Raw genomic sequence first — 70,347 nt, forward strand, 5'->3', positions numbered from 1 at the left:
TGCTGGGCTCCCCTTGCAAAGGGAGGACTGGTGCTTTGGTCGGGGCAGTGAGAGGAGAGACACTTGGCTGAGTTGTGTTTTTTTGGAGTGTAGGGGTGTCTAGACTGGGTGCACCTCTGCATCCGAGCACCCAGGTGCTAGGCACAGCAGGGCTAGCCAGCCCCTTACTGAGCTCTGTGATAATCAAACTTCCTGTTTCCCTCCATAGTCCCCTCACCCCCATTACTGATGTTCAGTCTGTTCCCTCAGCGGGTCCCCCACTGTCCACTCAGGGAGTCTCTAATCTTGAAAAACCAGGGACCAACACACCCATGGGGGTGGCTGGATCATAACCAGTTTTGACAGAAACTGGGATCCTCACACATTGCTGTTGGGAATGTAAAATGGTGCAGCCCCAGTGGAGAAGTTTGGTGGTTCCTCTGGAAGCTAAACAGTTACATTTGACCCAGGAGTTGCATTCCTGGGCATATACCCAAGAGCATGGAAAGCAGGCGTTCAAAGGAATGAAGTTCTGGTTCAGGCTCCCACAGTGTGGGTGGACCCTGACAGCACTGTGCTAAGTGAAAGAAGCCAGTCACGAAAGGACAAGTGTTGTATGATTCCACTTCTATGAAATGTCGGAAACAGGCAAGTCTGTGGGGACAGAAAGCAGGCTGGTGGTGGCCAGAGGCTGGGGGAGTGAGGAGCAGGAGTGAGTGCTGAAGGTATGGTGTTTCCATTCGGGGACGGACAGGTTCTGGAAGCAGGTGGTGGTGAAGGTTGCACATTGTGAGAGCACTCGTGGCACGGAACTGTGCATTCGGACACAGTTGAGATGGCACGTTCTGTCTTAGGTGTGTTTTGCCACAATTAAAAAAGAACAAAGTGAGGCCAGCTGCAGTCCCCTCCGGGGGGCACTGGGCTCAAGACAGGCTTGTTGTAGTTCCGGTGGTCTCTAGTGTGATCTCCAAATGGTGATCTCGGTGGCGTTTCCAACGTACTGAGGGCTCTGAAGGACATGCACGGCCCTGGCGTCTCTTGCCCCCACGCTGCAGGGCCTGGTGGGGTGCGGAGGGTAGGGACTAGGAGGCTATGCTTAGAGATGGAGCAGGGCTGGGGACACTGGGCGGCGGGCAGCCTGTGGTCGGACTGGAGGCTGGGCTGGGCTCAGAGAGGGATCCGCCCGAGGCTCATGCTTTGCAGACATCGACTCCTACATCTAGCTTCGTATCTGTTTGCCCACAAACGGGAAAAACCAAAGAATTTCCCGAGGGAGGGCATTGGAGGGGGCAGCAGGGCAGGGAGGGGTGCCCTACAAAGAACTCCTGCTGCATCGGGGTTAAACACAGTGCAGGCTAAGGGGGGCCAGCCGTGGTTCACATCCAGCCGTCCACTGCTGGGTGCCTTTGGGCAGCTCATTAACCTCTCTGGGCCTTGCTGTCCCCCTCTGTTAAGTGGGGTAATAGCACCTGCCTCACTGAGGGACTGAGGAGGCTGGAGGGGAAGCTGAGGATTCTCCCCCCCCCCCCGGGTGGTATGAAGAGTAGATGAGGTCAACAAGTGAGGGGCTCAGCGGCGCTTGGTGCCCAGTAAGCACTCGGCGAATGACAGTGTCGTTGGTGACATGCAGAAAGCACCCCCTTTATTTGGACCGAGGGTGGGCTGTTGGGTTTGGAGTCAGGGCTGGATGAAGTGATGCTGAGGCCAGTGGCACCCTCGCAGGGCTGGGCAGAGTCTGGGTGGATGCAGAGAGATGCCCAGAGGCTCCTAGGGGTCTGGGCTGCACTGTTTATAGTTAGGAAGTGGAGGGGTGGAGGGTGTTGGGGAGAAAGGGAAGGAAGGCTGGGAACCGGGGGGACATACACAACCCTCATAGCTCCCACCCAGCTGGACTCAGCGGCTGGACACTGGTTGGACCACCTCCAGGCTGGTCCTATCTTCTCCTGGAACACATCCTCAGTCAGACAGTCTGGAACACTGAGGCCTGCTTGCTCCCCCCTCCCCCAGCTGCTTTATCAGTCCTGGTCTCCCCAAATTCAAGCCTACTGACTGTAGTCAATGGAGGGGGTGAAAAGAGCCCTGGACTTGGAGCCAAAGGACTGTTGATCTCAGGTGAGTGAGTCTCCAGGCCTCAGTTTCCTCAGCTGTAAAATGGGCTAGTTCCTACCTCCATTAGCTAATTGAGGGTTAGACAAATGTTATAAAGGATTCTGTGGAATGCAAAGAGGTCTACAAATGCCCTCAGTGAAAGAATTATCTGGATTCCAAAACCTCCTCCCCTTCCTAATAAGTGTATTTCCCAGATCTGACTCCTTCCCCAGGCCTGGACCTAGGGGTCTGACCCAGCAGCAGTAAGGGACTGAGGAGGCTGGAGGGGAAGCTGAGGATTCTCCCCCCCCCCCCCTGCAGCAGGAGTCTATTGTCACATTCAGGGAGACGGTCCCCTCCCCATGTCTTCCCTGTCTCTACATCAGGAGCCCAAAATGGAAAATCAAAACCCCACACTGGTTTTCCCTCCACTGCTGATCTGTGCCTAGGAAGGAGGGTCCCCAGGAGAAATGGACTCAGGGAGGGCAATTTTAGGGGACTTTAGCCTTTGGCTTGAGAGGGGGGTCTATACCACAGTGACCTCACCCTGCAGCTGCCCAGCCCCTCCCTGAAGTGGAGTGACCTGTGTGTCTGTTGGCCCATAGAACCACACTCACCCCCCAAGGGGCCTCTCTTCCGGCTCCACCCACAGGCCAGACTGGCCTTCACCCTGGTCCCAGAGCCCAGAACACACAGGGGCCGCGGAGGGTTACTCTCCGGGCACCTGCCCTGGCATAGGAGCTGCAGTTCTCTGGGGCCCAGATGTTCGCAGCTGTGCCTGAAGCAGGCCCTCTGCCCTTATAGTCTCTGGATGGGAGGGGTCCCGGGGCTCCTCTGGACCGGCCCCTGCCTGCCAGGGACACCTGTAGCTCCTCTGATGACGGCAGCCTTGGAGGTGGCCGCCCGCGTGAGCTCGGAGCTGAGCGGTTGTTGCGGGCATTGGGGGGCTGCTCATCTGCCCCTCACACCGCGCCTAGGGCGGAGTGCACAGGAGCTGCTCAGAGGGAGCCCACAACTAAAGCCACCAGGAGGCACAAGCAGGAGAGGGGGCACCGCCCCTTTCGCCTCCTCAAGGAATCTTATATATGCAACCCCCTCAGAATCCCCAGCCCATCCTTGGGAGGCCCCGCCCCCACATCCCTACATTTCCTAGGAAAGCCTCCCTTTCTCCCTCCTCCTCCTCCATGGAGTGAAACGCAGAGTCGCAGAGTCGTAGAGTCAAGGAAGATGCCTGCGTGTGGCCATTCGAGATCCATCTGCCACTTCAGATCCCTCCTGCCAGCCAGGCTCTTTACGGGGCTTCTCCCCCAGTTACTCTGGAAGCTGTTAGCCTGTGTCCCCTGGTCCCCTCCCCCCCCATGTCTTCCCGGTCTCTCTGCTTAAGGGGACAGAGCTGGAGTTGGCAGAGCAGGGTGCCCACATGGCCTTAAGGGATACCCGCAGCTCCTCCCCGGACCAGACCCCCACCCGCTGCACCTCCCTCCCCGGCAGGGAGCTTTAGGGCTCTAGGTACCCGTCATCTCAGCCTGTGCTGCTGTGTCCCTGTGGCCAGAGACCCCGCGGCAAGGCCCAGGCTGGCCTGGCCCTGTGTGTGCACAGGGAGTTTCATTGTCCCCGCCTCCCCACCAGGACACAGCTCACCCCGGCTTCCGCCCCACGCTGCTGTGACTGGACGCTCTCTCTGGGCCTCCTCGTGGCCCAAGTGGCCGTGGGAAGTGCAGGGGGATTAATGGCCCCGGTGGCAGCCTTCGCCCCGAGACTGAGGGAGCTGGTGGGTGAACATCCCTCGGTCCTCAGTGGGATGATGGAGGCGTGTGTCCCACTCGGCTTCCTGAGTGTCCAGCAGGATTAAGTCCCAGCTGCCCAGAGGGGCAGTGGCCTGTGCGCACCCACCCTTCCCGCCACCTTCCTTTGCTGGGCCCCCACCCCCACCTGCTCCCTGTTTCCAGGGGCTGGGGCACTCCATCACCACTCCTTTGCCCAAGCTGTGCCCCTGCCCATGAGGTCCTGTACCTGCATCTTTCACCCACAGCCCGTCTCTCCCTACAACGCACCCCCTTACAAAAGCTGTCCTTATCACCTGGGCCAGCAGGACCCACCTAGTTCTCAGCCAGCCCTCAGGGCTTACCTACACCCCATCCGTGATGAGTGTGTGTTTCCCAGACACACAGAGGCCTCGAACCCTCAAAGTGGCCTCCATTTCTTGGCAGACCCTTTCCACCCAGCTCTGGCACAGTCCAGAACGTCACAGATGCTGGTTGAAAAGATAAATATTATTATTTACATCAGCCACCCCCATCTCCCAGCCCTGCACCCCCAAAGCCCTGGCTGTCCAGTGAGGGTGGGTCCAGTGAGGGCTGGGCCAGCCTATGCCTGGGGCGGATGTATGTGATCAGCTGACCCAAGGGCCACTTGCGCTGCTCCAGGCGCTGGGGCCCGAGGGCCCTGCCCTTTCTCCTATCTTCGCGTAGCTAACAGGGCTGCCCCAGAGGCCATCCAGGGGCAACAAGCTCTCTGTGACCAGCCAGAGGGGTTGCCCAGAGGCCAGGTCACTTCCGTCAGCAGGCTGGACGGTCCTCTGCGTTCTCTGCCCCTTCGCAGGGAGACCGGCTTTGGTTGGGGCGCACCCGGGCTCTAGCTCCCAGGCCACTCCCTTCCAGCCCCCACCTTCTCACAAAGGGGAGACCCCTGGGGCAGGAGGGCGGGGAGAGGGAGCCTGTGTGGCTGGCGGGGCAGTAAAAGTCCGAGGGTGCGGTGCAGCGAGGCAGGGCATTTCTGGTGGCAGCGCCACGGGGCCGGATGACGTTCTGGTGGCGTGGGAGGATTTCCGGTCACGAAGCCTGATGACTGATGATGCCACTGATTTCTAACGTCTCCAGGGCTCTGACGGCAAGCCCTGGTTCCCATCGCTGTTGGAAGGCCTTGCGAAGGCCCGGAGGCATTATCTCCGTGGTTGGGATGCTGTTTTGAGAGTTTCCCATGGTGCCCCTGGGGCAGTGCATTGGCCGCCTTGTGCTCCGGGAGGACGCCTCTTGGAGGGACCCATGTGCTGCTTTGGGTTGCCTGGCTCCCCATTCTCACTCCATTCGCCGGGGAGGACTGGGGGCAGAGGGGAGTCCGGGGCCCTGGGCCCAGCCCAGTTCTGTAGCTTATTTTCCAGTTGTCCCGTGGCCCAGAGTGAGGCTGCTCTCCGAGGCCAGAACTCCTGCTCAGCTGGGGGTCAGGGAGGGGCCTCCCGGGTCTCAGTGCCAGGATGGGGTGGGGAAGGAGCCGGTTGGTCAGCTGCAGACACGGCCCTCCAGCTCAGACCCCCGTGGACTGCTTGATGCTGTGGAAGCTGACCCGGGTTGGGGAGGTGGGGATGGACATGGCGCGGGCCACCCGGGCGCGGATCGAGTGCTTGTCCTGCCATCGGTGCCACCTCTTCCGGACGGCAGAGCGGACCTGTGGGCACAGAGCAGACCATGACGTGTGAGCGCAGTGGCAGGAGGGCCCGCCCTCCCTCCCGGAGGGCTGCCACAAGCAGCTGTAAGGCAAACAGCTGTGCAGGCGAGCGGCGCACAGGTGTGAGGCGCACAGGGGGCCGCATAGGAAAGGAACATTTTTGGTTTGCACGTTTGTTGGGACGGTTTTCTCTGTGTCCTGAGGAAGGGGTGCCTTTTTCTAATCCACACAGTGTCTTTGCCGTGAATAATCCCAACCCTCCATCCACACGCATCCCCTGCCCTAGGGCTCAGCTTCCTGGCTCTCAACAACCCCTGTCACAGACCACTGACAAGGCTGAGCCCCGGCTCTTCCCCCTTCTCAATGCCAACTGCCTAAGTGAGCAAAGGAGTGGGCTTGCCAGGGCAGGAGCAGCGTGGGCAGGCGGCACGGACCCCCCAGGACATCCCTAAAGGGGGCGGGGAGGAGGGCCGGCCTGTGGGGGGCAGAGGGAGGCTGCAGGCCACCTCTCCTCCCATTAGGCTTCCTGCCGTCCTGAGCCCCAGCCGGGGTCCTTACCTCGCTGTTGAGGAAACAGTAGAACACAGACACGAAGAAGCCCTGGGGTGGAGGAGAAGGAGGGTCAAGGGGACTGGGCTGGGTGGCCCCACTCAGTTTCCGGGCAGCCCCTTCCCTCCTCAGTGTCCAGCCCCTCCAGGCCCCTGCCTGGGAGAATGCCTGCCCCTGGAGGCGGAGGGGAGGTCGGGGGCAGGGCCAAGAGGGGAAGGCGTCAGTACCTGGAAGGACTCCAGGAAGGAGTTGAAGTAGATGAAGACGACCCGGGAGACCTCGTCCTCCCCGGGGTTCACGAAGAACAGCATGTAGGTGATGCCCAGCAGGGGGAGCAGTACCAGAGTGGCCTTCACAGCCTTCCTGGGGGGCCGGGGGGCGGGAAGCCAGAGTCACAGCCCACCCCGGAGGGGGCTGGGCTGGGAGTCAGTCCCCTGTGTCTGAGATGGGGGGGCTGGGGTTTCAGGAGGGACTGCCAGGCCTGGGGGAAGACCCTGGGTAAGGGCTGGGATCTCTGGAGCCCCCAGGGGTGGGGGACACAAGACCAGCTACCTGTACTGAATGGTCTCAGACGTGGTGGACGCCCGAAGTTTGGTCATGAGGATGCGGACGATGTTGAAAAGGAAGATAAAATTGATCTGCAAGCGAGCACACAGTGGGATGGTGTAGGCTTGTGTGTGTGTGCAAGATGTCAGGGACTTAACCGTCTCAGGTCTGGTCTCGGTCCCCCCTGCTGCTCTCCCGCCACCTTCACTAGCACTGGAACATTCTAGGCAGAGGGATCCTTGGGGTTCACAGTCGGCTCTTATTGCCCCTCCCCACTGCCCCCCCCACCAGGTTCTTACCAGCAGGACCAAGATCATGGGGCCCTGGTAGATGTAGTCGGTGTAAACCCCAGGCCTTTTGCCAAACCAGCACCTAGAAGGCCACAGATAGGAGGTGAGAGGAGGGGGCTATTCGGATCCAGTTCGGTGGCAGAGGGGAGGGGCATTGCTTGGCAAGGGCAGGACCGGGGCTGGAAACCAGGCTCTGGATGCCCAAATTCCCACCCTGGCAAAAGGTCAAGCCACTTGATCCCACCACAGCAGTTATCCCATCTGCAGCATGGTCGGCATCCCCTGTCATTAGATGTAAAGCTGGAAGCAGGCAGTGTGGCAGGGAGATCATGGAAAAGGCGTCTGAGAGGAGCAGGCATGGGCCCAACACACCACTGCTCCCTTCAGTTTCCGGCACAAGCCCCTGTCCTGTAGTAGGCCCCCAACAGCTAGCAGTCTCCCAGTCGGCTCCATTGCAATGTGAACAGCCTTGAGGCAGAGCTTCCATAGGTCCCTCCCGTCCCAGGAAGCAGACTTGCTTTGCATTTTCCTGAGCTCCCTCCAGCAAGCTCTAGGAAGGTCAGGGGAGGGAGGGGGACAGGGCACCCAGAAAATCCCACCTCCCTGCCTAGAGGCAGCCCCGCAATGCCTAGATTTCACGATGCTTCCACAAACCAGAACTGAGATTTTTTTAGGTGGAAAATCTTGACTTTTTAAAGATTAACAACCAATTCAAAAAACATGGTGCAGACCACACGTGAGCTGTCTGAGTGGCCTTGAGTCTGGATCCCTTCTGCTGCAGTGGCAGCATCTTGCCACAAGGTGGAGCTCCAGAGTCATCCAGACCAACTTCCCCACCTCAGGCATCCTTTTTTCCTCTAGAATGCTTACTGGGCAGCTTTGGGAGAAAGTTCTTCCTCTTTCCCCCTGTGCTCACACCTACACCTGCACACCTGCAGGCACAGATCATCGCCCAGGGTTTACACTGCTCCTGCTCAGGGACTCTGGCCCACAGTGGTGTGTCAGTTGCCCTCTTGCCCCCGCCCCCACCTTTCCCGGGATCACCCTGGTAAGTAATGAACATGATTTCCCAGTGAGGCTGTGGTGGCTGCCCTACTCTGTGGTGGTGGGGAGAATTGTCACTGATGAAGGCCGCCTGGAACCCCAGTCAGACAGTGAGTTCCTGAACCACTGGTGGAGAAGATCCTGGAACATCCCTAGGCTTTGTCCCCTTTTTCTGCCTCTATCTCAGGGGTTCTCTTTTCTCCAGTGCAGAGTAGAATCACCTGGGCAGTTAAAAAAAATATCGTGGTGCCGGCCACACTCTGGACCAGTTACATCCACACCTGGAGGTCAAGCCTGGGCATTGGTACTTTTTAAGGCTTCCTGGGTGACTCTAATGGGAGCCAAGGCTGAGAACCACTCTCGTGGAAGCCCCGTTGTCAGGGGCAGCTGGGAACATCTGTATCAATAAGGCGCTCAGGATTTCAGAGCTGCAAGGGGGTCTCTGAGATTGTCAGGATCAGTTGCTATTAAGTCTTAAAATTAATAGGAAACATTTGTACGGCATATACAATGTGCCAAGTACAATCCTAAATGCTTAAGTATAATAATATATACTAACTCATGTCATCCCCACCACACCCTGTGAGGGGGGCACTATTATTAAGATGCCCATTTTTCAGATGAGGAAGCTGAGGCACGCTGTAGTAAGTATAGCACACAGGTCATACAGTTACTTAGTGATGGGGCCACGATTCAGACCCTGAACAGTTTAGTCTGGCTCCACAGGCAGCCGGTAACCCTCCTGTGGTTCTGCCTGGGAGAGCCCAAGACAGAATTGCCTGGATTCGCCTGTCTAGCCACCCGCCCCCCCCCCCCCCCCCAAGCAGAGCACCCTAGGGAGCCTCAGACTGAGCCTAGCCCCATGCTCCCTGTCTTTCTAGATGAAGAAACTGTGGCCCTGACAGGGAAGGTGACTGCCGAGGGCCCTGGAGGGGCGTCAGGCAGAGCTGGGCTGAGAGCCTGGGCCTGGGGCCGAGGGGCCCTCGGCGGTGAGAGGACGGAGCCGACTTACTTCTCGTTGTCGTAGTACAGCTTCCCAACGGCCCAGGCCACGATGATGGGGAAAGGCACGCCTGGGGAAGACAGCGCTGTCTCAGAGCCAGTCCGCGGGCCTGGAGGCAGGCAGGGGTCCCCAGGGTGGAGCTGGGACCCACTCTTCCAAGGTACCTCCTTTAAATGCTCCCCCCACCTCAGCGAGGGCACAGGGCTGTGGTGTACATTCTGTCACCCTAACCTGGCCCTGCAGCCCGCTGACCTGGGTCTGGGTGAGGAGAGGGGAGCCTGGGATGGGAATGGGGGGGTGGGGGTGGGGGGACCGGCTCACCCCAGCCAATGAGGATGAACATCCACTTGCGCAGCCGGTCGGTGGAGTAGGTGAGCACGATGGCCGTGTGCAGGTAGCAGCCCTCCCCAAACATCCAGAAGAAGTTGGTCACATGGAAGTAGTTGTAGGCGGCTGTCACCAACCTGCACCAGCCCTGCCGCCCGCCCCCACCAGATATGACAGTGAGCGGGGTGGGGGGGACAGGTGGGGGAAGCACCCGCATCCCACCCTGGGCCTAGGGCCTCCCCTCAGCAGGATGGCGCACTCCCCAGGATCCACTCCTGTCCTGTGGGCCCCAAGGCCCGGCCCTGGCCCTGCCCCTCCAGGACAGCCCCGCCCGGACCCCTCCTCCACCCAGGCCTGCCCCCACCAGGACATACCACGTTGCTCTGGTGGACTTCGGGGCTCATGGTGAGCTGGACCACGAACCACGTGGCATTGCGCAGGATGAAGGCCGAGATGAGGTTCCAGTGGATGATGTTTCTGAGGCACCGGATGCTCCTAGGGGCGGCAGGGCAGGTGGGTGTTGGGAGCAAGGGAAGGAGAGAGAGGGTGAGGGATAGGCCGCAAGCACCACTCCAGCCCAGATGTATGGATGGGAAAACTGAGTCTCAGAAAGGGGCTGACTGGCTAAGTCACGCATGGCCCTTCCTACCTGTGACCCACCCACACCTAAGCTCTGGGGGCAGAATCTGCCACAGCCAATGCTCCAGGACCAGGGGCTGCCCCTTCCCCCCGGGCACTCCTCCCGCCCTGTGGTCCCAGGTTTGAGGGTCAGAAAACACTCAGGCCTCCAGTGGGGCGTCTCCCTCCAGCTTTCACCTTATGCTTCGGCCGCCCTCCGCCCCCTCCCTGCCCCTGGCAGTTCCTGGGCAAGGGGGCAGAAGTGACCCTGCCAGAGGTTTCCAGAGACCTGGGACTCTGCAGCTGTCACCCCCTCCCACTGAGGCGAGGGGCAGGATCCCCTTCCCAGCAGCCCCCTGTGCCTGCCTTCTCCCTCCCCTGCTCAAGGCCCAGGGACGGTGCCAGGGACTGCTCACCTGAGCCGCAGAAAGAGGACGAAGGCCACCAGGAGGGCCACCAGGGAGATGCAGTGGCCCAGGTAGTTGATGATGATAGCAAGATGGTAGTGCACCTTGTTCTTCTTCTGAGGCCAGAGAGAGGGGCAGAGGTGAGGTTCCCCCACGGCCCCACCCCTGCGCCCAGACCCAATGGTGGCACAGATCCCGTGGTGGCCGGGACAGAGTGGGCAATGCCAACAATAGCCCCCTTTCCGAGCCCCAAGTGCCTCACGTTGCCCTGGAGCAGCCCTGTGTCCTTTGGGGCTGTGTCTCCCTGTCTGTCGGTCTGTCCCTGAATCCCACGCTCTGCCCCCTGCTCCGTGCTGTTGAACGAGTGTCTGTTAACCTGACTCTCCACATGGCACAGGGACCCCGTTCTGCGTGCACAGACGCGTGTGCAGGGCTCATGGGGGTGTTCATGCTCACATTTCCACTCAGGTCAAACTCTCTGGCCCTGGGGGGTGCAGACACCAGCCCTCCCGGACGTCCTCCCGCCCCCCATGTCTGGGTGGAGACACCTCCGCCTCCACCACCCGTCACTCCCTCCTGCTGCCGCTGAAGCCGGCCTCTGTCAGCGAGGGGGAGGGTGGCTGTGGATGCGCATCCACCGAATCGGTAGAAACCACAGAACCCCCTCAGGTTCTGTAATTCCCTTTCTAGGTCCAGCCCCTGCCCCAGGACTAGAACGAAGTCCCCAACGTTGTAACTTCATTTATTTCATAGATCGATGGTCCCGAGGGATCAAGTCCAACCCCATCCATCTTCCAGGTGAGAAAACTGAGACCCACACTCACTCACCTAAGGCATGTGCCTCTGCAGTGGGACATGCAGCAGCCATCCAAGCCACTCCCTCCCTCTCCCCTCTCCCCAGCCCTGCCCCACCCCTGCTGAAGGGGCAGCCTCACTGCAGGACCTCTGAGGTCCTAGGTCCAGGTGCTCAGCAGCTCTGCTCTGGGGGCTGGTTTTCCCAGGGTGGGATGTGGGTGCTCTGCTCTGGGGGCTGGTTTTCCCAGGGTGGGATGTGGGTGCTCTGCCCTCGGGCTGGTTTTCCCAGGGTGGGATGTGGGTGCTCTGCTCTGCGGGCTGGTTTTCCCAGGATGGGATGTGGGTGCTCTGCTCTGGGGGCTGGTTTTCCCAGGGTGGGATGTGGGTGCTCTGCTCTGGGGGCTGGTTTTCCCAGGGTGGGATGTGGGTGCTCTGCTCTCGGGGCTGGTTTTCCCAGGGTGGGATGTGGGTGCTCTGCTCTCGGGGCTGGTTTTCCCAGGGTGGGATGTGGGTGCTCTGCTCTGGGGGCTGGTTTTCCCAGGGTGGGATGTGGGTGCTCTGCTCTGGGGGCTGGTTTTCCCAGGGTGGGATGTGGGTGCTCTGCTCTGGGGGCTGGTTTTCCCAGGGTGGGATGTGGGTGCTCTGCCCTCGGGCTGGTTTTCCCAGGGTGGGATGTGGGTGCTCTGCTCTCGGGGCTATTTCCCCAGGGTGGGATGTGGGTGCTCTGCCCTCGGGCTGGTTTCCCTGGCAGAGGCTTTCAGGAACCTGGTAGGCAGTCACGTTAGCAACTCAGTGCTGCTCAGGGGCTGACACCCAGCGAGGTGTAAATGGAGGTAGACCAGAGAGACAGAGGCTTTCAGGAACCTGGCAGGCAGTCATGTTAGCAACTCAGTGCTGCTCAGAGGGGCTGACACCCAGTGAGGTGTAAATGGAGGCAGGCCAGAGAGACAGAGAGAGGGGAAGGGGCTGTGCAAATGGGGGGGGGGGCCTCTGAGCACCTGGCAGCAGATACCAAACCTGGAGTCTCCCTGCGCACATCCAGCCTGACTGGAGCTGGCGCTTCGTTGCTTTTATTAAATTCTCCACACGCTGAAGCCCCTGGGTAATAAGAACGCGAGGGAGCCCCGGCCCAGGGGAATGTGAGGAGCACAGTGTGCAGGGAGCCCCTCCACCACCACCTGCTGTCAGCTCCTCCTCCAACCTCCCCTCCTGCCCCCCAGCAGGCGGTGCCAGGGTGGTTTGGGGGAGATGAATCCTTTATTAAGCACCTACTGTATGCTGGACACTGAGCCAGGAACTCGACAGATGTCACTGCTTTTCTTTCTCATCACTGCCCCTCAAGACTGTCCTTCTGTCCCTGTTTTTCCAGTTGAAGAGGCTGCATCATCGGCCCAAGCCAGCCAGCCAGCAGGCACATTCCAGTACTGCTTGGTCTTAAAGACCCAGCTTCCCCTGTCCCCACGGATGGAAAACAGAGGCACTCTCTCTGTCCGGGCTTCTGTGGGGAGGATGGGGACTCATGAGGGTTTTTCTCCACTGAGGCTGCAAGGGGAGAATTGGAGCAAACCACTCAAGGTTAGAGGCCCAGGCTGGGTTCCAGTCCCGTCTCAGCTGCCACATCAGCCTGTTGGCATCTGAGGAGGAGCAAGCCGTCTGGGGGTGGGGTTCACAGTGCAGAGAGCCCAAGAGGGTGTTGGGCAGATGGCAGTGGTACCTCAAGAGATGTCCAGAGACGGTCAGCAATACCCTGGAAGGTGGTCAGGGACACCCAGAGAGAACAGCCAGCCACATCCTGAGATACCCAGGATGTGACACTCCGAGAGACCTTAATGACACCCGAGAGACAGCCTGACCTCCTGAGAGAAAGCCACCACTCCCCACAGAATAGCACCAAGTCCCCAACGTTATAACTTCATTCAGAAGCCGCTGGGATGCTCAAGAAACACGTGGACACAGCCCATCCCTGGGGCCTGACCAGCACCCTGTCCCTGTTCCATTTGGAGACCTGAGACTGAGGAAGGCGGAGTGGTGTGGCACTGGGGCTTGTGTTCTGGTGGTGAGGGCTGTGGGCTGGCCTCTGGGCGCCCTCACAACTCCCACTTCACAGGCGCTGGCCTGCCAGTCCATCACCTGCAATCATTCCCTCTGGGCATGGTGCTTAATTAGGGCATATCCAGGGCCCAGAGCTGAGAAACCAAACGGGGTGCTCGGTTAACTGCAGCAGCTCCGAGGAAATGAGGAGTCCTGAGCGTGGGGAGGGCCCTGGCAGGGCCGGGAGCTGGCTTGTTTTTGAACAAGTGCTCCGGTGACTCTTATTCCCAGGCAGATCAAAACGGGATGGAGGGTCTCCAGGGTCCCATCCAATTTAGATCCTTCAGGCACAGGGATTCCCGGGACTGCCTGGTCCAGCCCCTCTCTCCTCCACCCCAGAAGCCTGAGATGCCTCAGACAGCTTGGGGCATCCTCCTTCTGCCCCAGGCTTCCAGCTCCATGGCCCCCACTTCCTCAGCGCCCACTGAAGGGGTGGGTGGAGATGTAGGGGCTGGGACAGGGCGGCAGGCAGCAACACCAGGAAGATAGATACACCTGGGCATCTGCCAAATCTCAGCCATAAAGGTTTATTCATTGCAGCACTGTTGGTAGCAACCAGAGACTGAGCATAAAAAAAACGGGTAAATAAATTACGGTCCATCTGCACGATGTGATATTATGCAAATGTAGAAGAGAATGAAGCTGCTCTTCAGGTACTGGTGTGAACAATCACCAAGATGGATACTTACATGCAAAAGGCAAGGTGTCAAACAGGGTGTGTAACATGCAACATTTGGGTAAAAACAGAGAAGAATATAGGCACCTAATTACTCGAATATGCAGGGAATGTCTCCGGGAGAACATTGAAGAAACTGGCAAAATGGGTCCTAGCTGGTTCGGCTCAGTGGATAGAGCATTGGCCTGCAGACTGAAGGGTCCCAGGTTCGATTCCTGGTCAGGGCACATGCCTGGGTTTCGGGCTCCATCCCCAGACTATCAGTGATTCTCTTTCATAATTGATGTTTCTATCTCTCTTTCCCTTCCTCTATGAAATCCATAAAAATATAATAATAAAAAATAAACTGGCAAAATGGTTGTCTCTAGGAGAGATTCCCCGGGGCTGGGTTGAGAGGGAGACATTCTCTGCCCATTTGTACCTCTGAATTCTGTATTATGTGTAACATCTTCTCAAAAACACTTGCCAATTTAAAAGGCCTTCTAAAAGGATTTTTCTAACTGCCCCGCCCCCACCCCCATCCCCGATTCTGAAATAGCCCCTGGCTGCACCTGGATATGTCACTCAGGTGGGAAGGGTGGAAAACGGATGAAAACCTGTGCCAGTGAGCAGGTGGAAGGAGGGAAGGAAGGAACGAGGACTCCTCGCATCAGCCTGCCCCCTGTCCACGTGACACAGACTCCCTCCTTACTACAGGAGCTTGAGTGCCCAGCGCTTGCCATCAGCCTCTGGCTCCCCCACCCGGACTGGCCACCGGCCAGGTAGCAGGCAGGACCGCGGCGGGGGGCCCTGGTAGCGGCATGGCTGCCTCCCCACAGCCTCACCTCCTCGCTGAGGATCTCCTGGCACTCTGAGTAGTTCACGCGGGCGGCCCAGCTGCCGTTGGCCAGGCACTGTCTGTAACCGTTGTCTGGATAAAGGAGAGAGAGAGGGGCAGAGTGACCCACGGTTCCTCTCCCAAATAGCAGCCTAGGCATCTGTCTGCCCATCCGCCTGTCCATCTATCCATCCACCTGGGCCAGCACAGGGCCTGACTGCTGGTGAAGCTGGGGAGAGGGGCTTCCCTACTGCCCCAGCTTCCTGCCTCTTTTTGCCCCCGGGTTCCAAAAGGGGCCCAGCGTGAACTCCAGCACCTGACCTTGGGGTATGGCTCTGCCCGCTTGGGCTGGCATGATCATGCCCAGGAGACTGGTCCTTGGGCAGTCTTGACCAGCTCATTGGGCTCTTTCCTTGCAAGCCCTTATGTCGTGGCAGATTATGTGGTGGGTGCCCTTCTGAGGACTTTCTCATTTTGGAGTCTCACATGACAGTAGACACGAATGGTAAGATCTGATGAGTCAATCTCACTCCCGAGGCTGGGCATGATATGGAGGAAGGGTGTGTGGTGGCAGCTCACGTGGCACAAAGAAGCGACAGGGAGTCCTATGGTGACTATTGTGGTGAGGTTCTTATGTGTGTGTGTGTGGGGGGGGGTCCTCACGTGCTCCATGGGGTGAGGCTCAGGGGGCCAGTGCTGGGGAAGGCCCCCATGGGGCATTTCCCGATGTTGGGAACATCGCTGGTGGAGGTCTCTTGGGACAGAAAATGACAGGTAGCAGGGATGCGCTGGGGACCTCATAGGGTGGGTCTCACGTAACAAGTCTCTCATTATTTGGACGTCTACAGCTGGCTCACAGACTGGCACATGGTAGTGAGGAGAAAAGACAGGAGTGGCCCAACGTGGGGGGGGGGGGGGGCTGTGCAGCCATCAGCTGGACTACAGCCCAGAACCTGTCACCTTCTAGGGATGGGGAGGAGCCCCGTGCTCTGAGGCCTGGATTCAGGCTCTGGGATGACAAGAGCTGCACAAAGGTCCCTCCTGGGCATGTCCCCGGGACTCTGATACCCAGGAAGGAGGGGACAAGAGAGATCCCAACTTCAAGTCTTTCTCCCTTGCTGATAGAGGTAGTCCTGCCTCACTCTGTACCTCATCCAGCATCAGTGGCTCTAAAGGTATTTCCTTGACTTAATTCCTCCAGGCAGAACTGGCTGGAAGGGAATTGAGTCCTGAGCCATTTCCGCTGGAGCCTCCGTCCTGCTGCAGGCCGTACCACGGCTCCCACTGACCCTCGTGTCACAGGGTACAGGAGAACTGCCGAGTCCCAGTCCCTGAGCCCGGGGCCCGGCAGGGGCAGAGCAGTGTGTGGGAGGCAGAGGTGGGGGCCCAGGGCCGGCTCAGTGCTGCTGAGCTGCGTGAGGAACTGGGGCTTCTGGCCTCTCAGCCCCTCCGCTCATGTGCACCAGGGAGGGCTGGACTGGCAGGTCGGCCAGCCTGGGAGCTGCCTCTCCGCTGGCAGCATCAGGACCAGAGGGAGAGGATGGTGTGGGCGGTGGAGGGAGTTGCTACTGTATCACCGAGAGAGGGAGACAGGGTCTGGCCTCCAGGGCTGCAATGCTGTGAGGCCTCCTCGCTAACCCCGCTCCCCAGCCCCTCTGCTGAGAGGCCCTCACGCCTCTGTAGCGTGCCAGTGGGGAAACAGGCTAAATGGATTTTTAAAGCTCTGCTCAGCTTCTCTGCCAGTTGATTGCATCTCAGCAGAGTTGAGCCTTGGGCAGAGGTAGTTAAGATGCTGCTCATTCTCTCCTAATTGCTAAATGAAGGATAAGCTACCAGAGGGCTGAGAGCTTAGTGACTGGGTTTTCAGGGGGGTCTGGGGGGGAGACAAGAAACCAGGGCTGTGGTCGGCAAACTGTGGCTCCCGTGAGCCTCACCACATGCAGCTCTTTGGCCCCTTGAGTGTGGCTCTTCCACAAAATACCACGGCCTGGGCGAGTCTGTTTTGAAGAAGTAGCGTTAAAAGAAGTTTAAGTTTAAAAAATGTGGCTCTCCAAAGAAATTTCAACCGTTGTACTGTTGATGTTTGGCTCTGTTGACTCATGAGTTGGCCGACCACTGAGCCAGGGGACCCGGTGTCTGCTGTGTCTGCAAAGAAAGGGACTTGGGGGACTGGTTCTTGCCTAATCAAGGCAGAGCAAAGCCGTGTTAAGAGCATGGCTCTCCACCCAGAAGAGCCTGGGTTCAAAATCTGGCGCCATGCCTCACTAGTCCTGTGACCTTGGACAACTTCCTTACTTAAAAGGCGGGAATGAACTTAACAACAGCTCCTACCTGTGGGTTGAGTGAGCATTGTAGATGACCCATGCAGAGTGCTGGGAGCTCCACCGGCAGGTGGTGTGAGCTGTGATTGTTGTTGTTATTGCTTTGGCGCTGTATTTACGTAAGACTTAGAACATGTCACCTGCCCCTATCAAAGGGGGTACTGGTGGGGATAACAAGAGCCATGCACTTAGCCTGAGTCCCCCATGCACACCCCACATGTGCGGCCAGGAGCTGGAGTCCCTGCCCGGCCAGGTCATCCAGAGGGAGCAGGCTTTGGTGGGGAGGCAGGAGGCGACCCTGAAAGAAAACAGGCCTGACAGGCAGGGAGTCGTTGCCAGGGAGGATGCGAACTCCTTGTCTTTGATTGCTGAGCTGAGCAGTCTTCCCAGAGAATCATGGGAAAATGGATATTTTTGGAAATTCTCCCCATCTCTTTGAAGATCAGGTGCAGTGGGAAGGAGGGCCTTAAGGAGAAGGCCAGGAAGTCCCAGCAGCACCTCATCAGTAAATGAATTAATTAGTGATTAATGATTAGGTGCAACTCTGGGCTCTCACTCACTGTTGATTGCATGGGCGTGTTCCTCATTGTTCGGCACTAGGCATCTGGAAAGAGGGATCTGCCAGCCCAGCCCCCACAACTAGGGGCTATCGCCCCCAACTCCTCTCCTGGGATCACAGACGGAGGAAAGAGGAAGCCGAAGAGCACCCCCCCAAACCTCCCTCTCACCCTGCAGGTGGAGCAGCTGAGGCCCAGTGCGAATGCCGACGTTCCTTAGCCAGTGACACCCGGAGCTGAGGCTGGAACCCAGGACTCCTGGCTTCCATTTAAGGCAGGGCTGGCAAATTGAATGCCCAGGCACCAAGTTCTGAAAACACTCACTTTGGGGCATGCCAAGTCATCCTTGGGGACAAGAGTGGAGGAAGCGCATAGGGAGTGGCCAGGGCTGGCTATAATTTGGTGGGGCTGTAGCCAGAGAGAGCCTGGCCAGCCCCACTCAAGGGTATGGATTTGACCATGGAGGCCATGGGGAGTCATAGAAAAGATGACTCCGAACAAGGGTGTGATGGGGTCAGATGCAAAACAAGGGTTAGAGATCGGTACCTTGGACAGGGACAGTGGCACTGGGACCCAGGGCATTTAGAACTAGACAGGAGAATCACTTTGGAGGTGAAAGGGCAGGACTGGTACCTGAGAGGGAGAGGGACCTCCCTCCAACCCTCCTCTCCCTCCCAATAATGCACCAGCCCCAATGCTGTCTTCTTCCTGTAGGCACACAGCATTGTGGTGGAGTAGCAGGAGGGCTGTGACTCCCCGTGTGGCCCTGCTTCTAATCTTTGTGACCCTGGGCAGCTAACAGCCTCTGCCTCCATTTTCTAACTGTGAAATGGGCCCTACTAAACTTGAGGCTGGTCGGCTGTGTACCCCAAGCTCTCCTCTGAGGTCCTTCTGCCCTTCCTCTTGCCTGATGTCCTCCCACACCCCTACCAGTCTTTCTTCTCCTTCTGTGGATTCCAGGCACATGAAGCTGCTTTATCTGGCTGTTCCAACCTCCTGTCTGACCCCAATGCCTCCCCAGGGCCCTCTAACCCTTTCTTGGCTGAAGTCCCCAACCCTAACCTTAGTCCAACTGGTAAAGGAGAGAGGTGCATGCCAAAACCGGTTTGGCTCAATGGATAGAGTGTCGGCCTGCGGACTGAAAGATCCCGGGTTCGATTCTGGTCAAGGGCATGTACCTTGGTTGCGGGCACATCCCCAGTAGGGAGTGTGCAAGAGGCAGCTGATCGATCATTCTCTCTCATCGATGTTTCTAACTCTCTATCCCTCTCTCTTCCTCTCTGTAAAAAATCAATAAAATATATAATAAAAAAAAAAAAGGAGAGAGGGGCAGGAGATGGTACTTGGCAGCTTTGAGCTAATGAAGTCTTAGAAGCCGTGTCAGCCAGCCCTCTCCATCCTCAGAAAGGGGGCAGAGGGCCATAGGGGGGAGGGATGTGCTAAAGGTCACACAGCCTATCTCAGAGTGAACCACCTGGTGCTGTGGCCCCCCTTGTATCCTTTTCAGGCTCTGAGCTCAGGCCCACCAGACCCCAAGGGCCCACCCAGGACCCCACCCTCCCCTTGGACAGGTGAGGACTCTGGCCTGCAGGTGTTGCTGTCTTGATAAGCAGGGGCTGTGAGTCATTGACAAGGGAGAGCAAATTAATTCTGAGGGTGACAGGTGACATAGCAAGGAGCTGCAAAGCCTGGAGGTGGAGGCTCAGGGCCTCAGGGGAGCAAGGTGTTTACAAAGGGATCAAATATCTGAAAACGGGGTTACTCCTCCCCTCCCCCTCCTCCCACCTGTGGGCCCGTATGCAAGGCCAACATGGCTGTAGATCATGAACTCAGAGTCCTCCACCTCCAGGCCTCATAACAGCTCTAAGCTCAGGGTCCTCATCCCAAAGTTGGGGCTGTTCTGAGGATTCCCGCCCTGGCTCATGGGGTTATTGGAGGCTCAAGTCGACTTTGTCAACTGCAGAAGGAAGTGTCACACAGACCTGGATGCAAGTCCAGCTTCACCTCTTACCACCTGGTGACCTCAGGCAAGTCCCCTGACCTCTCTGAGCCTCAGAGGCCTGGGCTGCACGATGAACACTATCCAGTTATATGTAGTGTTTCCGGGGGTACTGTGAGAACCCTCAGTGTGAGCACGCCGTGCCCAGCAGAGCAGAGCTGGCCTTTGGTGGCTGCTGTATCCACGAGTTATTGTTTTTATCATTTTTGTTATTATTATTTTCCCCATCTTCTCCAAGTCTGCCCTCCAGAGGCCCCCTTACTTGTGGTGTTGTAGCGGACACCGTAGAAATAGGCAGGGCAGGGCCGAACCACCAGCTGCCCCGCAGGGCTCTGCGGCCAGCAGGTGCCAATGAGGTCCACGGATGCATTGCACTGCAGTCCTGGGGGCAGAGACAGCTGGTGAGGCAGAGCAGGATCCCACTCCAGTGTCCTCCCCACCTCCTAAAAGGCCCACATCCCTCTCCCCCCTCCCACAACGGGGGACAGGACTAGAGTGATGATCGCTCATCCTATGCAGGGGAAGACACCAGGGAAGGAATCTGAATTTGATGCAATGGCACTAGGGAGCCAGAGTGGATTCCAGGGCGGAGGAGGAACAGAGGTGGCTGAGGTCCTGGCTGGCATTTAGCAGAAGGCTGGACATGCTTCAGGTCCCTCTGCTCTGTAACCTGAGGACACTTTTCCCGGCACGTCACTTGGGGCAGACCTGAGCTGTCAGACTTCACAGAGTGGAAAGGAACCAGCCCACCCCTGACCCGGTCCCCCTTACACGTCTTCAGAACCAAACCACGCGTGCTCTGGCCCTGCAGGGAGGAACCAGCTAAATGAAGTTGGCCTGCCTTGCCGCTGGCCTGGTGACCACATTTACCAAACACACACTGCTTGTACTGTCCTCTGTGCTCTGCCCTGAGAGGACCGACAGAGAAGGGACCATGGGGAGCAAAGGCAGGGAGACACCATCCAGGGGAGCAGAAAGGACACCGAACCAGGAGTCTGGAACCCTGACTTCAGACTGGGCTGTGTTACTCATTTGCTGTGTGACCATAGGCAATTCACTTGCCTTCTCTGGACCTGTCTTTACAGTAAAATGAAGTGGTTGGATCTGATCAGAAATTCTTAATCTCAGTTCATGGGAGCTTTCAGGATTCATAGAGAATGAGATTCAATGAACAACGTGGTCTGTATGTGCATTTTGCTTAGGAAAGGGACTTTGGCTTTCAATAGATTCTCAAAGGGGCCTGTGACTTAAAAAAGGATGTAAGCAGATGAATTAGAAAGTGGAAGTCAAATTCCCCTTCCAAATATTTGCCCTTAATTAAAGAGCATTTGGAGTGGAGCGTGTGTGTGTGTGTGTGTGTGTGTGTGTGTGTGTGTGTGTTGGGGTGGAGTTGAAGCCACAGCAATACTTCTGGTCTCCAACTGAGCTTCCCCTACTTTCTCTGCCTTATGATGCCCGCCCCCTGCATAGGGCTGGCACAGTGTGCTCATGGTGCCCAGCATAATAGGAGGGATTAATAACCTAGGATGGCACATGAATGTACAGACAGGCCAGGGAGAGCCATGAACCCTGGCTCTCTAGGGTTCAGCCCTTCCTTCTGCCAAGCCCTGGCTGGGCCCACCTGCCATCTCCTCCCCAGCTTAGCTCGGCCCCAGTCTCTCAGAAAACAGCACTGGATTAGACTGGCGTCCTGTCCCTGCTGGATGCAGAGCAGTGCTGAGCAGCACTTGGACCAAATGCTGGTTTTCCTTTCTAATCAAAGCTATTCATAGGGTGTTCGTGCAAATCAGGGCTCCAGGGGAGAGGCCTCGAGGCCAAGTGGTTTAATTGGAAGAGAAAGAAGTCTGGACTGGGGCGTCATGGCTATGAGGAGACGGTGGGTCAGGTCCTGGTGCCGTGCCAAAGTGCAGCATCCCTGAATTGCTTCAGGGAGTGAGAAAAGCTTGTACAGATTTTAATGCCATGGTCATGTCGATAGTGCTGAGCTCGGAAGAGGGAGTAGCTGGAGGCATGTGGCCATGGGAAAGGAGGGGTAATATTGTGAACCATGCTCTGCTTTTGTAAAACTTTTCTTCATATATTGTGTTGGATCCTCGTCCACCCTGCAAGGTCATTATCCTCTTTTGACAGTTGAGAAAACTGAGGTCCACGGAACCAAGTGACTTGCCTGAGGTCATGAGTCAATGAGTGAAAAGAACCAAGACACATAGACATGTTTTTGACCCTAACTCCAGTGCTCTTTCTATGACACCACATCTTGTGCCAGTAAAGGGAAAGGGAACAGTCAGTGAGGCATTGGGGAATGAGTAACATTTATTGAGGACTGACTGTGTGAAGGGCACTTGTCAGGCACTTTATATATACCATCCGATTTAATGGCGCCTAGTACCTCCCTCAGTAGGTTGTCCATTTACCCATTCATTCACAGTACCTCCTGAGCTAGGTACTGCGGAGATTAAATGGAATGTCATCTGCATGTCATGTGTGGCAGCACCTGGGACTTGCCCTCTCAGTCAGAGTAGCATTGCCCCTCCCTCTTCCTTTCTCCCTCTCTTTCCTGCCTTGGACACTTCCCCAGAGTCCCTTCCACAGAGAACAGAGGGCAGGGCAGGACTGGGCACCAGCCACAGCCAGGACCAAGCCAGAGCCAAGGCGGGGACTGGCCACTGAGCAGATGGCCCTTTTGGCCTTGAGGACCAGGCACCAGCCAATGCCCGAGCCCTGGTACCACACACAGCTGGTCTAGGGTTTGGGGGTGAGAATGGGCAGGACAGTCGCTGTTTGCCCCTGGACTGTGGATTCTGTAGCACCTGCTGTGGGTTTTACACCACCTGCCAGCATGGGTACTAATTCTGTTTTACAGATAAGGAAATGGAGGCCTAAGCAGTCACATAGCCTAGCCAAAGCCACACAGACACTGAGAAGCATAAATGGGTTTTGAATGTTGGTGTTTCATGTCTGTTGAGGCTCTTCCCACTGCATCAAAGCTGGCCCCAGCCTGGGCAGCCAGCCCGCACAGCATTTGGTTGCACCCAAACACACATATCTGTTAAGCAATGAGAAATGCTATGGAGAAAAAATAAGCAGGATGAAGAGATAAAGACAGGAGTTCTATTTTAATTGGTTGTGTCTAAAACACACCTAAGGAGAAACCTAAAGGAAACGAGGGAGGGAGGCATGTGCATACCTGGGGGAACAGTGTTCTAGACAGAGGGAACAGCAAGGTCAAAGGTCCTGAGGCAGGTGTGAGCTTGGTGCGCCTGACGTGTTGACACTGCTGTCACTGGGAGTGGGGGGTGGGGCAGAGTCAATGGGCCAGTGCAGCACTGGTCCTGTATCTTCCTCCTTCCTCACGTGCACACAGAGCAGATGCATGGGGCTCCACGATCTCATTGCTCGTGGGAGCAGTGCGGTCAGATTACCCCCAACACTTGTGAATGGAGGGAAGAGGAGCAGCATGGGTGGCTCCCCGCTGCCTCTGAGAAAACCCTTGCTGAGTCAGGATCGTGGGGGGGGGGGGGCCTGCTTTAATGAACAGATAGGAACCCTTAGAAGGTAGCCTATTCAATGCTTGTGCATGATCGGGCTCTGGTGTCTTCTTCCAAATAGGTAGCACAGTTCCCTTCCCCTCAGGCTCAGGGTGCACATGTGCTCAGCAGGTCTTTCCGAGGGAGCCTGGAGCCTGGCTCCTACCCCAGTTATGTCGGGTCTCATCCGGGGTTTCTGAGTAAACCAGAGTAGGTGGGCCCTGGGCAGCAGCCCTGAGGCTGGGAAGCCCATCCTCCTGTTTGGTGTAAGCCCAGGAGCAGGACTCAGCCAAGGCTGTTCAAAGAGGGAGGCAGCTTCTGAAACACACACACACACACACACACACACACACACACGCCATTCAGAGGAAGGTGCTGCTGGGATGAATGGGCAGGGACTCTGCCTATGTCACCAGCCTGGAGAGGGTGGCAGAGGGCAGGCAGAGAGTCCTCTTTGCTCCACCACCTTGTGGTTGAGCTGCCTCCTCTCTGTCTGGGCAGCGAAGGAAGATACCTTTGCAGAGTGTGTGATTCATCAGGACAATTGAGCTTCCTGTCCTATGTGCCCGTGGGCTCTTCATTTTTGCATTCCCAATACCTAGAACAGTGCCAGGCACATAGTAGGTCTGGAGGACAATTAGGGGCCACGTGCAAACCCAGTGTGAGCATGGGACCTTGCAGGATGACTTTGCATCCAGGATGATGGATCACGCTAGGCCCCGGGCACCACGGCTCCTGGGCAGCCACATAACGTGGTGGTGATGAAGTCTAGAATCGGGCCCACTTGCTTCTAATCTTAGAGTGACTGCTTGGTAACTGTATATGCTTAGGTAAGTGATCAAAGCTCTCTGAGCCTTAGGCTCCTCTTCTGAAAAATGGGGATAAAAATACTTCCTGACTATGCTGTTTGATGACTGAATGAGATTAGAGCACGTAGAATGGTGTCTATACTTAATGGGCACAAAATAAATAGAAGCTATCATTAATTATTGTTATTATTCACGACCTTAAGACGGGTTGGGACTGATGACCATGGGTTCTTGTCAACAACATGATTGCATTTGTCATTAGTTAATGATTCTATTACTTTCTGGCATTGTCATATTCATGACATGATTTTATGAGTTGCCAAGTCTATGATCTGTCACATGATGGCTCCGAGGACCCACCCTCTCCCTATTCCTGGCATGTGAGAAGACCCCCAAAGGCCCCGGTTCAGTGCTAGGTGCCCCAGCCAGATGCCCACCCATCTGTCCCAGTCCCTCCACCCACCCTCACCATCTGTCTGCCAGTACCCATTGGTCTGGGTAGGTCTTGGTTCCGAAGACAAATAGCGCCTTATCAGAGGCCACTGCAGAGGGTGATGGATTGTGTGCGGGAAGCCCCGCAGGCTGAGCCACGCTGGAGGTGATGGCACAGAGTGCAAACCATCGGGGCATGAGTGGTATTCATCAGAGCCTGTTGCCTCCAAGGACAGGTGATACTGGCAAGTGGCTCAGGGATGTCACTTCTCCTGAACACAACAAGCAAATGAATGGAGCCTGACCTGGCCCCCATGCATGTGGGGCTATGGGCAGGGCCTTGCATCTCAAGCCCAGCCTCTGAGCAGGTGTCCTCCCTCCCAGTCCCTGTCTGCTAGCACTCCAGACTCTTGCTCAAGAACTTTCCCATTCTCCATGACCCAGTCTAGCCAACTTTGCAGCCAGATGGAAAACTCACCAAACTCAGCTGCTGGTCTTCAGTCAACTCTAGCTTTGGCTCAGAGCATTGGGTCTTCTCTGCCAGTCCACACTCAGAGTTTCTCAGGGACTCACCTTGAACCTCCTCCTCCGGGAAGCCTTCCTGGATTCATACCATGCCTGATCTAATTTCACTGCCACCTGCATTGTAGTGAGCAATTCATGGCAAGTGCCTTCCCCTCAATCCAGCTATATAGTAGGCACTTTGGATTGAATGGAGGAGAGACCTAATGAGGAAAATAAATCACCAAGACCCTCAGGTGCAGGGAGACCTCCCACCTGGCCAGCAGCAGCATTATTCAAGGGGCCAGGGTGAGGGCTCAGGGGTCTCACCCAAGGTTAGAAAAGGCATGGTCTCCACAAGGCAAAGCCACAGACCTAAATTTCCCGTGTAACTCTCCTGTGCCTAAGTTCCCTCAGCTGAAAAAAATGGGTCTTAAACTCTTGTGAACATGAAATAGGACCATTATTCAAAAGCCCTTTCTAGAAAACAACAAGAAGTTATATCAATACAAATATTCGTCACATTTTCAGTTATGCAGTGTTTTCACTGAGGCAGTGTCGAGCTTGGAGTTGAAGACGTAAATGGAGGCCAGTCTGCCTGGTCTTAAATCTTGGCTCTGGCACACGCTAGTTTTTCTCTGCGCTCTGTTTCCCTATGTGTAAGGTGAGGGTTACAGCACCTACCCGGGTTAATACAGCGCAGAATCCTCTGGCAGCGTCTGGCAGAGTCAGCCCCCTACACTGCCATGCTCACTGCCATGCTCAGCACAGAACACAGCTTTCTCCTCCCCGATGCCTGCCTGAGCCACAGCTCAGCCCCGCGCTGTCCATCTTCACAGCAGCAAGGGCTGGGGCAACCGCCCCTCCTGCCTCCCACCCAGCTCCCTTGCCACAAGCCCCTCCTGTGTGTGTGGCAGACACCATGATCTATTCACAGTTCTCTTTGCCACCACAGTTTCAGGATCCGCCTTCACACAGCACTCCCTCTCTGGAGAGAGGAACTGCTTGGCCCTAGAGAGGAAATCTCTGCTGCCCCTGCCTTAGGGCACGGCTGTGTGTGAGAATCCTGCTGGGGGCAGGTGACGGGCTGTGGCAGGTGGCGGGCCGGACTCTTGCAGGAGCACAGTGGGGGTACTCACCAGAGACGTTGCTGGCCGGGGACAGGCTCTCGCAGTGCTGGTCCTGGAGGAAGGCAGAGACGGGGTTCAGCCCCAGGAGGAGAAGGGCCTGTGGGCACAGAGGGAAGAGGTTCATGGTTAGACTGAGCAGACCAGCCTGCAGCTTCTTGCCTACCCTCTTCTCACCCATGTCTCTTCCCAGACCACCCCCCCCCACACACACACATGTACAACCTCCCCCACCCCCATCCTCCCTGCCTGGTCTAGAGCTGCCCTACTCATGGAGGGCGCTGGGAAGGAGGCTGGTAAGAGCAGGAACCCAGATCCCAGGGCAGGTAAATTTTCTCCGAGGGCTAGAGGACCCCAGTGAGAAGGAAGGCCCCCAACTAAACAACCTGCTGTGTCCATCCACATGGGACCCCAAGCATGACCCAACTGTGCCCCAACACCCTGAGCCCCGGGCTCATAGATCCTCATTAGTGCACCTCCCCCACCTCCTTTCAGAGCTGCAAGCTCTCCTGGCCTCTTGTTCAAGAGAACTGCTCCCCAGCCTCACCCCTACCCAGCTAATGACCAGTCCCTACAACTTGTGCCTCACCGTTTACCCAGCCTCTTTACATCCGCGATGGCACGTAACTCTCCCCGGGGCAGGTGTGGGTGTCCCTTTCACAGTTGGGCAAATTAAGAACAAAACGCGCCTGCCCAGTCCTAGGGAGAACCTGCACCCCTCACAATCCCCAGGGACTCGGCGGCACTCTGATTCCGGGATTCCAGCCCACGGGGAGGAGAGTGGTGTGGACCCCACAGCTGGAGGGCTGCCCCTTCTTCAGTAACACCTCACACAACCATGGTGTCCCCTCCCCTGAGGTCACCACCCTTCCTGTGGATTTAAAGTCAAAGGAGAGCCGAAGCCGGTTTGGCTCAGTGATAGAGCGTCGTCGGTCTGCGGACTGAAAGGTCCCAGGTTCGATTCCGGTCAAGGGCATGAACATTGGTTGCGGGCACATCCCCGGTAGGGGGTGTGCAAGAGGCAGCTGGTCGATGTTTCTCTCTCATCGACATTTCTAGCTCTCTATCTCTCTCCCTTCCTCCTCTCTGTAAAATATCAATAAAATGTATTTTTAAAAAATTAAGTCAAAGGAGACTGGCGTCCAGTCTGTTTCACTGTGTTGCCATGGACAGGTTACTTGACCTCTCTGAGCCTCAGTTTCCTCTCCAGCTTTTATTGAAGACTTGCACAGTGCAGACACCGTGATCTTCACAGCGGGGAAATGAGATGGGGAGAAGGAAGGGTTCGTCTGAGTCCCACGGAGCAAATGGCTAGTTTGGAGGAGGGGCAGGGTGATGGGTGCACAGCCCTCACTCACAGGGCCGGGAACAGGGTGAGGAAAGCAAAGCATCGCCTCGGTACAAACTCTAAGGCGGCACCAAAAACACTTAGTACTCAAGATAAATAATATTTTAATGCAATATTAAAAAATGATAAATTAATGCAAAAAAATCCACAATGAACAAAATATTTAAAACCTTTTTTTTTTTTTTTTTTTTTTAAAACAAGATCAGTAACAGTACTGGGCTATATTGGCGCTTGAGGTAAAAGGAAAGATCAGTAAGAACATTAGAATAGTGTTTATCTTGGTTACTGAGATTTGGGGCACCTGACATTTTGCCCTTGAGGAGAATGCCTTATTGGCCTCACCCTAATCCTGGTCCTGCCCTGCTCACGTGCCTTCTGCCCAAGCTGGGCTCTACCATCCCTGACTCCACCCTCCCCATGGCGGTACCGCCTCCCTTCCCCTGGACTTTTCCCCACTCGCATCTTTTGCGCCTCAGGACCTCCCCCCAGTCCAGAGGCGAAGTTTTCATGCTCACCTGTCTCAAATGTCCCCTCCTACCCTGTCCCCCTCTGCCCCTCCCAGTGCCACCCCCTTTTCTGGGTAGCTGCTCCTTCCCGCACCTGCTCAACGACAAAGGCAGGCTGCCCTCTCTTCTCTCGTACCCTACATTCCAAGGTGGAATCGAGGGCTCCCCACTCCCCATCAGTCTGTCCTGCCACCACCTCCGTCAGGAAGTCCCCTGATAATTCACAATCATCCCCTCAGTGCTCTGCCTGGGTCCTTAGTGGGCCTGTTGACTCTCTTCCCTCACGGGCACCCTCCTTCTGTCACGTGATAGGGCCTCTGTGCTCTTCCTGCGCCAAGCTCCCAAGCACACCCCCAGCCCGCACCCCCATCTGGGGCCCAGACCCCGGCTGCTCACAAACAGCGCTGGCTTAGCTAACTCCCTCCTGGGACTCGGGAGATATTAGAATGAACCCATTCAACCCTCTGGCCCCAAGGAACTTCCAACACTTGATTAATCAGTAATTAAACTTCGCAGCCACCCGAGAGAGCTGGCGGAATGTCTTTACTCTCATTTTCCAAGTGAAAACGCAGAATTGGAGAGAAGAGGAAGCCATCAGGCCAGCCAGTGGCTTTTTGCTGGCAGAGCAGAGAGCAGAGTCCTCGGGGACAAACCGGCACTGCTCAGCTCAGCACAGTCAGCAGGACCCAGCTCTGCTCTGTCCCCGGAGAGGAGCTGCTCTGCTCAGAGGGCCAGAGGCTCCTTCCGGAAGGAGACGATAGGACTCCCTGCCCCCAGCTTGCCGCGCCCTCCCCCTCCCCCCATCTCTGCCACCTCCCTCCCAGCATGCACACATGCGCGCACACACAGAGAGAATGGAAGTGGGGCTCCGAGAGCCAGCTCAGCCACAGGCAAATTAAAGAAACGGAAACACCCTATTCCAGAATATCAGTCATGCTGCTCGACATTCCACCATTATCCTTCTGATCCTGAAGTTGCGCTTTGTGCTTCAGTCTTCACATCCCCTTAAAAGGCCGCGTCGTTTTCCCGTGGGATTGCTTATCCATCAGTGCACGGATCCTGCGGGTCTGCATACCTGTGCCCTTGCAGGTCTTCGTCCCTCCTCAGCCTGGCCCACCCTTCCCCGGGCGAGCTCTGCAGTCCTCAAAAGCCAGGCCCGCAGCCCCTCTGCCTGGCAGCGCCTTCCCTGACCCCCCAGAGTGGAGCACCTCAGTCACCCTGTCCCTTCTTACAGGCAGGCGCCAGACCCTGGTGCTCATGGCGCCGGCAGATGGAGACCCTGGACCAGCCCCCGGTGCGTGAAACAGCCTCGATACAATGCACTCACGCCCCAGGGTTCTAAGTGGATGGAAAATACACCGGCCACGCGTCTCAGCTCACTGAGGAGAAGAGCAATCCGGATTCATCATGAAACCGAACCAAATGCCGCGGGACAAAGGGCTTAGCCTCTCCCGGCTACAACCCTGACCCCTCCATCTCCTTCTTGGGTCTGATGGCTCGCAAAGTCATTTTCTACCGTGAGAGGGCTGGCTCTGCATTATGCAAAGAGCAGGGCTTCTTAATATTCCCGAGCCAACCTTTCCGCTCAGGAAAGGTCAGCTGCGCACACAACGTGTGTCTGTGCCACTGCGGAAGGCTTGAAGAGGCTTCTGGCTTATTCCTGAATTACACTTCCATGAAAAATCGGCAGTATTTCCTCCCACCATCCATCGCTCTGCTTTTCAACATTCACTGCAGTTTTCTGTCTCCATCAACAGGCAATTGCCGCATTGTAGGAACAGGCCCCAGAGTTTCAAGGATGCTGTTTATTTCTTCCTGAAGCTGAGAGTTCCTTAATGGAGGGCCCTCAAGCACACAAGGGTCGGGGCACGAAACCCTGTAAGTAAATGCGCAAGTAGAGCGTAATGACAACCATTTTCCAGGGGAGGGTGCACAGCATCCTCCACTTCTCAGGGAGGCCTACCAACCCCCAAACACCGGAGCATATGGCAAATGGGGTCACATCAGAGGCCCGGACCTCACCTAACCCGACCTGTCATCCTCTCTGAGGGCCGCCCAAAGGTGGTTTGACCTGGGAATTGCCACTCTCTGGATGCCTCAATCTGCTTCCCTCTCCCGCCCCCAACATCAGCCTTCGCCACTTTTTCTCCCTTCCGAACAATTGTTTAAAATATATTTTTATTGACTTCAGAGAGGAAGGGAGAGGGAGAGAGAGGCAGAAACATCAGTGATAAGAGAGAATCATCACTGCCTCCTGCATGCTCCCTACTGAGAGTCGAGCTCACAATCCAGGCATATGCCCTAATCAGGTTTTGAATCGTGACCTCCTGGTTCCTAGGTGGATGCTCAACCCCTGAGCCACAGCAGCTGGGCTCAGAACAATTTTTGACAAACCAAGCCTTCAGGGCTTTGCAAGGTTTACAATTTTCCGAAAATGGCTGGTGGAGTGCTGGGCTCGCTCACCTGTCCCAAGGGGTACTGCGCTGCAGAAAGCAGAGGGATAGGTCTATGCTTCCCGTTTCCTACGGGTTTCACAGTTGCGGTGCTCAAGATCACTGAACTGTTTTCAGCTGTTGAGTGAGGCCTAGGATCCCGTAAGCAGGCAATCTGGGTCTGTTTTTTGTGTGGATAAAAGATGGAGGAGGGGATGGCCCAGGTCAGGACAGGGCATGGGAGAAGGGACGGGTAGAGGAGGGTGCAGTCCTGGGCACAGAGGGTGGAGTGGGAGGGGGCACCGTGTGTCAGCTGCCTGCTCCGGGTGCTGCCCTTGCCCCCACGCCCAGGCCAGCGCAGAGCAGGCTGGAATGGAAGCTGCCATCGCAAATTCTAGTGTGACTTTGGCGTAAAGGTTAATCACACCCAGAAAATGCTTATTAGAGACCATAAATAACTACATTGTTGAAGCTCAGTTTGGTCTTTAAAGGCACAAAATGTAATTTCCCTCAATGAGATGATTTGGTAATTAACCTTTCAGGAAGGACTCTAAAGGAGAAAGAGGGGTGACCTGGAGGCGAGGGGGGGCAGGGGGGGCGGGGGAGCTGCCCCACCTCCTAAAAGTTCACAAGGAGCCAGGAGAAGGGGGCCTGGCTTCCCTCCCCTTCACAACAACGTCTGCTGCTCAGCTTGGGAGAGCCCCTGAGCTCCTGTCCCCCAGGCCTCAGAAAGGCCTGACAGAGCGGCAGCTGCGTGGTTTGAGAGTGACCTCCCAGCAGAATTCCTTCCCCTTCCCTGAGCTCCGAGTCCAGACCTGCTGTGGACTGTGTGACTTCGGGGGAGTTAACTGGCCCCTCTGGGCAAGGAGGTTTTCTTACGCCATCACAGGGACGTGGGCCACCTGGGGGAAAGCAGGCGGAAGATGCTTTCTGAAGCTTAAAGTCCCTGCAAGTGTTCATGTGGTTGTTACCACAACTTGGTGGCGTAGGCCTCAGAGTCTCCCTCAGTTACAGAGGCTGGGGGGGGGGGGGGGCAGGCTTCCCACAGGTAAGGGAGGAGTGCAGGCCGGACCAGCCCTCCCACCCCCATTCAGTCAGGCTGTTCTAAAGGAAAGCAGTTTTTTTTTTATTAAAAAAAACCATTCCATTTAGCTATCTCACTAAGACACTTGCCGGGTTGATTCTACATTCAAGGAGTTGAAATGTTTATTTTCTTAGCAACTTTCAAATATGCAACACAATCGTGTTAACTATGGTCACCGGGGTGCACATTACACCCCCCAAACCATTCAGCTTAAAACTGGGAGATTGCACCTTTTCACCACCTTCACCCGTTCCCGCCTGCCCTCCTCCCCCTAACCCCTCCCCACCCCCAGCAACCAGCGATTTCTCTTTCTTTGAGTTCCATTTTTTACAAATCCCATATATAAGAGGTCATATAAGGTTTGTCTTTTCCTGTCTGACTTATTTCACTTAGCATACTGCCCTCAAGCTCCATCCATATGGTTGCAAGAAGCAAGATTTCATTTTTTTTTTTTTGTGTGTGTGTGTGTGTGTGTATGTGTGTGGCCAAATAATATGCCAGTGTAGATATACCACAGTTTCTTTATCCATCAATGGACACAGGTGGTTTCCAAGTCTTGGCTATTGTGAGTAATGCTGCAAGAAGTATGGGGGTGCAGATACCAGCTGAGATGGTGATTTTGTTTCCTTTGGATACATACCCAGGAGTGGGATTGCTGGATTATATGGTAGTTCTATTTTTGAGTCTTTGAGGAACCTCCGTACTGTTTTTCACTGGCTGCACCCGCTTATGTTCCCACCAACAGTGCATCGGGTTCTCTTTTCTCCTTCTCCTCGCCAGCTTTTGTTATCTCTTGCCTTTTAAGGACAGTAATATCTCATTGCGGTTTTGACCAGCAGTTCCCTGGTGGTCAGTGATGTTGCGTGCCTTTCTATCCACCTGTTGGCCATTTGAAAATCTTCTTTGGAAAAATGTCTATTCAGGTCTTTTATCCATTTATCAATTGGATTATTTTTTTTGGGGGGGGGTGTATTGAATTGTATGAGTTCCTTACATATTTTGGACATTAACCCCTTATCAGCTATGTGGTGTGTAAGGTCTAGCCTGTTTTAAGCAAAGCCAAGAGAAGAAAATCTAAGTATGAAAAGAGGAGGCGTCATAAACCGAGATTTCTTCAAAAAGCTGGCTCCCCTGGTACATTTAAAAAACCAGGTTGCAGAAGTAAAACACGAGCAGTCAGTTCTCTGGAACCTGTCTGTGCCGGCAGGAGACACACCTGTAGTTACAAAATGGCGATCTGGGGCGGGCAGGGCCCACAGGGCGTGTGCAGTGTCTGCCCTGCACAGAGGTGCCAGCGAGGTGTCAGTGGGGGTTAGGATTGCCGGCTGTGCGCAGCGGAGCTGGGCCCTGAGGGGTGCTTCTTCACCAGCCGGGGTAACACTAGACTGGCGACAAAGGACAGTGATGCTGATGCCTTTTCTCAGCCCGCTTGGCTGCCCAGGACTTCTGAGCACCCTCTTCCTGTCCGTCCTGCCCCGGCCAGCACACCGCCCCCGCCCCAGCCTCTTCCCATGACAGCCATAACTTGCCCCATCTCTAGGCCAAGAACCTACATTTTCCCCCAAAGTGGGTGAGCAGTGAAAGACTATTCTAGGCAGGCAAGAAATAATTTATTATTACATTTAATTGACTTAAATTACTGTTGTGCAGAGAGGAAAAATGGGAATGAAAATCTCCTGCCTACAGTTCAGGGAGGGGGACATGCCTGGGTGTTCCCCGCCTCCAGGCCTTCTCCCTGGGCTCAGGGTGTGCCCCGCCCCGCCCCCTGCGACTTCACTCCTCTGCTCCCCTAATGAGGCTCCCCAGCAGAGCTGAAAGCATCAGGCTGCTTGTTTCACCCTCTGAGGAGCCGAGGACCTGGGAACCCCAGCTCTGGAATATACACACCCCATCCCAGGGTCCCAGATAGACTGTACGCTTGGGTCAGAAGCTCCCTGAAGGCAGGGTCTGGGTCTGGCTTTGTCCCCTCAGTGGAGCATGGCATAGACGAGGTACCAATGCCTGTTTGTTGAATGAGTAAGCGAATGGCTGATGCAGTAATGAGCAGATTGGTTTTCACTTCCTGCCCCCTTTGACCAAGGGGTCCCATCATGATTCCCACCAGGATGTTTGATGGATTAATTTCCTAGTCCTGCACCTCCTTCCCCCCCACCAGGAGCTCTCTCTTGCTCTTGATCTCAATTTCCTCCATGGATCCCCACGCTGTACCCCAGAGGATCCCCATTAGGATTCTCTCAGTATTTTCTCATAGTCTGTGCCTTCTTGGCCTCCTTGACCCTTTCTTACCTACCTGCCTCTCTCCTGGTCTTAATTTCTACTCCTCTCCGTATTCTTCCTTTCTTTCATCTCCCCTTTTCCTCCCTCCCTCCCCCCTTCTCTTCCCTCCCCTTCCTTCCTTCCTTCTTTCCTTCCTTCCTTCCTTCCTTCCTTCCTTCCTTCCTTCCTTCCTTCCTTCCTTTCTTCCTGCCTTCCTTCCTCCTTTCCTTCCTTCCCTAAATCCCAGCTTTTACTGAAGACTTGCCACAGTGTCAGGCGCCGTGATTTTTCTCATTTAATCCTTCTCAGCCCCAAAGAGTTAGAGCCGGTAGTATCTTCCCATGGTCCAGGTGCTCCAGCCCTGGGACTGAGCCCCTGCCTCCCTCCCACACCCCCACCCCTAGCATGGGTCCTCCAGAAGAGAAGGTGTAGCTTTCTTTTCCCTCTTGACCTCTAGCTCTGGGCTGGGGCTGCAGCCTGGCTCCCCAAGAGCTGCAGTGGGAAGTGGGGGGCGGTGTGTGTGTGGGGCCCTGTCAGCAGGGACTCTGGAAGGGCTTAGTTTGGTTCTCCCGGAAGTAGAGCCTGGCTGGGGCTCTGATCCTGTCTCCTGCCCCTGGGGGCTGCTCAGCGGGGGCTGAGTGTGGCTCCCAGAAACTGGGGAACCACCCCTGAGGGGGGCATCAGCTTCTCTGGGAGACAGCCGAGATGTATGTGGGAGGGGGTGGGGGGGTGGGGGAGACAGAGCGCTCCAGCCACGCAGATGCCACTGTCAGCTGTGCTCTCACCTCAGCCCGCGCTCTGACACGTGCAAAGTGGGGGGATTTCACTGTGGGCCGAACAGGGGTGCCCTTTGAGAAGCTGCCTGTGGAAGGGGATGCGGAGAAGGCTGGGAAGGCAGAGTGAGATCATCTGTCGGCTGCAAATTAGATTCTGTTAGAAAATAGGAGTTTGGAGGCTGATTTTTCTGGAGAAGTAACTGCCTTGCAAGGCCATGGGGGTTGGCTTAAAGGGGACTGCCACCGAGCCGTGAGACTCAGGGCAGAGATTAGCAATGACCATGTAATTGTCCATAAGGTAGGCAATGGCCCTATCTGTTTCTTTGCCTGTGAATTAGATGAAATCAGAAGTTTCCAGATTGGCATCCGGGAGATAGAAAATTCCGTCTCAGGGTCTACTCTGGAGCGTCTGGCTCCGCGGGTCTGAGAGGAAGCGCGGGCCTCTAGTGTTTAATGCTCTCCGGGTAATTCTAAAGTGCCACCAGGTGGAGGCGAACTGAACTAACCCAGTGGTGGGTAACAGGGGCGGTTTTGTCCGCCAGGGACATGTGGCAGTGTCTGGAGGTATTTTTGGTTGCCACGACTGGCATGGTGCTACTGGCATCTCGTGGATAGAGGCCCGGATGCTGCTCGACATCCCAGAATGCACAGCACAGCCCCACGTGTCAACGGTGCTGAGATTGGGAAACCCTGGGCTGGAGGGCTTTGCAGCTTCCCCCAGCTCTGAAAACACCCACCACCTGTCCGTCAAGGAGGTTGGAAAGGAGGAAGGAAGGTGGTGAGGGAGCTCTGGAAAGAATGGGAGAACAAGAGAAAGGGGCCTTCGTGACTGGAAGGGGCCCTGGATCGCACTCTGCCTAGCAAAGCCCATGGCCTTGAGCCAACCGTGTGCCCACCTCCTGGCCTCAGTCTGAGGGCGGGTTCTGGTGGGAATGACTTCTCCTGGGCAATCCTTCCTTTCACTGAGCTCCCCGGGGGTGGGGGCATACAGTGCTCCCTGTCCCCAGGGCCAGCTCCTGAGGCAGGAGGCAGAGTTTTTCTGGGAGCTCTGAAGAAGATGGGGGTCCCTTATCTCTGGGGAGAACAAGGGCTAGAACCTATATGGGGCTGAGTCCTGTGAGCTTTGGGGTGAGCCCACCCTGTCTCACCAGAGCCTTTCCCCACCTCTGTGACAAGGTGCAGCTTGATGAGTGAGAATGAGGAGGGGGAAGGGCTCTGAGTAAACCAAAGGTTGCTGCCCTCCTGGCCATTCTGCCCCCTCCACTCCCACCCCACCCCACCCCATTCTTCCTGCTTCAGCCGGTCAGCCCAGTCCATCCCAGGCTGCTGGAAGAACCTCTCCATCCTCAAGTCCTCACAGCAGGAGCAGAGCATGGCCTGTGGCCAGACCTCAGGAAAAGTGAATCAGGGATCGATCCCCAGCATTGAATTCTGGCCCAAAGGGAGGGCTTTAGACCAAGGCTACTCAGAGAGTGGCCAGGACTGGTGCAGGCTGCAACTGTTGCTGTGAGTAAGCCAGTATTTGGAAACTTTGATAGGAATTTGTCCACATGAGTTGTTAATAGACTCATCTTATTTAATGGAGTCTCTAGACCACATGTGTCAAACACAAGGCCCGCGGGCCAAATCCGTCCCGCCAGGCCTTGCAATGTGGCCCGCACCGCGCTGTCATCACTGCACTCCGCTGCGTTTCCATCACAATGACAGTTTATGACTGTTCAGTAAACCATTCGGCCCTCGATTTAGGCTGGATTTTAGATTTTGGCCCCTTCTCTGATTGAGTTCGACACCCCTACTCTAGACCAAGTATGTCAAACTCTAGGCCTATGGGCCGCATGCCTCATTTATTTGGCCTGAGTTAGCCATTGAGTTTGACATGCTTATCTTTAGGGGCCAAAATCTTGGCCCCTTCTCTGATTGAGTTCGACACCCCTACTCTAGAGTCTTTAGGGGCCAAAATCTAAAATCCAGCCTAAATCGCGGGCCGAATGGTTTACTGAACAGTCATAAACTGTCATTGTGATGGAAATGCAGCGGAGTGCAGTGATGCCAGCGCGGTGCGGGCCACATTGCAAGGCCTGGCGGGACGGATTTGGCCCGCGGGCCTTGTGTTTGACACATGTGGTCTAGAGTCTAGACCTGTGGTCAGCAAACTACGGCTAGCGAGCCACATGCAGCTCTTTGGCTCCTTGAGGGTGGCTCTTCCACAAAAGACCACGGCCTGGGCGAGTCTGTTTTGAAGAAGTGGCATTAGAAGAAGTTTAAATTTAAGAAATTTGGCTCCCAAAAGAAATTCCAATCATTGTACTGTTGATATTTGGCTCTGTTGACTAATGAGTTTGCCGACCACTGGTCTAGACCAATTCAGATGTCATCCAATTCTCCAGGTGAGTCCTGTGGTGCAGGCCGCACAGTCATCAGCACAGTAGGCCCACCTGTCCATCTGCCGCGGGTTGGAAGACACCAATTGGTCCTTCCCCACAGCTGGGTTGAGGAGCCCTACTTCAGCTGGAGGAGAGAGCTCAATGGCTGCCTCATCAGGGAAGGCCCCACGGAGGAAGAGGGTCTTGAATGATGGTTAGGCTCAGTGCCGGAGGGAGGAGTGGGCGGGGAGGGGGGGCAGTGAAGGCTGGGGCAGGGACCTTCCCAGTGAAAGCAGCAGGTCCAAGTCACCACACAGGCATCTCCTCCCCCTTTATTTTCAGTTCCTTCTGAACTCCGCGGGGGGTGTTCTGCCCTGGGGATGGTGGGAGGGTGTGGGAGGGTGTGGGCTCCTTCCACAGACATGCACCAGCAGCCCCCACACCAGGGGTCCATGTGGGGTCTGAGGGAACAGGCCCCCTCTCTTTCTAGGGCTCTCCCGTAGCCCAGGAAGGCTCCAGGCAGCAGGCTAGGGATGGGAAGGTGATTCTTGTAAGACGAGAGGGGGAAGCAGTTCCATCTCTGGCTTCAGAACCAGGGACACATGTTCTCTCCGTGTTAGGAAGAGCGTTCATAGCAAGAATGAACAAAAGGATGCACGGGTCTTTTTCTTGCTATCACTTCTCTGCCCCTCACCCCATTTCTCTCTCTCTCCCCCTCTCTCTCCTCTTTACTCCATAACTTTCTGTCCTGAACTTCTCTTTTTCTCCAACTTTAGCCAGCGGTTTCTATCTTGGCATCACGTCTGGTTTCTCTGTGTGTCTGTCTCTCCCTGCCTGTCTGTCTGTCTGCATGCCCACACCTCATATAATAACATTGTCCACCCTGAGCAGGCCCACCAGCACTCAGCTGGGCATTTGCTTCTGACACTGGGGCCCAGGGCTCCCAGCGCAGGGGGCCTGGGTCTGTGATGGCTGGGCCTTATATAGGCCAGGGCTTTCCCTCAGCCCTTCTCCAGGGTAGCCAGCGCCCTCCGGAACCCCATTCCATCCCAGCCTGCACAACCCAGCCCTTCATCCCCAAGCGGTTCTCCCTCTTCCCCACTTAACTCTGTCCCCACAGCTGGTACTCCTGGAAACCACCCCTGCCAAGGAGGCTGGGAAACACGATCAAGGGGTGGAGGAAGGGGGATAATCCCTGCTTTAAATGAGGGGTGGAGAGGTGGGAGGAGGAAATCTATGCATCCATCTCTCACTCTAGCCTGTCACCCTAGGCAGGCTGCCTTCTTTGTACCTACAGGGATACTGAACAATACCTTGTCCCAACCCTCCCAAAGGTCTCCCAGCACTTTAAAGGTTCGACTGTGTCCCGCTGTGCCTCGCCATGGGTGGCTTCTAGACGGTAGTCAGTCAGTCAGCGTAGAACAACCCCCACCTCCTAATTCTGCAGCCCGGGAAGCAGATGGACCAGTCTGGCCAGTTTCTGTCCTGGGATCTGACCTAGGCGCCCTGGCTCACAGCCAGATTGGCAGGAGGTTGGGAATGATTGACAGGTGGAGGGGGCAGGTGCCACAACTCTCACCTCTGAACACCTCCCTGGGGCTGCTCTCGGAGGCCCAGCGGAGCAAGGGATGGGATCCTGAAATTGCCTGTGTTTCTAGGTCGGAAAGAGTAGCCACAAGATCCCAGAAATGGTTTCATGGCTGCTGAGTGACAGTTGCCAAAGAAAGCGTTTGGCTTAAGCATTGGAGTTGGATATTCTGTGTACAGGGAGCCACCTCTTAGAACTGCCTCTCGACATGCCCACTTCACAGAAAACCCAGTGCGTGTCCATATTCCCCCGTCTTCTCCACTCCTTCCTCCCTGCTGCTTTCCAGCCTCTCAGTTCTGTTGAAGCAGACACCCCTTACTCTGACATGAAATGGTTAATAATCTGTTGATTATGTAGACAGACAGCAGTATGGTGATTACCAGAGGGAAAGGGGGTAGGGGAGGTAGGAGAGGGCAAATGGGGATGGAAGGAGACCTGACTTGGGGTGGTGAACACACAGTACATATAGATGATGTATTATAGATTGTATCCTTGAAGCCTATATACTTTTATTAACCAACATCACCCCAATAAATTCAATAAAAATTAAAAAAATAATCTGTTGCTTAATAGAATCCAGCTAGTTGTTTTCAAAATAATTATTTGTACCAGTGAGCTAGTCATCTTTGTACCAGTGAGTTAGTAATACCCTCCTTACATATCCCTGTTTTTATTGTCAAATGTCTCTATTTTTGTTGTCCCATATCGGAGATGTTCGAGGGCCAATTGCAGGTACATCAGTCCTGTGACCTTTGAGCTCAGCTGACAGCAGGTGGCACCATCCTTTTCCCCAGGGACTGCCCAAAGGACCTGGGGCAGGAGATTTTACACTACCAACCACTCCTTCCTCCACCTCCTATCCCCTCACAACTCCTCTTTGTGGTGGTTTTCCTTGGATTGATAAAATTTGGTAGGATTGACTATGTGCCTACTCTAGCTAATATCTATTAAGCAGTTACTATTGATATGTGCCAGACACTGTGCAATTGTGCTTAATTCCTCACCTGACATTTCATGAAGTTATTCTGATTATTCCATAAAGTAGGTTCTATTTTCCCCCTTTTTGCAGACAAAGAAACTGAGGTTTAGAGTGATAACCTAATTTGCCTAGACTCTAGGGGTGTCGAACTCAATCAGAGAAGGGGCCAAAATCTAAAATCCAGCCTAAATCGCGGGCCGAATGGTTTACTGAACAGTCATAAACTGTCATTGTGATGGAAACGCAGCAGAGTGCAGTGATGACAGCGCGGTGCGGGCCACATTGCAAGGCCTGGCGGGACGGATTTGGCCCGCGGGCCTTGTGTTTGACACATGTGGCCTAGAGCTTCACAGTAGAGTCAGAATTCGAGCCTAGATCTGCTTCACCTGATGGTTTTCATTTGTACAAGGAGAAGCTGTCACATTGAATAGAGTGAGGGGTGGCTGGCCAAGAACAAGTCCAAAGACCAGCATCTAAAAAGGACTTGATGGCCCTGGCTGGTTTGGCTCAGAGAATGGAACGTCAGCCTGTGAACTGAAGGGTCCGGGGTTCGATTCCAGTCAAGGGCACACGCCTGGGTTGCGGGCTCAGTCCTCAGTGGGGGTTAGGGAGACATGCGGGAGGCAGCCAGATCAGTGATTCTCTTTCATCATTGATGTTTCTATCTCTCTCTCTCCTTCTCCTTTCCTCTCTGAAATCAATAAAAATATTAAAAAATAATAATAATAAAAATAAAGGATTGCCGAAACCGATTTGGCTCAGTGGATAGAGCTGAAGGGTCCTGGGTTCGATTCCGGTCAAGGGCATATGCCTTGGTTGCAGGTACATCCCCGGTAGGGGATGTGCAGGTGGCAGCTGGTCGATGTTTCTCTCTAGTCTATTTTTCTAGATCTCTATCTCTGTAAAAAATTAATAAAATATATTTTTTAAAAAGAAAAATAAAATAAAATAAAAAGGACTTCCAAGGGACTCTGCTGATAGGAGACCTTTGTCACTAACAAAGGTCTCCTATACAGGAGTCATTTGTCACTAACAAACCCATTCTTTGAATATAACACTGGAGCTACAATCGCAACCTGGCCTCAGCTTCAAAATGGTCTCCCTCTTCCAGACTCCTGTGCTGCTGAACCCTGCTGGCTGCTGATGCTCTCCAAGGAGCCAAACATTAGAGAGAGTGCAGCATGGGTTTTCCACCTGAGCTCGTCCTCACTGGCCAGTGCCTTGCTTTTCCATAAATCTGTGCCCTCCTTGAGAACTGGACCAGCCCGAGTCATCATGCCCTTCCAGGGCTGGCCATAGCAAATGGGAACGGCGTGGCCTGGCTGTCAGCCCCCTTGCTTACTTCTGGTCGTAGCTAGGCCAGTTGTCCTCACACCCCACGGCAGCCCATGGCCCCACAGTGGGTTCACTCATTTCCCCTTGGTATCCCTCCTGCCAATGCTCCCCTCAAAAACCCGGCTTGCAAAGAAACAATTTGGAAATGACCCAAATGTGCACCGATATAGGGATGCAAAGAACATCCATTCACAGGAAATACGCAGATGCTAACAATCTCCCCCTGGAAGCTCAGGAATAACATGGGACAGACCCAGGCTGTGAAAGAGTAAGCGAGAGGGTGTGTCCGATGGCCAAACCTACACTTGAAAAAGGGCCTGCAGGGATTATTGTTTTTAAATAATTGATATTTTAGAGATAGAAAAGGAGAGAGATAGATGGAAACATCGATGAGAGAGAAACATCAATCAGCTGCCTCCTGCAAGCTCTCTACTTGGGCAACCCAGGCATGTGCCCTGAAAGGTGACCTAGTTCATAGGTCGGCGCTCAATCACAGAGCCACACCAGCTGCGCTGCAGGGATTACCTTTAAATGGTAACAGCTGTGTTAGGAGGGTGAGGTTGCAATAATTTTATCCTCTGGTTTCCAAACTTTGTGTAATGCAGTTAGATTGCTTTTATAATAATGACAACAGCAATAAAAACAGCTTCCCTCCTCAAAACTCATTCTCCTTTAATAATCCACCTGTCACACTCACCAGAACCCACAGTTTTTGAGCTACACTGGGGTCCCCCTTTGAGGAGCTGTGGCTGGTGGGTAGGTGACTTAGGTGCTCCATAGCCCCTCCCCTGGGGATAGAGATAATATTTCACCTGTTTCCTCCTTCACATCCACAAACACAAGCACACCTCATTTCTCCCTCCTTCACACTCACAACCACTCTCTCATGCACACACACACATTTCTCTCATGCACACTCACCCCGTCCCCCCACCCCAAACACACACTCATGTGTTCTTGTCTCAACTCCCTCCTCCAGTTCTCTGTAACCAGTTCAGGGCCCCCGCGTGGATTCTTCCCCAACACTGTTTGACTTGGTGGAACAGAGCTGGATTTTGGATTAACTCCCCTAGATTCATACTTCCATGCCAACGAATTACCTGCGCTCTCATCAGGCAGAGGGTGAAATATAAGTAAGTACTTATAATGTTTTTCTGATAAAAGCTAACAAAACAACACCTTAGAGCCACAGCGCCTGGGTTTAAATTCTGGCTTCAACACTCACTGGCTGTGTCACTTTGAGCAAATTACATAGCCTCTCTGTGCCTCAGTAATAACTCCTACTACTTCCAAGGTCTTTTATGAGGACTAAGCGACTTTTTCTTTTTCTTTTTCCCCAAAGCATATAGAATACCTAGTATGTGGTACATAAATAAAAGAAAGAAAAGTGATTACTTAACTGCAACCAGCATTAGCTGGCCATTCATTCACTGCCTCTCACTCATTCGGTATTTATTGAGCACTTACTGAATTCATTACTATCACTTCACCATCTAATAGGAAAAACACATAGGCATCCACGGGGAAAAAAAATTTTTTTTCTTTTAGAAAAACGTGATAATTCTAAGCAGAGATTTATGCACTATTCTAACAAAGGCCAAAGAAAGAACGTTTACGTGTTAGCAAGTAAACTTAAAAAGGAACAAAAAGAAAAACCCCTACAGTTCAATCAGTTGAATCCATTTAAAACATCAAATTTGGTCTGATTTGTGAGTTTGGTCACACTAGCCTTTTGGAGAATATTGCCTGCCATTCAGTGCTACCTCTTCAACCTCTCTGGGTGTTTTCCTTCCTATCTCCCTCTCCCTTCTTCCTGATCACCCAGAAGATAATCTCTGGGTTCACCCCGTCCTCAGTTAATGGTTGGTGAAGGGCATATGGGTCTCATTGAACCAACCCTCAGTCATTTTATGTATTTTTAATATATATTTTTACTGATTTCAGAGAGAAAGAGAGAGAGAGAAACATCAATGATGAGAGAGAATCCTTGATCAGCTGCCTCCTGCATGCCCCATGCTGGCGATGGAGCAGCAACCCAAGCATATGCCCTGATGGGACTCGACCTGTGATCTCCTGGTTCATAGGTGGACACTGAACCACTGAGCCACCCGGGCTGGGCAATCCTGAGTCATTTAAAAAACAAACAAACTATATTTAAAATAAATAAATAAATAAATAAAAATAAAAAATAAAAAACAAACTTATAAATATTTGGGAGAAGGGGAAAAGAGGATGGAGAAGCCCCAGGAACTCGTAAGATGGCAACTTGATGGAATGGCAGCAGTTCCGTTTTCAAATCTTCGTGGTGTCCCTCAAACCACCTTGTGACTTGGTATAGGTACAGTTGGTTTAATAACGGATGGAAAACCCCCTTTCAATTCTTGTGAATGTAACCGCGTTTCAATGCACTGAACCCAGTCAAGCAGGCTCAGACCGTGGACCCTGCGGAGCCCGGATCCTCAGGCGCGAGCCCTGAGGAGCTTCCCGGCCGCAACGCGGAGGCCCACCCGCCTCTCCCTCCGTCTGGGGCTGGCGTGCCCACACCCCGCGCTGGGAACCCGCTTTGGAAAACGCTGGGCGATGGCCAGTGGCGGCTGTCACCGTCCACCCTAGCCCTTCCCGACGCACCCCGCCCGAGGGCTGCCCCCACCCGCCCCGAACTTCAGCCGGCAGACGCTGGACTTGCGGGCTGGCGACTTTCCTAAACTCCGGGCGCCGGCATGCATCGCCAGACCCGGGGCAGGAGGAGCCGGCACGGGCGACTGCGCAGCTCGGGGACCGAGTGCTAAGGCTGCGCTCCCGCGGGGGCCGGCGCCCGGAGGAGCTGCACCCCGCGCCGGTGCACCGTCTCCTCCCCGACACTGCGATAGGGCTCCAAGGCTCCAAGGCTCGGAGGCACGGGGGACAGTTATTTCCTCGGATCTGTAGCTCTTCGCGGAGGGAAGGGGCAGGAAGAGACAGGGCGGGGTGTGCAGAGTGGGGGAGTCATGCAAGGGTGCTGGGGCCGGTAGGCGCGTGCGGAGCCCATCTCCGGAGCCCCCAGACCCGGGCCAGGTCTGCATTGGAGGGGTGGGTAGGAGGTGGAACCAAGCTAGGACTTGCAAAGCCTAAAGCGATGTCTCCTCACGAAGCTGGTTCCCCGGGTGGGCGGACCCCTCCCCCGACAACATCCCGGCAGCTTTGCCAGCACGATTCCTTCCTTTTTTCACCTGGGTTCTCCCCCACCCACCCCACGCCGGCTCCAAAGGTCCAGAGAGAGAGGGATGGGGCTGCCCCTCAAACCCCGGCCGCGCCCAGACCTGGGCTCAGCTCTGTCCAGAGATTCCCCCCATCCATCCACGGTCCACCCACGTCCCGCGCCAGCCCCAGGCTGGGGGCGGCCGCCTCGAGGGCGGGCCGGCTCCGCTTACCTTGAGGAGCCGGAGCCGCGGGCGCCGTCCCATCCTCGGGCTGCTCGGTCACCGTGCAGAGCGCCCGGGTCCCTCGGACATCCCAGAGGAGCGCGCGGGGGTGCGGGCTCGGGCGGGCGGGGGGAGCGGCTGGGCTCCTCTGTCGCCGCCCGCCGGCCCGGCAGGCTCTCGCTCTCCCCTTCCTACGAAAGTCCGGCTCTCCTTTAGCTCCTGCCCGCCCGGAGCCCGCCTCGCCTCCGCCGCCTCCCCCTCGGTCCGCCCAGCCACTCGCCTCGGCTCCCCGCCCCCTCTCCGCGGCGTCCCTCCCCTCCCCTCCCCTCTCTCCGTCTCCCCTCCACTTCGGTCCCTCCTCTGTGCTTCCCCCTCTGTTCCCTCCCGCCTCCCAGTCTTCTCCTCTCCCCGGGGCCTGCTCCGAGCGCCCCAGCCGCGCTGACCCCCTTTCCCTGCGCCCGCCCGCCCGGGTTTGCAGCAACCGGCGGGACTCGCTGGCAGCGGTGGCGGCCGCTGCAGTCTAGGGAGAAGCCAGGGATTGGGAGGGGTGGGGAGGGGGGGATGGAGAGGACGGGAAAGGAGGCGGCCTCCCACTTCCCCCCGACTTTCACTAGGGGCCTGGGGAGTCCAAGGAGTCTGGGGGAGACTTGGGGGACCCAGGCATATCTGAGAGAGAGGCTATTGGAGGCTGGAGAATAGGGCAGCCCAGACTGAGCAGAGCCTCCTCGGAAACCAGGTGAAGACATGGGCATTGCGTTTGGGCCGTTCCCGCCCTGCAGCCGGCCAGGACAGGGTCCCGCCAACCCTCACTGCAGCCGGGGGCTCTGGGCCCTGCCCCCAGCGCCTTCAGCATGGACGCGCCGGGTGCGCGCAGAGAGGGGAAAGCTCTGCGAGGGTACCCTTCTCATTCATTCATTCATTCATTCATTCATTTTAATTCATTTGTTTGCTCGTTCGTTCGTTCATTCATTCATTCATTCATTCAACAAACTAAACGCCTGCCCAGGGGCTGGACCTGGTAACCCCAAGAAAGGGGTAGAGGGCGGTGACCTGTAAGACTAGCCGGCGACTGAACGCTGCAGAAGGGGCAGCGGGCGCGCAATGCGTTACAGCAGGGAAAAGCACCTAGGAATCCAGGGGCAGGGCAGGGAGGAGACCACAGCGCCCCCTTTTGGCCGAGCCTCCAGGGTAGAGTCAGCCAGCCGCCTGGCCAGACCTCGGGTCTTCATCCGCCTGGGCTAATTATCTCCCAAGTGCACCCCCCAACCCTAGAGAGCAGCTCACGTCTCCTCCAGCGCTTCCTGCTGGACAGAACTGGCTTTTCCTACCGCTTTTTTCCTTCTCCCGGCAGAGCGCGTTTCCAGAGTGGTGGCTTTGAAGTCAAACTCTGAACCCAATTGCCCTGGCTCTGTGCCCCGCCGTGCTCACCCTCTTCCTCCCCTCCACCCACTTCTCAGCACATTTGAGCCAGGGCCAGTGCGTTCATGGGTCCAACTGGCTCTTCATTTAGAAAGGGAGTTATTGTAAGAGGGTTTTTGATCCAATATGCAATTTACTCGCGAGGACACTGAGGCCCACAGATGGTAGTGTCCAAAGCCACAGAGCTCGTAAGCCTAGCCTTCAGCCTCCTGATTCCCAGCTCCACCTGCCCTGATGAGGTTTGGGGCTCTGAAGTGCGGAGGGACATTGTCTGGATGCCAGCTGGTCACTCTGGCTTAGCCACACAGGGTGGCATTTTCTGGCTAAAGCACTCAGTCTAGAGTCTTGCAAAACCCCCATTTGGTTAGTGCCCCAGAGTTGGTCTTGCTGAATTTGGCACTGACTCACCCCAACCAATCCCAGAAGAGATGAGTGTACCAACCAGATTGCCAATTTATTGTTCTCCACAAAATTGGCAGGTGGTCTAGTGTAGTGCAGTTCTGGAGTCAGACGGCCTGAGTTTGAGGCTTGGCTCTTCTGCTTTCAAGCTGTATGAGCCTGGGACTTATTTAATGGTGCTTCAATTTTCTGATCTTTAAATATTTTTTTTAAATTTGATTTTAGAGGGAGAGCAAGGGGGAGGGAGAGATAGATAGACAGACAGACAGATAGATAGATCGATGAGAGAGTAACATCAACATTGAGATCAGTTGCCTCCTGCATGCTCCCCTCCCCACTGGGGACCGAACCTGCAACACCAGCATGTGCTCTGACCTGGAAATGAACAGGTGACCTCTTGGTGCATGAGTCGATGCTCAACCACTGAACCACACTGGCTGGGCCAATTTTCTTGCCTTTAAAATGGGGTTAGGTAGGTTTAAATGAACTATTATTTTTAAATGACTAAAACTGGTGCCTGGTCCATCACAAGGGCATAAAGAAGGTTAGCTATAGTCACCATCCCTATCATCATCATCATTATCAAGGTGACCAGATGCTCAGATGGATGTGCAGCATGGTCCCTCCCTCTAGGCAATTCTTTGTGGAAAGCAGAATTCCTGATGAGAAGGTCACAGCAGCAGGAGATTGTGGAATCAGAGAAGAGAAAGCTGGCGGTCCTCAGGGAGGTTTGCCCAGACACTGCAGAGGCATCGCTCCCCAGCCCTGCCCGAGACCTTGGAGCTGGCTCTCCTGGACCAGACAGCTCCAGATTTCAAGATTTCATGTTTTTCTCTGCTTATTACACATCATCAACTTTTGTCTTTCTGAGCCCCTTAATCTTCCTCTGATTTGATCTTTAAATATGGTAATGCCATCGATCAAACTGTAATCAAGTCTTGCTCTTGCTGCCTTTTTGGCCTGGGATTCAGACCTTCTCTTTCTAAAGTGGTAGCTACAGATGGCACATTTTATCCTCTTTTTCCCCCGCTTGAGCTGAGAGGAGGAAGGCTACTGTATCACTTCATGACCTACTTATTTATGGTTTTGGCCTTGACCGCCCCAGGGGGATTATGAGAGCCTCGTGTTTAACACCCCTGCTGAGAAAGGATTCCATATCTCCTTTCATTTGTCCCGAAACTGCATCCTTCCACCTTCAAGATCCCAACTTTCATCCGCTCAGATGCCACTTGCCAAGGCCTTCCATGCTTACCCCCTTTCAAACTCCCCCCTCCTCCAGCCCCTCCAGCCTGCTGGCTTAGGGTGATCTCCTTAGGCAGCCTCTCCACACCCTCCTCAGAGCAGCCTTCTGCTCCATTCCAGCATTCTCTCCCCAGCTTGACCCTTTGCAAACTCTCTTCTGACCCCTCTCTGTTCTTCTCTTCCTGCTTAGGCCCATACCACTGACAGCTTTCATTCCTTTAACCTGCCAGATTTGGGGGGAGGGGCGGAAAAGAGAAAATATGAGAAATCTGAACAGGTATAAAAGACAATTCCATGTCCTTCAGATGTGGTAACAAGTAGTGATGGGTAGGACCCAGCAAGTGAGGGCTGAGTCTACAGGATTTCATTGGCTTTAACCATGAATATTCCAGTGAGGTCAACTATCTGGTACCATACTTCTCAACCATACTTCTTGTGCCAAAGAAAAGGCTATTGATTTTTAAATTTCTAATCTATTGTAGAATGATACTATCGCAAAATACAGTGGGGATGAATTACTAGGAAAATGACCTAAGAAGAAAGACATACAAAATAAAAGTTCAGGCTTTAAAACTATTAGGTCTAATGAACATAAAACACTCGGTCAAATTGCTCTAAAATGTCTAACTCAATTTCTGTGCTCACCTTATCATGAACTGGCATCAAATAGTTTGCAGACAGGTCATGCTTGGACTAGCACTGGTCTAGAATGATTCTGAAGTATGAGGTCAGGGAAATGGCAGCTTATAAAACTGCGTGGACATCAAGGGAGATGGTGTTAATTACTCCATTCATCTGTGCATTTATTCAACCAACATTTAATGAGCAGCAACTATGTGCCAGTCACTGTTGGATGCTAAGGCTAATAAAGATTAATAAAACGGGGCCCTAGCCCTCAAGGTGTTCACAGACTTGAAGAGGAGACAGCCACTTCAATGAATAATTAAAAGCCAGTAAAATTAGGTCAATAATAGACTGTGGGCATGGAGGCAGAAATATTAATTCTGCCTGGGGTCAACAGAAAAGGGGTCAGAGATATTAATTCTGCCTGGGGTCAACCTTTAGTTCTGGGGTCCAGAGGCAGATCTTTAAACACCCATGGCCAACTGGCATGCAATAAATACTAGTAAGTTATCTTGTGTAAAATGCTTAGCATGGTTTCTGGCACATACTGAGTGCTCCCAAAGTATTAGCTGTTTTTTATTATTAAATCTAATACATCATCATCATCATTGCCAATCATCATCCGTCCAGATCTACCAAGCACTATGCTGAACTTGGCTTGGGGCTGTGGGGTTATAGGTAGCTTGGCTGAGGGAAGAGGGCAAACTGGTCTTAACCCAGCCCCTTTGTCGGAGGGAAGATTTTCTAGAGGAGGTGGGAGTTGGTATTGAAGGAAATGGGTATGAACAGATGAAAACAGAGAGAGACCTTCAAGGCAGGAGGGTCCCTTAGAGACACACAGCCGGAGGAACAAGTATGAGGCCACGGGAGGAGACTGGTCTGATGATGGGGGCGCAGTGGCTGGGAAGGCCCGGCAGAGGTGGAGGCAGACAGTGCTGGGCTGAGGGTCTCCTTGGATAAGGGGCTTGAAATGATTCATTCTCTCATTTAGAACAACAGATAACAGCAATACTGATGAAGGTTTGCATGACAGTTGGTAACATGCAAAGCCCTTTCACAAACATTTTCTCGTTTAATCCTTATAACAACCCCGTGAAAGAGGTATTAATAACCTCACTTTACAGATGAGAAAGCTGAGCTCAGAAGCTGATCCCTGTCCAAGGTCACACAGCTGTCTTTGGCACAGGATGCGTTGCAACCTGATGTCCCCAGCTCCCGCTCCAGATATTTCCCAGGGTACCACTGAAAGGTGGACCGAGCCTAGACCCCCAGGGAGCAGGGATGCCACCCAGGATACCTTGGCTCCAGGAAAATGGTGTTCTAGTATTTCCATTTTTCTTTTCGCAGTGGATGGACAAAGGGAGGGGCAGAGACAAGTTCAGGACAGTTTGGTAGTGACTGCAGGTAGGGCTGGGCCACTCAGCCACAGAGGGCTCCTTGGGTGACCTATAGGCTTCTCCTTCTCCTCTACTCAAGTCTGAGTCTGTATCAATAGTGGGCAAGAGTGCTTAATCTGGGCACAACAGCCATATTTTTGCATTTATTAAGTGTGGCTGAGAGGGCCACTGAAGGTGTTTATTTTGAAGAAAAATCTGAAAGGTTGACCCCCTGGGAATGTCCTGGAAGTGAAAACAGATCAAAGGTGCCAGACAGATGTGCAGAGTCAAAAGGAAAGGCACACACTCATACACCTTTACAGAGAAATAGCATCCCTCTAGCCTAGACCAGTTATTCTCAACCTGGTGCTTCTGCCCCCAGAGAACGTTTAGGCAATGCCTAGAGACGTTTCTGGTTGCAACAATGAGGGAAGAACTATAAGTGGGTGGAGGTTAGGAATATCACAAAACATCCCATAATGCACCGGTCAGCCTCCTCAGCAAAGCGTTATCTGGTTCAACATATCCATAGTGCTGAGGTTGAGGCACCATGACCTAGCAATAGGTTGGTACCATGGACAGCAGAAATCCAGGCTTTCCATGGGGCTATGATGCAAACCTAGATTTTCTGTTCTGCCTGCAAATCACGGAAAATCAAGGGGTCTCCACTCTACATGTCCCGAACGCCATCATTTCCAAAACACAGAAGCCTCAGGGAAGCTACTGGGGTAACACCAGTGGTGGGGGTGTCCTGCTTAAGGACCCTGATCCCTGCTGGTAGTTAGTAGAGCCAGGACTTGAGGACTCTGGGGTCTTCTATGAATATTCCTCACTCTCCTACCCCCAGCCCTCCCCCAGGCGAGCACTCAGCCCTCCCCCTCCACCCTTTGTATAGATACAGTTTGTCCCTTTTCTGCTGGTCTAAATTGGCAAGGTGCTATTGTTTCCCTTTTCCAGGTGGGCACACTGAAGTCTAGAGGTTAAAAAATACAATGTGCCTGTCTGTTTCTCCGAATCGCTGGGAGCTGCTCCTGTAGGGCAGAGACTGCTTCCCATTCATCTCCTCGGTCCCAGCCTCTGGCAAAGTCCTGGTCTCAGCAGATGCCAAATGGAATGTTTGCAGTTCATTGTGCCAGTGGATTGGACCCCAGGCTCCTGCCTCCAGGCTGTGCCCTCTGTAGGCACCTATCCTCTTCTGGATCTTCCTCATCCCCACTGCTGATGTTTGGCTCACCCAGCCATGGTTGGGACCCCCCAAAAAAATTTTTTAAAAAAATTCTTAATTTTTTTTTTATTTTAAATTATTGATTTCAGAGAGGAAGGGAGAGGGAAAAAGAGAAACCTCAAAGATGAGAGAGAATCATTGGACGCCACCACACTGGGGATTGAGCCCGCAACCCGGGCATGTGCCCTGAAAAGGAATCGAACCCGAATTTTCTGGTTCATAGGTTGATGCTCAACCCCTGAGCCACACCAGCAGGGCATTGTAGCTTCTTGATGTGAAAACACAGCACTGAGCCTTAGCCCGGGCTTTTTATTCTTTCCCTCCTCTTCCCTCCGGCATTCCAAAAAGACTCAGGACAGAACAGATTATTCCTCTAGATTCCTGGCAATGTCTTCACTGCCCCCAGAGAAGCCATGCAAACTGGCACCGCTGAGCTTCTCTGCCACTTACAATTCACAGATCAAGACAAAGCGAGGCTGAGACACATCAACCAGCGGCAATTTAAAGAAGCCCAAACACCAAACCTGTAAATAATATGGGAAGGGAGGAAGTGAGTAGGAATAGCAATGAAAGAAGATTGGCCGTGACTTGTCAACTGAATCTGGGTGATGGGTACATGGGGGCTTATGGTAACATTTTGTCTATTATTATGCATTTAAAAATTCATAGCATATGAATGCTGCCTGGGATCCCTTAGGAAGCCCATAGGCCAGGGTTTTATTGTATGTGAGACCCCAAGGTTCCAAAGAGACACCTCAGGACTGAAGTTAGAGGTGGAGGAGGGAGTAGTGATGGGGAGACTGAGGAGAGAGCTCTGAGGCTGCACTTTTGTGTGAACCAGTTTTACAGACTGGAGTTCTAGAAAAGCTCTCATTTTGGGATTTCATCTTCCAGAAGAGGAAGCAATTTTTCCAAGAGCAGGTGGACAGACTCTGCACTGCACCAAACTGCCTTCCTCAGGCCTGGCAAGGCGCTGCTATCCCTGCAAGACTCAGTGGACCTGAGGCCTAGGTCCCGTGAGCCATGGTGGGGTTGGGGACTGGGCCGTGCCATCCCTGCCTTGAGGTGCCTGTGGGTATGCTGCCTCCCGTGAGCCACTCGTTGCCTGATTTTCAAAGCCAGGCCTGTGGCTCAGAGCCAGCTTTGCCCGCTGCCATCTGGCCAGGCCCCTGTGGCTCAGCTGGATGGGGGCCAGCACCTCTAGGCATGCCTGAGCCGTAGAAGTGCTGACCAGGGCTGGCCACACAGTGGCAGCTCATTTCAGAAGAGGAAGGCCTCGTGCTTGCCCCTTCCTGAGTCCCTTCTGCATGACAACACCGGCCTGAGACTGGCCACATGGCTCCATCCCCATGTGGTCGTGCAAGGGAGTGACAAGGTCTGAAGTTATTAAGTCCCACCTGCAGGCCTGGTTGGGGAGGAGCACAGAGGGCTCCTGAGTCATGGGGTAGCAGAGGGAGAAAACCTATGAGACAGGTGGGGGATCCATTCACAGGATATAGAGCCTAGTAAGACTCATGAGGGCACAAGTGAGAGTGGGCATGCCATTGATGAAGCAGGTCATTATGGCTGTGTAGGGGACCTCCCATTTGCCCTCCACATCTACCCTCCACCTTTCCCTACCTGCTCTGTGCCCCAGGGCTGGCCTGATTGCTTGAATGGGCTTCCTCACCCTCCCACTTCCTAGTGGGTCTAGCCAATAGGAAGACTCATCTATAAATAAGCAGAAGGGAGGAGAACTTATCCCACCATCTTTCTCTCTCTGTGGGGTGGCCATGGGCTGGCTCTATCCCTGATGCTCTCATGGCAACCTCTCTCCATGATTGTCCTTCAGGGTTTTGCTAACTTCCTTCTCCCTGGTCCCCTTGGCTCTAAAAACAGTTAGCTTTCCCTGGCCTCAGAATACTGCGTGACACCTTGTGGTCTGACTCCTCAGTCTGTATAAACATTTATAAACAGTCCATTTAGTAAACGCTTCTCAAATGATTGGATTCAAGTGGGCCATCTGTTTCCTGTTAAGACCTTGGTTGATGCAGGCTGCTCAGAGCTGAGCTTGCAAATGCGAGTACACAATGAATCTTTTCTTGTGTGTAACCCCAGTGAACTGGAGGGACATGAGGCCTCCCCAGGGAGCCTGGCTGAACAGACAGGACAAGGGGTAAAGGCAGGATGTGAGGCAACCCGAAACAAATGAGCAGAGACACCAACGGAGGGCAGCCTGCTAGACCCGTGGTTGGTAGAGGTGTTAGGGGGACACCAAGGGGTCTCCCCAAACCTCACTAGAAGGATATGGTTATGGGGGAGGGGAGAGCAGGAGGCAGAGGGCTCCAAGACAAAGCGGCAGTGCCGAGCTCTGCCTGCACCTCTCCAGCTGTGAACTGCGTGACTCCAGGGGTGCCCTGGGGCCTGGACCTGCGGCTGCTAAGCTCCCAAGGATGGGCTCCATTGGCTGGTCAAGAACCTCCTACCAACATACCTTCCCTGCCTCTCTCTGGGTTCTCCCTGTAAACATCTGGTGGACGCCAGAATGAGTCCTGGACACCTCCAGCTCCTTGCCATGGAGCCTTCCCCCAGCTTTGCTGGCTGCCTGGTGCCTGCCCTTCTCCAAAGCAGCTAGACCCCCTCTCTGGAGTCCAGGCCCACTTCTTCCCTGCACCAGGCCCCACCTGCCTTCCAATCCCCAAACCTGCCTTCCAGTCCTGGCCCAGCTGTCCACTCCCTGTGTGACTTTGGGCAGGTTGCATCTTCTCTCCTTCTCCGTGATCCCAGCTGTGAACTGGTAATGGTGGTGGGTGGCATATTAGTGAACTCTCCTGACCCTTTCAGACTTGCATAAATTCACGGACCTCTGTCCTTTGTCCCACTGATAGATGATGCAAGAGAAGATAGCATGCTTCATTCATTCATCTTGTATTCCCCATGGCACCTGGCAGAGGGCCCACCATAAGGGCTGACTGGCTGGCTGGCTGGGTAGGTGGGTGGGTGGTGATAAATCTCCCTGGAATGGAGAAAAGCAATTGATTCCATGGCCTTATGTTGATAGAAATGTCCCCTGGGAACTGCCCAGTGTCTGCCCACTTCCTGACTAATCCCTCCTGTCTTCATTTATAACCTGGTCTCCTGAGCTGACTATGCTCTGAAAAGTGCACTGGGAGCCAGGAATAATAATTCCCCTAAAGGAACAGAGAAAGCATTGACCACAGTTACCCCCAGCTGTGAGCAGGAAGGCTCAGGAGAAAGAGCAAGTGTTCATTGTGTTTCCTTTTGTTGTCTTTGGATTTTATTATATTTTTCACATAGATTACTTTTATAATGTAAAGTAGTCTTTTTTGGGGGGAAAGTCGTAATTCTTTTATAACAAAACATTTTTAAAGTCATTATTTTTACTTATTTATTGCAAGGAAGGGAACATAAAGGAGATTCCCTTGTCAACATATTCTTTTTAAAATATATATATATATATTTTATTGATTTTTTTTACAGAGAGGAAGGGAGAGGGATAGAGTCAGAAACATCGATGGGAGGGAAACATCGATCAGCTGCCTCCTGCACACCTCCTACTGGAAATGTGCCCGCAACCAAGGTACATGCCGTTGACCAGAATCGAACCTGGGACCTTTCAGTCCGCAGGCCGAAGCTCTATCCACTGAGCCAAACCAGTTAGGGCTCAACTTACATTCTTTGATGGAATTTTGTACCATGGGCATTCATCATCTATTGCAAAATAAATGCAAATTTAAGACATCACTAACCAGTGTATAGATAGTCTTATAGAGAAATGAGGCACTTTTACATGAGTAGCTCACTTCATCCTCATCACAACCTCCAGAGTGACTCTGATCCCTATTTTCAGAGGAGGAAAGCGGGACTCACAGAGGCCTAAAGGTTTGCTCCAAGTCCCTTCGCCAGTGTGACGCGGCACTTAGATCCACACCCAGGGTTTCTAATCCTGAAGCAAGTTGCCAAATACGCTTCCATTAGAGAAAAGCAAATTGGCATTTTGATGTATGACTCAGGCTCTGGAAGGTTTGTTTATTGTGAGTCAGTGTTGCTGAGCTCCATCCCATTGGAGGCAGCTGGAATAACATAATTCCCGATGCCGCAGAGCTGGGGCCGAGACCCCACCCAAACTGCAGACCTGAGAGCTCCTCACCTGGACCCCAGACGCCTCAACTTTGTCTGGGGAAATTTTACCTCAAATCTCCCTTCCCCTTGCCGCTCGAAGCAGCCTGCCCCAAGTCTGCTTTCCCTGCTGCACGCTAAGCACTACGTCTTGTTCACCACTGCAATCCCGCACACCTGGCCCTGGGCCTGGCTCAGAGCAGGAGCTCAGTAGATACTGATCAGATGAATAAATAAACTAATGCCCAGGCTCCTGCTCCTGCCAGGACACCCTCCTTGTACTCCTCGTGACATCCTGCCTCTGTGCCTATTACCGATGCATAGGGGGCATCTGGGGAACCTACCAGGGATGCCAGCCTGAGGAGTCTGTGCTTGCCAACCCCAAGTCCCTCTCCTTTGAGGACTTGGTGTGGGCAACGTAGCTGCTTGTCTTGTCCCCCCAGGCCGCCCACCCCCAGTTGTGATTTCCTACCTGGGGGTTCTGGTGGACAGAGGAGACACTGTCCCTCTCTGAGGTGTCGCTCCCAGGGTGGAGTGAGGTGGCAGCGGAGGGGAGAGGGCTGTGGGGGCCTCAACCGGCCTCCCCTGAGCAGCATTGCGTCTGGCATTAACTCAGCAAAGCTGTATCCACTTTGCTCTTGTCTTCATTTCCACCATCTCACCTCTCCCTGTGCACGTCCGTGCCTCGCCCCGCCCACCTCCTGAGCTGCTTCTCCCAGAACGACAGGAGGAAACCAAAGGACACCCCGGTTCCATTCTCTCTGGAGCTTGTTCAGATTTTCAATGAGCCACAGCCCGGCTCACCCCCTGAGCCCCACCCCAGGCACCGCTGCCCCTGCCCGCCTTCCCTCCAGCATCCCCTCCCTGACAGCCCCACCTCTCTTCCACCCTCCCTCATTCTTCCCTGACCTGCCCCTCCCCCTGCTCAGCAGTAGGATTTTTGCTCCACTGGCAATTTCGGCGTTTCTAAACCCTGGGAAAGCCTGTGCTCACTAATGAGCTACAGCAGGGTCTCCAGGCCGTGCTGCTGCATTTATTAATCCTTCACTCTGGCAGGTCCGTCGTTGACTTTCCAATCCCTTTCTCATCATCATTCCGGCAATCTGATGGAGCCATTTATCGAGCCCCCATGCGGGCCAGGCTTCACGGGAGGGGTGGTGGTGCTGGGGACCTGGCCCTTTTTTTGTGTGGCGCTATAATCTTGCAAGAGCAGCTGCAGCATCAAGGGCTCCAGGTGTGAGACGAGAGGTGGCTGCTGTGTAGCCAGCACAGCTCTGAGTCTGGTCTGGGTCATGCCACCAGCCAGCCGTGCGACCTTGGGATAGTGCCTTCATCTCTCTGGACCTTGGTACTTTTATTGGTAAAATAAGGTGTTGAACTAGGTCAGCATTTTCCAAACTGCAGCTTTATAATCCATTATAAGATGGTGAAATGGATTTAGTGAGTCAGAAGCAGCATTCAGAAAAGAGAAGCCACAGATCAGAATCAGCGCACTGCACATGGGAGAGGTGAGAAAGTATTACACAGACAAACTTCTTTCAGTTGTGGGTACATATGTACCTGTGTGTTTGCATGTGGGTGCACATGTAGATAGATTTCTGTGTGTGGTTGAGTGTGTATGTGTATGCATTGTGTGATGTGTGTTTTATGTAAGTGTGTGTGTGTGTGTGTGTGTGTGTGTCTCAGGGGGGTTACAATATAGACTGGATTTCTTACCAAGGGTCACAGGCGAACTATTTTGGGAAACACTGTGGTAGATGGTCCCTAAGGCTCTTCTGGCTTTGACACTGTATGATTCCAAATGCTGTTAGACAGAGGGGAGGGACCCTGAGGGACTCATTCTAGCCACGGGATAGGAAAGGCTTCACATAAGAGACAGTGGAATTTGTACTTTCAAATATGAATAGAATTTCAACAACAGAGAGACCAGGTGTGTGGATGGAGCAGGGAAGAGGAAACTGCATTCCAGGCAGGGGCACCGCTGAGCAAAGGACCGGAGATGGGACTGTGCTTGGTCTGCTTGGGGAACAAGCAGGAGCCCTGTGAGCCTGGAGCAGGACGTGCCAGGAGGTCCTGAGGCTGGAAAGGTGGGCGGGGCCACGGTTATGGGGGCCCTTGACTTCCACATGGGGGCTCCTCATAGAGGTGGTAGGGAACCAGGTGAGGCTTTCAATATCCCAACATAGTAGGCCCCTCATGGGGGACCCCAAGACTCCACGCTCCTCCCCCTCCAGGAAAGAGCTTTGTAGACTCATTTATACTAAGATGTGGCTGACTGGCAAGACTTCACCAATGACCTGTTTTTTGGTTTTGTGTGTGTGTGTGTGTGTGTGTGTGTGTTTTAAATATATTTTATTGATTTTTCAGAGAGAGGAAGGGAGAGAGATAGAGAGCCAGAAACGTCGATGAGAGAGAAACATCGACCAGCTGCCTCCTGCACACTCCCCACTGGGGATGTGCCCGCAACCAAGGTACATGCCCCTGACCGGAATCGAACCTGGGACCTTTCAGTCCGCAGACCAACGCTCTATCCACTGAGCCAAACCGGCTTCGGCACCAATGACCTAGGAATGGTTGGAAAGTGGCTCTAAAATAAGAATTTTGGAATTTTTTGAGTTGAACTTGACTTTAAAAATACTTATAAGTGATTCCCCCCCCCCCCCCCCCAAAGGAATAAGTAGCTTTTTGGGTCTGACAAAGGATTGCCGCTCGGGATGTGCCGCCTGGTGGTCTGTGAGGGGGGTTGTGCGTTCGTGTGTTGGCATTTCAAGGACCTTGATGTGTGTGAGGACATTTGGGACAAAATACTGGAAGTTGAGTTCACATGTCTGAGAACCTAATACAGAAACAGATGGGCTCATCGATCACTCCTTCTGCAGACGAGGAAGCTATAAACCAGGGAGGAGTGACCGGCCCAAGGTGACACCCATTCCTAGCCCACTGTACTCCCGAATGACAGTGTGCTGCTGCAGGGGGGAGTTGGGGGGAGGTTGGTAGGAGAAGGGGTAGTATTCTGGAAGACCAATCAGAGAGATCGCTGGAAGGTGGCTTCCTACTCAAAAAGCCTGTAGGATTTAAATAAAAACAGTTCAGCCTGGCTCCCCTCCCCCACAGAAGGCAGCCCTACCCCACCCGGCTGGATAATCCCTTGCCTGTCCCATTAATTAAAGCGAGGTTAACCCTGACATTGACCCCCAGCACCCAGGCAGGACTTGGACCCCAGACTCATTTCTTTCCTGGCACCCACGGAGACCACTGGACACTGAGCGGGAAGAGGTGAACCCATAGGCAACTATTTTTAGCCCCAAAATTGGTTGCCAGGGACATAAGCTAGTTCTCTGCCTGATAATAGGGACGCACCAGTGGTGGTGTTTGCAGGGCTTAATTGTGGAGTTTGTTGTAAAAGGCAACTTGTCAGCACCTCCGTGCCAGGGTTCAGTCCTCCTGTCATCGGAATTGAGCCATCTGCCAATTCCTTGGGTCAGGGGAAGGGAGTGGGGCGGAGAGGGGCAGGCCCTGTGCCCTGGGACTCTGTGCACTCTGCCCCTGACCTTGCATTGAGAGTCCTTGAGCTCAGCAGGGGGCAGAGAGATTAAGAGGGCTGGAGGCTGGACTGGGGACCTAGCAGGAGGGGCTGGAGCTGCTGGGCCCACAGTTTTTTAAGACTTTCTTGTGTCGGGAGCATTGGGGAAGCTTCTGGTATCCCAGGAAAGAGGTTGGGGGAGGATGGCTTGGACTCGTGGCATCTTAGGGGAAGGCTGGACTCAGGCCTACTTTCCTTATTTAGAAACCTGGAGTAATGATGCGGAACCACCTTATGGGAACGCTCAATGAGCAAAGGAAGGTTGAATGCCGCTGGCCATGGGCTCCACTTTCCTGAGACGAGCTAAAATTGGCTTGATCGTTAAAGCAAAGAAAGCTCTGTGATCAAGCACCCAGGTCTATGTTATCCTTTACAATTATTTAAAAGACATATATATATATATATCTTCCCTTCCCTGCTCTCAGCCACCTCATTCCTCTCTCCAGAGGCTCCAAGGCTGTCCATTTCTTGGTGCCCTCCCAGAGTCTGTTTATTCACATAAACAAGCAATCTTGGCTGCGTATCCTTTTTGTTGCATACAAACATGCCTATATAATGGATGGCTACTCTCCCCTCGAGGACACTCGTGGTCAGCCTCCAACACAAAAGAACAAGAGGAAACACAATCCTCTCCCCCACCAGGCTGAGGGCAGGACCATGGTCCGGGCCGTCAGCCCTTTACCAAACCTGCAGCATCAGTGACATCAGCAAGGTGGTTAGGTGGGAACAGAAGTGACCACCCAGGCATCTGCCGAGACAAAAGGATGGATTAGCTATGGCCTCTCCTCCCTGAGTCCTTTCCTGCTTGACTGTTGACAGAAATGCAGAGAGAAAACCCAGCACTCATGACAACTGACGTGATGTTGAGAAAGAGATAGGACAGGTTTAGGGAGACCTGGAAGCCTGGTGACACCCTCCCACCAGGACAAGCCCAGCTGCTGACCACTGGGCAGAGCCTGGCTCCTCCCTAGACCCCAACTTGCTTCTCTATAAAAGAAGGTGCTGCCGAGGCCGGTTTGGCTCAGTGGATGGAGCGTTGGCCTGCGGGTTGGGGGGTCTCAGGTTTGATTCCGGTCAGGGGTGTGTACGTTGGTTACGGGTACATCCCCAGTATGGGGTGTGCAGGAGGCAGTTGATCAATGTTTCTCTCTCATTGATGTTTCTGGCGCTCTGTCCCTTTCTCTTCCTCGTTGTGAAGGATCAATAGAATATATTTTAAGAAGAAGAAGAAGAAGAAGAAGAAGAAGAAGAAGAAGAAGCAGCAGCTGCTGCTCCTCCTCTAAGTGGTATGGCTCAGTGGATAGAGCATTGGCCTATGGACTGAGGAGTCCTAGGTTCAATTCCGGTCATGGGCATATACCTTAGTTGTGAGTACATCCCTAGTGGGGGGTGTGCAGGAGGCAGTTGATCGATGTTTCCAACTCTATTCCTCTCTGTAAAAAAAAATCAATTTTATATATATATAAAAGAAGGTTGCTGCACTGAATCCTGTTGGTAAATGTGCAGTGAGTACCTGGTAGGGGAACAAACTTGAGCAACGTAAGGTTCCTGCCCTCAAGGAGCTCCCTGTCTAGCAGGACACACACACAACCAACTCCAAGCAGACAGAACAGAATAGAGTGGTGTGGGAGGTCCATGGGAGGGGGGGAGAGTGAACAGCTGGTTGAGTCTCCCTCAGGCGGGTAGGGAAACACCACAGAGAGCCTGAGGGCATCTGAAGTGGGCTGCAAAGGATGGGTAGGAGTTTTCCAGAGGGAACTCAGTGACCCTTCCAGTATCTCCAGTGCCAACATTCTATTCCCTCCTCCACCTCAGCCTTCCCAAACTGCATCCTGCAAAACACTCCAGTATCCTCAAGATGTGAATTAAATGTCCTCAAGGAAAAAGTTCCCATGATGGAAGCAGTTTGGGAAGCAATGAGTTCAAATTAAACAGGTGTCCTTGATGGAGGACTCCTCAGAGTCTCCCTGTGCTCACTGCATTGTGAACGTCTAGGAAGGGGCCAGAGACTAAGGCTCTCCCTTCCCCTCTTCTCATCTGGAAGAGTTCTGAGGAGTCCAGATGAGAAAGGCTCTCCCGGGGCAGGCCTACGTGAGTGCGGGCTCTGGCATCTCAACAAAGGCCTGGGCTGCCTCCCAGCTCCCTGCCTGCCAGGCAGCTGCAGCAGCTGACTATCCATCCACATAGGTGTACCAGTTAATAATGCAGATTTTGTATCAGAGAAAACCTGGTAATTTCAAAAGAAACATCAAAAGTGCTTTATTCAAAGTAATGTCCATCACTAGCTACATATTTCCCCCATCTTTCAGGTAATTTGTGGGTACCGTCCCAATAGAACTTTTCTTGTTTTGAGGCAGACCATTCAGAGACCCAATTTTCCATTTCTTTGTACATTTTGAAGTGCTGCTCAGAAAGTGCGTGTGCCATTGATCGGAACGAGTGGTCATCTGAAGGAGCAAGGTCTGGTGGGTTAATACTTCCCAGGCAAGATCTTTTCATGTGTCTTTAACTGGTTTTGAAGTGTGTGATGGTGTGTCATTATGAAGCAAAATTACTTTGCCGTGTCTTCCGGCCCATTCTGGTCGTTTTACAATCAAAGCATGGTTCAAATTGACCTGGATGTTCTTTGTCTTTCACATTGAAATAATCACTTTCAAAGCATTTAAACCAGCCTTCACAAGTTTCATGAGATGGAGCATGTTCACCATAAGCTTCCTGAAGTATACGATAACTTTGAGTAGCACTTTTCTTCAAAATAAAGTAATGAATTAAAACTTCCTGCAAATGCTCTTTTTTTTTGGCATGAAATTTGACATTTTAAGCATAAAAATATCTATGATGTTAACACCTTCAGAAAATTTGACATGAAGTTTTGAAGCTTGTTGTCAATACAACAAAATAGCATACATATCAAATCGCATATTTATCAACTTATGTATAACTCTATCTAATGAAAAAAATACACATTATTAACCGGTACACCTGGTAGGAGCCCAGTCATTCCCAGAGGGTTTGTGTTCTCCTCCTTCCCTCCCATCTATAGCCAGGCTGGAGGCCCCATGCACGCCGAACAGGCCTGCCCCTCAGCAAGGCCCAGGTTGGAGAGCTGGGGCCTAGATGGAAACCTGAGGAAGGTGAATGCGTCTTTCCCCTGGCCATATATAGCTGCCTGCATCAGGACAGACTGCCTCTGCTGTCCCTGCCCCCATGCTGCACCTGCCAGGGTGGGCATTTGTGGGCAGCACGGATGGGGCTTCTTAAGGTGATAGGGGGCTTCCAAGGTTCTTACCTGGAAGCTCCCTATCATCTCAAGAGAGAGCAAAGGTGGAGTCCAGACCAGGGAACACAGACTGATGCCTCATTGCCCTCCCTTTTTTCTTCCTCTCCTCTCCCCTCCTTTTCTTTTCCTTCCCCTCCATCCCTCCCTGTCCCTTCTCTCTCTTTCTTCTCTCTACCTTTCTGTTCCCACCTCCCTTGTGCATACACGGAGTGCTCATTACATACAGAATTCCGCTCTGTTCCTCCAGACTGAACTTGGTGCCCACCACACTGGATGCACTAGTAGAGGGAGAGGGGCAGGCTGCTCTGCTCCTAGGATAAACTGGCTGGCATTTAAGTACCCAGAGAGGAGGAATGAAGGAGCAGGGTCCAGATGGGCTCAGAGAAAGGAACCAAACATTACTTAGAGCTTACTAGCAGGAGGTAATTTCCTTGGCCCCAAAATGCAGTAAGCATAGTGTCATTATCCACGTTTTCATCCACAAGGGACCCGAGGCTCAGAGGGGTTATACAGGGTCACACAGGAGTGAGGAGACCAGAGGCTTTTGATCCAAGTGCCTGCTTCTTGGAGGAGGGACATGGAAGCAGGTGTTGAAGGAACTGATGGGCCTGACTGCGGGAGAGGCTGGTGAACGGGGGCTGAGGGGCAAGAGGGAGTCTGTGGGTCCTGGCCTGTCTGGAGTTGGCAGAGGTGAACTGGGAGGAGAGATGGGGTGGTTGAGCAAAGCCGCTGGCAAGAGGAGAGTGTGGGCCTGGCTTCCCAAAAGTGGCTCCTCAAAGACCCCAGAACAGAAAGGTTCCTGGCCACGGGTGGAAGGGACGCTGAGGAATCCTTAAAAAAGGCACTGAGGCCTTAAGCTTCTCTGATTTATCTGCTGCAGGTTATGTAGTGGGTATTGATTTTCTCTTAATACAATTTCATTCTGATGTTTTAAAAAAAGAAAGATGAGAACAAATGTGTGTGGAGACAGGGAGCTCAGTGGCAAAAGGTTCTTCCGGGGCCACCCAAGGGTAGCTCCTGGAGGGGGTGGGGCCTGCACTGGGGACAGGGGCGGGGCCGCGGGGAGGGGGGGAGTGCTGGGCATGAGGGAGACTCAGTGTTAGAAAGGTCCCAGACTTCAGTCCCTGTCTGCTCCCTTTCCTCCCACAATCCCCTCTGGGTTGGAGCAGACACCACTTCCATCGGGCATGCCTCTGCTCAGACACCTGCACCCACGTTCCACTTGACCTTGGAGGCCTTTCCTGCACTTCCTGACCACTGACTGCCTGGGTTTCCGCATCACCTCTCTGAGGCTCACCTTTGCTACAAACAGGGTGATGCCACTCTGTGAATGCTCTGCCTACTCCATCCGAACGCTGTGATTACAGAAAACAAAAGCACTTTGCAGATACAATAGAATGTGCAGATACAATAGAATGGATAGACCTCCATCCTATTGTATCTGTTAACACTTTATTTTGTATAGTCCCAATAGTCATTTCTGTTGTTCCTTGACTTGCCCTTCCTAGAGTTGAAGGTCTTCATTCATTCAGAATTGTGATACCGGATTAACATGTGCCAACACGTGGGGGCTTGGGGCAAGGACACAGTTTATGCTCTCTCTGCCCTACAATGCCTTTCCAGGGCAGTGGTGGTTCATGCTCTGCTCAGTAAATAGTTATTCAGTGATTGAAGAGTCATGCTAGCCTACCATCTTCCGTGTTTTAATTTGGGAACATCGCACCAATCACCCAACCCACCTTCTCTCATGCCTTTCACCTGGCTGGCTTCCAACTGCGGACACTTTGTCCCCAAGCCCCTCCTATGTCCCCTGAAAGGCCTTTCGCTCAGTCTGTTCTCAACCCTGCTTTCTTGCTGTTCCCCTCTGCAGGAGGAAGACCAGAGCTGGAGAAGGGGGGTCAGGGTTCGGCTTCTGGCTCTTGATTGAGGTTGGGAAAGGATAGGTGGGGGTGGGGTCAGAGAGTCGGATGTGCTTTTCTGGGAATCCTCCTCTCCACCAAACCCCCTCCTTTCTGCCTTCTGCTCCTGAAGACTGAGTGTACCTATAGAAATTCACCTGGCCTTGTCCCTAAATCGCCTAAGGGAATCTGTTAAAGTCAAAATAAACTTTAAAAACAGATTCCTGGCTTCCTCCCCCCAAATTTACAGAATCAGAATTTCTGAGGGTGAGGAACCAGAACTCTTAATTGCTAATAAGCTTCCTTGATAAGCCTATATAATAAAAGCCTAATATGCAAATTGATCGAACAGCAGAAGAACTGGCAGAACCACCAGTCTCTATGATGTGCACTGATCACCAGGGCTGCCCCCAGCCCGCAGGCCCCAGGCCAGCCAAGGCAGGTGCGAATGGGAGGCCTTTGTGGGGTGACAAGTGGCCAGGCCTAGGGACCTACCCATGCATGGATTTCATGCACTGGGCCTCTAGTTCTGATATAACTAGCTTGGAGCTGGGAAGCACCAGCATAAAGAGGAAAAAGTCCATGGAAGTGGACAGCCCTAGATCTAATGTCAGTTCTAGCACTTACTTACTGTGCAACCTTACAAAACTAATTAACCTCTCTGAACCTCATGTCAATACCTGCCTTATAAGGTGGTGGTAAGAAATACATAAAGTGGGGCATGGTGCCTGGAATTCCCAGAACCCTAATAAATGGGGAGTTGATTTTACAGCTGTTATTACATAATTAATTTATTGTTGTTGTTATTGTTGCTACTCAAACACCTCGAAAGCCCAATGCTGTAGCTCTAAAGAGTGCTGTTGCCAGGCAAGGCCCCTGGAGAGAGTGTCTCTAGTTGAAAGCCAAACAGATAAAAGGCAGCAATGGAGCTATTTGCTAGATGCTGGGCTCAATGACAGTAAAAGCTCCAGGGAGACCAGAGAGATGAAAGGAAGGGGCTCGCCATGTTGGTGATATATCCCTGTGCGGTGACATCTGCCAAGTACACTCACCCCAGGTAACTCTAGGCGCTGCCACCCAGCACCTTCTGTGGCAGCAGTGGAGTTTCAGGGCAGGAGAATCAGGGACGTTCCTCTGGGCCAGAGCAGGGTGCAGCTGGCACCACTCCAGAGCCCCTGCTCCTCGCAGGGACAGGAGGGGGTCTTGGAGCAAAGCCCATGGTGACAGAAGGACAGGAGGCCATACCGGACTGAAGAGAGATTTTTAAGTACAAGTCTCAAGACTTGGCTGCCAATGTAGCCTCTTCCAGGCTGGGGTTAGGGCGTCCCTAACGTTTCCACCTCCGTTGCAGCAGTTACCACTCTGCTCTGATTATTGGCTTCTCTGCCTCTCCCACGCGATGGGAGTGACTTGTCAAACCTCATCTTACACGGTTGTTGCCTCAGTCCTGCACTCCTGCTGCACTGGCCTCCTTTCTGTTCCTCAAACCCACTGAGCTGTTTCCAGTCCCAGGGCCTTTGCACTTGCTGTGCTCTCTCTCTTCAGGCTCCAGGTCCTAGAGGGCCCTCCCTAGCTAAACCATGTCTGAAGTAGGTCTCCCAGCTGCTCCGTGTGACAACACCTGCATATTTCCTTTAGAGCACCAATAAATCTAGACTCATCTTGCTTATTGACTGTGTACTTGATTATTGTCTGTCTCCTGTGGAGGGGAACATATAAGCTCTGTGGAGGTAGGCCTATCTGCCCTCTTCACTCTTGATGTCCAAAATCCAGACCCCAGTGCCTGATTCAGAGTGGGAGGTTGACGCACATTGTTGAATAGTCTCATTATCTAGTTGAATAGTCTCATCGCCAAGTCTTAACACCTATCACAGTGCCAGGAACCAAGAGCTGCCTAACAAATGATCGCTGAATAACTAGAGGACATCCTCAGCCGTTTCTGAATTGGATTATTACCAAGAATTCTACTTGGAGTGATCCTCGGACTAGAAACCTACTTACTCAGCAGAGTTTTTTGAACAATTACTATATAGCAGGCCCTGAACTAAGCTCAGGGGACACAGCAGAAATCAGAATCCCTTAACAGTCTACATTGTAGAGGAGAGGAATTAAGTTGGGGAGAGGGATTTTTCTGGGAGGTGCATAGAGATGCTCTCAATATCCACATTTCTTCTCATCCTTATATCTGACTGATGGGATGTTCCAACATGCCATCAATATTGTGGTTTGCTTTGCAGGCTTGGGGTTTGCTGGACTTAATGTTAGAGAAGCAGGATTCGTAGGAAGGATCAAGCCGCCAAAGCTAAGCCACAGAGCTTCTCCTTCCCCCATCCCTGTTCCTCTGCTTCTGCCCACCTATACCCTAGGCAGCCTGCAATCAGGCACCTTCACTATGAAGACTGATGGTACATGGAAGGGGATGGAGAAAGCTTTTGCGATGCCTGGCTTTTGTGGTAAGAATTTAGAGCCCTTGCCGAAACAGTTTGGCACAATGGATAGTGTCGGCCTGCGGACTGAAAGGTCCCGGGTTCGATTCCGGTCAAGGGCATGTACCTTGGTTGCGAGCACATCCCCATTAGGGGGTGTGCAAGAGGCAGCTGATTGATGATTCTCGCTCATCGATGTTTCTAACTCTCTTCCTCTCTGTAAAAAATCAATAAAATATATTAAAAAAAAGAAAAAAAGAATTTAGAGCCCTCGGTAACCAAATCAGCACAGCTCCGTTATGCTATGCCCATCAGCCAGGCTGAGGCAAAAGGCTCCTAGGAAGCCGGGAGTGGAGCCTGGGGGCCTAGGACAGCCAGCTGGGTTAGGTGCCCCGGAGCCCTAGCGGTGGGCTTTCCAGCCAACATACTGTTGTTGAAATTGGGTTTTCCGGGATCTCACTTTTTATCTTACACTCTGCCCAGCACACGGGAGGTGCTCAATATAGACTGGCTGAAGGACTGAATGATTCAATGAATGGATGAGTGGAGGATGAATGGATGGGTTGTTTTATACATTTGCGGGGGAAACAAAGACATCCTCCTGATTTCATGTGGTGTGGTTAGCTCCACAGACCAGACCTCAGAAATGTATTAATAAACCAAATGATCAATAAGACACCACCCAGAAGTGCATAACACACTACAGAGCAGTGACCAAATTTGCTTTGGGAACAGCAAACGATACCAGAGCAATTTAATTTCCTCTGCAGTGATAGAGTGACGGGCCTCATCGGCGAGGGTGAGAAGGAGCTGTCATCTATCTTGATTTCAGGGCGGCTGTTGGTTCAGTCTTACATGACATTCTTGTCAACTTGCCAAGGAAGCACTGCTTGTTTCAGCTTTCTCCCCCTCCCCGCCCCCTCCCCCCGTCTCCCCCGGGGGTGGACAACCAACCTGAGGCTTCCCGCCCAAGGCCCTGTCCCCATGTCAACCCCACATGGGCTCTGGGCTGTGCATGTCTTCCCCCAGGGGACCCTCCCGGTGCTCACACACTGAAAACATAGAGAGGTTCAGATGCAGACATGCATGCACACGTACGTGGGTGAGAACATATGTGCACAAGGCCACATGAATACACACATGCACTTGCAAACATGCAGGTATCATATGGAGATCAGCATGCCAGGTATGGGTCATATGTAAGCCTTAGCATTTGAGCCTGAGGATATGAGGGAAGGAAGAACAGGGTGGGGCTGAATTGTCAATCATGTGCTAGCTGAGTGATCTGTGTAAGTGCTGTCTGATAGAAACTGAATTCAAGCCACATACATAATTTAAAATTTTCTAGAAGCCACATTTAAAAAGTAAAAGAAACAAATGAAATTAATTTTAGACGTATTTTTGCTCGTTGCTCTCTGTATTAATTCAGTATATCCTAAACTTGATAATTTCAACATGCAATTAAAAACTCATTGAGATATTTCATTCTTTTTTTATTTTGTACAAAGTCTTCAAAATCCAGTGTGTACTTAACACTGGCAGCACATCTCAACGTGGATGCTAAATTCAGACACAAGTAGTTTTCATGTGAAAAGCTGGATGAATATATCCAAATTGTCCCAAACATATTTAAAAGTTCTCAATAATTGGATTGATTGTCAGTGCCACATTCCAAGTGCTCTATAGCCATGGGGGCAACTGGCTACCAGTATAGCAGGCTTGAAGCCCCACCAAGCTTAGGAGATGGTTTCGTGGGGCGTGGAGGAGTGGGGAGCATGAGTCTCCAGGATGTGAGCAGGGCTGTTGAGAACAGGGCATAGTGGACATCACTCATTCATAGGGTCACCAGGAGTTGGAGCCAATTCAATGGCACTTAACACTGAGGTAATGGCTCATCTCTGCTCCAGGATGTTTGTGGCTGCAGTCCAGATGACTACGAAGGCTGGGAGCTGAAACCCATTGGAGGGTAGCCTGGCATGTCTCTCTCTTTCTGCTCAGTCTATCCACGGGGCACCTTGGGCTTCCTTATGGCATGACAGCCCCAGGGTAGTTGGTCTTACATGGCAGCTTAAGGCCCCAAGACCCTAGAGGCTGAGGAACTGCAAGGTTGTTGTGATCTTGCCTTAGAAGTCCCAAGCATTGCTTCAGTCACATTTTACAGATCAAGCAAAACCACTAAGGAAAGCTCAGATTCAAGGGGAGGAAGAGACAGTTCATCTCTCTATGGGAGAAGAGAGTGCGTTCATAGAAGAGGAGGGAATGGACAGCAGTCCCTTTGGGATCAAACTAACCCTGCCCACCGCCCGGGGCCAGCAGCTGTGTGTTTTATCAGCTCTCCCACGTTTGTCAGCCCAACAGCCTTTCCTTCTGCAGAGGCCACAGCCTCAGTGACATGCTGAAGTGCTTGTCTTACCTACTTAGCCAGAACAAAAACCCCTCAAGAGCTGAGACCTTCTCTCTTATGCCTCATTGCCACGGGCCTTGACATTTTGGGTGCTTTCCTTCCTAAATCAGTGGCCCTCACTGACCTTCCTTCCACTGCTGGCCACCCACTGCTCCTAGAAACATCTTTATTGAGTATCCTGGTCCCTGGGGTGGAAAAAGGGCTCACAGACTCACCACCGCAGCCTGAGTGTGGAGACAGAGGAAGAAGACATGGGGGTGGGGTGGACAGAGTGGGAGGAGAATGACTGTGGGAAATGTGACCATGGTAGGTCTGATCTGTTGGTGGCCATCTGAATTTATGCTCTTGATGTGGACATATGCCATCTCTGCCTACAAGGCCCCACTCCTGCATTTCAATTCAGTGTTGCCCTTATCTTACAATACAAACTGCGTTAGAGAATGACATTGTTCCTGAGAAGGGGACGGAGAAGGGGGAGATATAAACAACAGAAAAAAAAGGAGATGGAAATAGGGGTATCTTTAGAGGGACTATTTGTCAAAATATTTCTAAACAATGATGGCTGGGATGGGTCTACATTCAGCTGGAATGGGCCTACATCCTTTTGTAGAAACACATGCCCTTGTGCTGAGAAGGCGATGTATCCGTCGTATTCTTCTGGCCCCTGGCGGAATGCAGAGGCACAATGAGCCCGGCCATGCAGAGCAGAAACTGCTGATGGAAAAGACGATTTCTGCTCGAGAGGGCAGGGGCTCGCCTCTATCTGGATCTCTTTCATTGCTCCACAAAGAGCCCTTTCTTCTTCCCAGGCCGCACCAAAGCATCATAGCCAGGGACTTTTTCTCGCCCCATTTCTGAGCCTCTTCAGGTGTCACCTGGTTAGCAATAAAATTCATACCTGGAATAGTGTCTTTGACCTTAGACTGGTCTGCGCATTGCCTGGCATGTCGGTGGGATTCTGGGAGAAATAGCGTGGTTTGGAAAGGTGATGGAGATTGAGGGCTCCCTGAAATGTTGGCAGGCCGTACCTAGAGGTTGGATTTTTGTGACGTGTGAAGTTTTTACTATCAGGTGCCGTTATATTGGAAACGTGTATTGTCCAGAAGGAATTGCATAAGCTCCCCTCCCTGCACATCCACCGACCACTGTGTTTCTCTGGCATTTCTTGCTTCCACCATCAGAACCGTACTCTGGGGAGTGTGTTTGCTTGGGGTTCTGCTTGCCTGTCTTCCCACTGCCAGGTCTTGGGTTCCCAGGGCTGTTCTTGCCTTGTTCTTGGTCTCTGTTCATCTGAGCATGCCACACTGCCCCAGTTTGACATTTTGGGCCCTTTGCTTCTAGAATCAGCGCTCCTCCCCTGGTCCCCATCAGCCTTTGTCCACCCATTGCCTGAGTGATGCCGTGTCTCACAGAGTGGGTGGTGAAGAGATCCCAGCCAGCTTGGGAATGGGGGCTGGATTCAAATCCAGGCACCATCACTCAGTAGCTATAGGACCAGGCAGGGTATTTAAGAAGCTAGAACTTGTGTTTCCTCATCTCTGAAACAGGATTTAGAAAACCTCCTTGCAAGGTTAATGTGAGGATTACCACTTTTGCAGGCCAAGGGTCTGGCCTTGGGAAAGCATCCAATCAATGACAGCTCCTGTTACCCCCTCACCTTTACTGCGATGGTGGCCGTGGGGAATCGCTCCATGTGCCTTAGCTGTGGGCTGCCTGGCCAAGGCCTCATAAACAAACTCACTCAGCTGCACAGCCCGAGGGAGCCGATCGAGAGGGGTCTGGGAGAAGCCATGTAAGTCATGGAGCTCCTACCACGTTTGGGAATTTTTCCGGGAACTCACTGAATCCTCAGAGATGCCTGGGAGGGAGGCCCGATTGTTGTGCTCATTTTACAGAAGATGGAATAGGGACTCAGGCAGAAGGAAGGTGTAGGCTGAAAAACCGGGACCCAAACCCACGACTGAGCCTGGGCCCAGGTGAAGGCTGGATTCCCACAGAACCAAGAAGATAACAGGTGACTTGATGCTGAATCTGTTGACCCCTGAAATCCTCATCCTGGCAACAGATCAGAAGCAGAGTCTGGGGAGGGAACGACCCTGCAGGCGGAGGCTGCCCAGCGCCCCCTCTGGGGCAGGGAAGTGTCGGGGGTGCCTAGAGATGGGCATGTCTATTTCACTGTGATTGGCACAAGTCTACATACACATCAACACATTACCCCACCTGCCAACTCAGCACAGGTTCCCTGAACAGGGCACCCAGGCAGGAGGAGGGAGCGGAAGACAGGGTTGCAGGCCAGTGGAAAGGGGCCCTCGGCCTCTAAGAACAGCACACACTGGA

At 53.4% G+C, this 70,347-nt stretch overlaps 1 protein-coding gene across 1 annotated transcript; it reads right to left on the reverse strand.

Annotated features, from left to right (window-relative positions):
• Positions 1-4,321: 4,321 nt before the first annotated feature.
• CRHR1 (corticotropin releasing hormone receptor 1) lies at positions 4,322-44,283 on the reverse strand. Its single transcript, XM_036451721.2, has 13 exons — positions 44,025-44,283; positions 25,960-26,047; positions 19,814-19,933; positions 14,682-14,767; positions 10,305-10,411; positions 9,645-9,765; positions 9,265-9,418; positions 8,953-9,013; positions 6,906-6,978; positions 6,613-6,698; positions 6,288-6,423; positions 6,070-6,111; positions 4,322-5,511 (listed from the first exon to the last, which is right to left on the reverse strand). Exons 1-13 carry the CDS (start codon positions 44,055-44,057, stop codon positions 5,371-5,373), a joined length of 1,248 nt encoding a protein of 415 aa, XP_036307614.1. The 5' UTR covers positions 44,058-44,283; the 3' UTR covers positions 4,322-5,370.
• Between the last annotated feature and the right edge of the window lie 26,064 nt (positions 44,284-70,347).

The sequence above is a fragment of the Pipistrellus kuhlii genome, unplaced genomic scaffold (genome assembly GCF_014108245.1).
Source record: "Pipistrellus kuhlii isolate mPipKuh1 unplaced genomic scaffold, mPipKuh1.p scaffold_m20_p_22, whole genome shotgun sequence".
NCBI lineage: Eukaryota > Metazoa > Chordata > Mammalia > Chiroptera > Vespertilionidae > Pipistrellus > Pipistrellus kuhlii.

Excerpts from the sequence above, each read along its gene's own strand:
- CRHR1 (XM_036451721.2), bottom strand. The coding sequence starts at position 44,057 with ATGGGACGGCGCCCGCGGCTCCGGCTCCTCAAG. Across the intron at positions 19,934-25,959 it reads CCCGGCCAGCAACGTCTCTG|GACTGCAGTGCAATGCATCC; the intron begins GTGAGTACCCCC and ends CTCTGCCCCCAG. Across the intron at positions 9,014-9,264 it reads GTTCATCCTCATTGGCTGGG|GCGTGCCTTTCCCCATCATC; the intron begins GTGAGCCGGTCC and ends TGTCTTCCCCAG.